This window comes from Dreissena polymorpha, chromosome 4 (assembly GCF_020536995.1).
Source record: "Dreissena polymorpha isolate Duluth1 chromosome 4, UMN_Dpol_1.0, whole genome shotgun sequence".
Lineage (NCBI taxonomy): Eukaryota > Metazoa > Mollusca > Bivalvia > Myida > Dreissenidae > Dreissena > Dreissena polymorpha.
In genome coordinates this window covers 99,724,827-99,796,915 of record NC_068358.1, presented here as the reverse complement: position 1 = coordinate 99,796,915, position 72,089 = coordinate 99,724,827, and the positions used below count along the sequence as shown (strand labels likewise).

The 72,089-nt window shown below is 35.1% G+C and overlaps 1 protein-coding gene and 1 pseudogene across 5 annotated transcripts; one reads left to right on the top strand and one right to left on the bottom strand.

Moving 5' to 3' along the window:
* The first annotated feature begins 24,885 nt into the window (after positions 1 to 24,885).
* On the top strand, positions 24,886 to 26,270 carry LOC127878655 (uncharacterized; annotated as a pseudogene).
* Positions 26,271 to 35,395: 9,125 nt separating this feature from the next.
* On the bottom strand, positions 35,396 to 71,033 carry LOC127879197 (uncharacterized). 5 transcript variants are annotated; one of them, XM_052425893.1, is made up of 6 exons: positions 70,961 to 71,033; positions 70,294 to 70,388; positions 69,632 to 69,749; positions 40,651 to 40,684; positions 38,343 to 38,473; positions 35,396 to 36,909 (listed from the first exon to the last, which is right to left on the bottom strand). In XM_052425893.1, exons 1-5 carry the CDS (start codon positions 70,971 to 70,973, stop codon positions 38,392 to 38,394), a joined length of 342 nt encoding a protein of 113 aa, XP_052281853.1. In that variant the 5' UTR covers positions 70,974 to 71,033; the 3' UTR covers positions 35,396 to 36,909; positions 38,343 to 38,391. The 5 variants fall into 5 exon arrangements, 4 of the variants coding, with proteins under 4 accessions (XP_052281853.1, XP_052281855.1, XP_052281856.1 ...); XR_008048966.1 differs by having other exon boundaries at positions 35,396 to 38,473; positions 70,230 to 70,388; XM_052425895.1 differs by having other exon boundaries at positions 35,396 to 38,473.
* Between the last annotated feature and the right edge of the window lie 1,056 nt (positions 71,034 to 72,089).

Here is a 72,089-nt window from a genome sequence, read left to right as displayed (position 1 = left end):
ATGTCCATTGTGTTCGTCTATCCGCATTCTTATTGTTGGCAACAGTTTGCTATCGTTTCGTCTCGCCCGCTCCCACCTTACTCCTAGTGTCCCCTTCTGTATAGCATTCCTGTCTCGTGAAACTGTTTTCTCTATTTTTTCTTCCCTTAACCCTTGTCCGCTCACTAGTGCCAAATAGGTGATTACTGAAATGAATGAATTTTTAAATAATAATAATAGATATACTACTACTACTATTACTACTACTACTACTACTACTACTACTAGTAGTAGTAGTAGTAGTAGTAGTAGTAGTAGTAGTAGTAGTAGTAGTAGTAGTAGTAGTAGTAGTAGTAGTAGCAGTATTAGTAGTAGTAGTAGTAGCAGAAGTAGTAGTAATAGTAGTAGTAGTAGTAGTAGTAGTAATTGTTGTATTGGAATAATTGAAATTAATTAAAAAATATATATAATTGACGTTATTATCTCAATTTATCCGTAAATTGTAGAAACACGGATACCACACAGATCCTTCTAAACACGTATACCACACAGATCATATTACTGTTAGAATATTTTTCTTGATTTTGTTTTCATAAATATATGACAGAAACCTGAAAAAAGAATGCAAAATGACATTGTGTAAGCTCCGCCCATAAAGTTTATTGCTTTATTTCACGAGAGGTGATGTTTCTGTGTCATAATAAAATAATATCCCCACACTGATCCTACCTTGTTCTAACCGTTCAAACGCGCGGTTGCACTTTACTGAAAAAATATTCATTTGTTTTACAAAATCATGATACCTATAGAAAACCCTCATGAATGAGCGGGCTTTTCACTTTATCCCATTGAAAATGATGAAATATTAAAAAAGTTATCCTTAGAAATGTTACCTTTGTCGTGCTTTTGTTGACATTTAACTCCCCACACAGATCTTAAAAAGTCACGTGGTATAGGCACCGTGAGAACAGTCCGTAACCAATATACGACGATCTAATTAAGCATTTTGCCACATTTGCTCACACTAACCTGATTATAACTTATTAAGTTTAGTTGAGAAACGTTACAATTGTATCCGCACTATACATACATTCATATATATATATATATATATATATATATATATATATATATATATATATATATATATATATATATATATATATATATATATATATATATATATATATGTGTGTGTGTCCGCACAAGCGATTTTGACCCATTTGGCGCTGACGTCATTTCAGAGAAAAATCAGGAAGATGCGCGATATTTTCTCGCAATTATTTTTTAAAATACTCTATCAAATAAGCATGAAATGGCATGTAAGATCGTAAGGGACGATGTGAATACTATTGGCAGTCGTTACTCAACATAATTTACAGTTTATTGTAACCTAGGACAAATTTACCGAGTATTTCACCGACCGTTTGACCTTGTCAACAAGGTCACATAACCCCAAACCGGAACTCCTGTTTTAGGGTTACATGCAGTCAGTTTGATACTTAGCACACATTGTTGAGTACATGCTGCCTAGGATTTGTAAAATACATTGCAAATGGTTAGTTTTGGTATCAACTTGAGGGTATATTTGTAAGCAATAAGAAAATAAGCCATTTTTGTGCTCTTCTTTTTGTGTTGATGGTTCCCGGCTTTGAAAGTAGGTCATCCTATTTGAGCCCAAAATGGTTATCTGCACAGCTGTCAAAACCGGTTTGCCAATTCTAAGGTAAATATATTGAGTTCGCACACATAGGATTTAATGACATGCATTTTTTTTTTTAAAGATTATGCATTTATCTTTCCAATTATGTATGATGATATAGTGGGTATGCGCTTGATCTTGGTAAAAATGGAGATCGAACTTCAACTATTTTATATGTAATATAGAAGGAAATTAATTGCGCATGCGTAACCTTTAAGCACATCCGACCAAGTTAGTCGTCTGCCAGAATTTTGACAATTGACCATCAAAAACTCTCTGTATTGCAAAACAAAACTGCCAGATGTCATTTGACCCAAATTAGGGCTGTTCGCAATTGGGCTGTTGCACTTGGGGTGATAAGGGGGGTAAATGCTGGAATATCACACCGAAACCTGTTCCGGAGACATATTCTAAGACTACTTAAACACTCTGTATTGTTTTTCAGTGACAGTTTGACATTTATTTGCATCAATCTCCATAATGAACTTAATGCATGTCTTTACTTCATCTGTATTTATTATTATTTTTTACTTTTTGAGCCTTTTACTGTTAAAAATGCCTGCCAAGTTTGGACCGACACTGCTATCTGCCTTCGCCTTCAAACCCGTCAGGCAGATCTACTCAGAATAACACTACTTTGCCTTATTTTTCCTGTTTGGATATCTTGCAGAGTTCAAGTAAAATCAAGTATTCAGCTGAAAACACAAAAATGCTAATACTATTATGCTTTCTTTCCTGGAAGAATGTTGTTGTGATAGACCCTGTGTGAAAAACACCAGGGAATCTGTATTTAAGTGACCTCAATATTATGCGTAAACCTAGATGTGCATTTGTAGGCGGTGTCGAAATGGGTCTTTAGCTCTGCCTGAACTGTCGTCCTATTGGTTTACAAGTCCGGCTGAATTGACAGGCCATCAAAAACTGTACAGCATGCCTGATTCGGAGACGGCCCTCAACACTCGCCCAGTCGTGTAGAGAGGATCGGTGTCTTTGCAGGTTAGTACGCCGTTATTTTCATTTAAATCTATTGTAAAATGATTTTTTTATATATCCTGGCACACTTTTGTCACCAAAGTTAGGAAAAGTGGGTGTTTTACATTTACTGCAGCTCTTAAACCACATTTTGTGGCGATAACTTTGCCAGTGTGCCAGACAATGTGATGCCGGCGTGGTGAATTATTCATTCGCTGCAAATAAAGCGACAAATACTATTGAAAGCTTACTCTAATTGTATCTAACTTACATTAGTTTGTACCGTAATGGGTAAATGTGCACAAAAAACCTTTTTGTTTTCTCAGATTACACGGAATTGAGCACCCGGGCCAGACTGACACTTTGCGGAGCCTGTCCGAGACGGAACTCGAGCCGAGGAATCATATGTCCAGGTGTGACAAAAGACTAAAAGCTCATGTCTGACGATGACATTTTTTTAGTCAGGAAGCCAAGTGTGTAGTTTTGTCATGCAAGCAAGCCCTTTTGTTGGGTCAAATGACATTAGAAATGCTGCTTCTACATGGATTTTACCTAAAATGTGCCAATTTTTTTTTTTAAGTTTGTTCGAATCTGGTTCAAAACCTGCTTTGATGCACAAGTATTGCCATTGATGATTTTTTTCACTTATTAAGTCATATGTTACATCAGCTTTGCCTATTAGAATCGAAAGTGATGCCTTGTATGGAGTCTAAGTGCTGCATGTATGATATAACCAAGTTCGGCTTTTATACCTTAATTCTTGACGCGAAACGCTGTTACGCATGGCGCTTTCAACGGTAACTTTTATGAATAAATCTGTGTGTCATTGTACCGGAACTTTGTGATCTTTCTCAAAACAGATTACACCTGTGGGAAAAGTGCCTTTAATTCAAATTTGAAGAGGTTCGGTTCTCTTAAAGGTCACATAACCCCAAACCGGAACTCCTGTTTTTAGGGTTAAATGCAGTCAGTTTGATACTTAGCACACATTGTTGAGTGCATGCTGCCTAGGATTTGTAAAATACATTGCAAATGGTTAGTTTTGGTATCAAATTGAAGGTATATTTGTAAGCAATAAGAAAATAAGCCATTTTTGTGCTCTACTTTTTGTGTCGATGGTTCCCGGCTTTGAAAGTAGGTCATACTATTTGAGCCCAAAATGGTTGTCTGCACAGCTGTCAAAACCGGTTTGCCTATTCTAAGGTAAATATTTTGAGTTAGCACACATAGAATTTAATGACATGCATTTTTTTTAAAGATTATGCATTTATCTTTCCAATGATGTATGATGATATAGTGGGTATGCGCTTGATTATGGTAAAAATGGAGATCGAACTTCAACTTTTTTATATGTAATAAAGGAAACTAATTGCGCATGCGTAACCACAAACACACACACTTCCTGTTGGATTACACGGTATGTTTATTTCGTTCTCTAGGTAAAATATCGTATTTATTGTGATTAAATGTCATCATAATGATGACAATAAACATTTACTGCTATTATAAATAACTTTAGAATAATGACAAGAAAGTGCAGAAAAAGCAGGCTATCGCCAAGTGTCACTTCAAACATGTACTTGATGTAGAACAACAACAAGATGGAAAGAACTTTGTCCACATCAATGAAACCAAACCAGCTACAGATTTATGTTTAGTCTGTCAAAATGTTTTTAGCAAATCTTAATACTAGTGGCAAAATGTCAGAAGGAGACTAGGAAGATTCAGCTAAACAATACTCTGATCATTTGTAACTTGCTAGGAAACAGAGGCTTCTGTATAAAACACAAGTTATAGATACTATCTATAAAGCCACTTGCGCATCTCAGGATATTGTTATAGGTGTGAGATAGAACAATAAATTGGACTATACATTTGTGTATTTTGTTACAATAAAAATTATTATAATTGTTATATTAGCTATAATGATTTTTTTTCATTATTTTAAGAACATGTGGCATAGTTTATGATTTGTTTAATCTTGCACATGTTTTATAAAGTTATTAACTATAACAATGATATTTTTTGTTAAATAAGACCTCTCGTCAATAGTATAAGCACTCCAGAGTTTATATGAAGTGATAATAATTTACATTTAAGAATATTAAAAATGCATGTGATTATGAAAGGCAATGACATGTGTCAAATATTGAAATACTTATGCACAAACTAGTAAAAGAATTTGAAATCAGTAACATAGACATACCAATAACTGTCTATGATATCAGAATTACAGCAATTAAATCCTTAAAACTATACACAGCTTTTTGTTACAGGAGCCGATCCATGTTCCTTTGATGGAACTCTGCATTACTCGTGGGATTTTGCACAGACTGTGGATTATCCACACCATGCAAGACAGGCTGGCCCTATCTACTTTGCGTTGCCAAGGAAACAGGTAGCATTTTATAAAAAGTGAAGTTTGTACATGATAACACTATAAAATTGTTTGAATATAAACATAAGATTCTTTTTACAGATTTATTTTAAGAAGAGAATGTACATATTTTGGATGATTTGACATAATTTGTATGACATTTACTTTAGTCTTTATAGTAATTATTCACTTGGAACAGGAAATCAAACATTCTACCTGATTGATGAGGCAGAGCTGCCTGGAAAGGGTGCTGGCTGTGTCATAAGCTTAGTGCACCAATATTTCAAGCACTATGGTTATGGAGAGAAGAACACACAGGTAAAGCAGTATTTAAACGTTCATTTCGAAATCATTTTTTGCTCCATATAAACAACTTACATGTAACGTTCCTTGTCAAAAATGTGTATCTGTGGATTTTTGAATACGGTAGTAAACAAATGTATTTGATATATGTTGAACATATACTGGTACATTGATACATTATTTACAGAAATTGTGGACTTGTTTATTTGTATGTCTGCCAATTTAAGAACCATTGTATTGCATGTGGCGAGTGATTCAAGGTTATTTAATGTCAAATAATAGTTCTTTGTTGAACAGTTATTAATACAATTGCATGAAAGAATAGTTAAGAACTAATTCATATTTAATGTTATGGTTAAATCATTATGACATTTGTAATCAATTTTTTAATGATAAGTATTGATTTGAATGTATGCAACTTCTATTGAGTTTATAGTGTTAAAGTGAACACTTTATCATAGTATGCCTGCTCAAATAAACATTGCTTAAAATTGACATTTGTTACTCAAATATTGTTAAAATTGCATGAAATAATTTTAGAAAAGTAAATGGCAGTCAATTTAGTTTTACAATTAAATAATACAGAGGGAATAATTAGACACACATTTATTGTTTTACTTTTACACTTGACATTTAACATTTTATTTTTTAGGCTTCATGAATCCACCAGCATCAGCATCAATACCATGCTAGCAGGCCACACAAAGTTTGCTCCTGACTGGCATTTTGGTGTTTGGTTTGTCAAGTGAAGTGGAGGGCGAGTGATGCAGAGAAAATGCAAGACATTGCTACAACCGCACGATCATCATAACGGTCGGGTCACAACATTCCCCATGACATGGAGAGTCCGGTCAAATTCTTTGAGTGGCGGTCACACCATGAAGCCGAGTTCAGGAACATTCCAAATCATAACTAAATACCACCATTTCTTTGTTTCCAAAGATGATCACGGTGTTTTGCATTGTAAGGAGTATGCTGACTCTACCAAGGAGTGTTTTGATCTTTTGAAGTGTGCAATAAATAAGAATGCCATGCCTCCACTTAAGACCATTCCAGTGCTCCCTTTAGCAAGAAAGTGGCACTTGTATGATCACATTTCGATATTTTTCAGGTCTGAGTCAGCAAAAGAGAAAACATGTCCCAAACCTCTTATTCCAAAGTAATTGTTTATTTAGAATGTACAGTTTTGAAAAATTTCTGACAATTAAGGCATTAATAAATGTTGGATAGAGAGTTGTTTCCAGTAAAGTATTATAACGTTTATATTTGCATGTACTGTTTATTTTCCGGCAATGAATGGTTAATTATGTTGCATTATGATTTCTTTGTTATGTTAATTTACATGCATTTCAAGTATAGCCCATGTTCTGTATTTTTTGTTTATAAAAAAATATTTAAAAACCTGGTTCATGTTTGGAAATAATCAAATAGCGATACATTGCATTGTTTCTAATTTGTTAGATTCTTTAATAACCAGTACAATGTTAGAACCTCTTCTTTATATGAATAAGTTATTCATTTGGTTCATACTTATATAACTATGTAATTTGATAAAGTAATACACATTGACTTTGCAATGATGTTTTTTTCCATTTGTTATGTATCAATGTAAGTACAGGGTACAATTTCAACGTTTCTTATGTTAAACCAGCCTTTATTTGAAGGCAAATTTTTATATTGTACAATGTTAAAAACAAATGGTGACCATGACGACCAGTTTTTTGCTTTAAATTATTAAAAGCTTTCAGTGAACTAGGTGTATGGATTTTGTGTATTGACATGTACTTTGTATGCGAAATGATTTTATATAACAGTATTTCACATTAAGTACTTACAGTTTACATTAATTAGTTTTGAAATGTCAATAATAAAAAAAACTCAGTTTATTTGTTTTCTTTTATGCATTTTCACATATATTAACAATTGTGTACACATTTCCTATAATTATTCATCAAGATTGATGTAACAAATTTTAAGTAATATATCTTTGTTTAAACAAAATTAATTTGGGGATAAAATACCAACATTCAAATAATGGTAACCATGGAAACCATTTTAAATAAAAAAAAGAAGATGCTTTTAACAAACAATGTGTTTATACTTAAACATGTGTTTATATGAAAACTTGTTTAAACTATTTTACTTGTGTATACTGTTACTTGAATAATGCTTAAAGTGATTAGTATGTGAGCAATACAAAAAACTCATTTTAGACTTTTGCACTTTATTAATTTCATACAGTGTGTTCACGAAAAAGGCTGTATAATGAAAAATACTAGGAATTTTTGCACAAAATTTCATATTTTGATTCCCCAAACTCTACTCTACCAGAAAATGATGATACCTCAAAATGTCATTGTTTGACCAAATGGGTCAAAATTGCTTGTGCAGCCACATATATATTCGAGGCAAAAAAGAAATATCCAATAAGCCATCTTACTGTTATTAAAACTTTACACAGTTTTGGCTCGTTCATCTAAACTTGGAAAAAAGATTGCCGACATTTACATAACCCCCAATGGATTTTCAAGTAAAGGGATTCGTGTTTTAGTGCTTTGGATTTGTTTGCCTCTCTCCGTTGACGGCTATTGTTTATAATTACATAAACTGTGTTTTCCTTGATACCAAATCCGTTTTATGCATATATATTCTGCAATGTAGATTTAGCACGATAGTGTTTAGAATGTTACCTAAAACATGTTTAATTTGTTAGAATCAAGACTCCGCCAGTCTGTTTCTGCATGGCTTTGATTTTTTTTGTAAAGGCTAAATATTTCATTTAAGGAGGTATTTCAACTTATATGCATGTTTCAGTATTTTTAAACATACTTGTCTTGTGCCATCTTGCAACAATATTAAATCTACATATGAATATTGTAACCACAATGTTTCCAGCCGTACGGAGCTGCAACAAAATTCTCTTAACGATGTAATGCATTTTCTTTTACGGGTGATATCATAATATTTCAATGACTTTGTAATTAAGTAATACATCTAAGCATTCAATTGCATACATAACATGGACTAAAAGTGCTTTCAGCATTTGGTTGTATTGAAATGTGTAAGTGAATCTCATTACATCCCTAAATCTTACGTTCTGTATGCAAAAATGTACTGTACTTTGTACTATATCTAATAACAACTTCGATTGTAATTGTGCAATGAACAAATCTAATCACCATAATTATTGTAATATCGGGAAGGCTATCTATTTTTGTTTAATCAAGGAATTTTGTTTTTAGAATTACCACATCAGTTTTATATCATTTGAAGCGCTTCGTAATAAGACTAACTAAATCTAAAAGTTATTTCCCGTAAAAGAAAGTACCGCATAAATTTTATGTGCTTTTTCTGCCTTGCCTTCCAGTTCCAAGTTATTTTTTTTAAGATCGACACATGACTTTCAGAAAATCCGAACATATTTTAAAATTCAAACTTTTAAGGATCTCTATTAAGTTTTACCAGTATTTCTTATTTATGCATGAGACTTGATTTGTCCCATTTAACTGTTCTATATTAATTGAAAAATTTGTACTTGAATTGAGATATTTCCGAAATGATACTTCCGACAATATTTTCATAAAACACTTAGGAGGTTTTATGACCCGTGAGACAGATGTGCAAATTGTGCAATGGACTAGAGGATGAATAATTGTGTTACAGTGGCGACGTATTGGCATATGCTCTCAATAGAGTCGCCAAATATCGCACTATTATCATTACAGTTTTGCTGAATTTTAAAGCCGATTCTTTAATGTCAATTGATACTCATATTTTAATTTCTTTCCCCCTATATAAAAATGTATTTTATAAATTTAAATATTACAATGAATATTTGTGAAAACATGGTGAGAGTTGAAAAGTCACTAACATTAATAATCCACTTATGTATTGCATAAAGAAGAATTTATTCACACAAATATAAATGATGTAAATAATATTTAATATTGCCGGATGTTTTCAGTGTTAACATGTTTAGGCATTAGAACATAATACAGCTGATGAAACAGCATGATAAATTACATGCGATTTCCAAATATATATTTTTTATAAAAACGTACTTAAGGTCCTTTTTGAGATGTCCGATGAAATCTTTTAACGTTGAACTCGATAAACTTTACTTGTGATAAACGATACAAACTTTTTATAATGTTCTGGTAATTTAAGCGACAACATGGACATTTTATGACGATCGTATTCCCGAAAGAAGAAGAGAATATATTTTTGCAACATACTGTTATATCTTCTTATACAATGTTTTGATAGAGACATACCGGAAATTACTGAACTTCATTAAGTCAGACTGAGTATATAATATACACTACACGAATTGATAACATTCTAGGGTAAGTGATGTCGATAAAGGTAGCGTTAACGAAGGAATTTTACACTTTATAACATACTATAATATTTTTTTAACGAAAAATAAATTATTTATGTGTAAAAGCTATAACAGAAATGTGAAATTGTTCCAACAACAATCATCTCAGCTGTAGTTTTATTGGGGTCAATCATTTTATTAAATAACTATCGCATAGTATCGCGAGCTTCTTTCTTGTTGATGTCCGTAGAAAAACATTATTGTATTGGATATCTATTTGTTTATTATCAGCAATTCTTGCTTAGTTATCATTTTAATTCGATTCATTCGCTGTAACATGGAACTAATCAAGAGCTTTGTACAAGTATCTCATGAACACAAAATACAACTGAAACTATTTGCGAGGTATATTCACACGAAACGTCAAATCTATTCAAACGTACATGCGATAATACAGTTATTATCTCTTATGAAATATGAAACTCTCTGTATTCTTATACGGGTGATGTCTGTCATGCTTTTATCAACCACGTCTGTATTTTGAGAGGGAGTGTGCCACCTTCAATATCGATAATTTTAGAATAAATCTACCAGATAAATATCTCGAACATTTAAAAGCAGCAAAATAAGAACCGAAATGTTTTCGTTACCGCTGGGTTATATTAAACATCTGACGAATCAAATTGTATTAAAATTGAATCGAACGATTGAGCCGGAAGTAAATTATAATAAAAAAGTCAACCATGTTATCGTTTTTGTATTCAATTTCATTGGGGTTTTATTGCTTGTGACGCCTATCTTGCGGTTACATTATCGTTAGTCTCTGCAGAGATGCGTGCTTAATCATACTTAATGACTTTCCAGGGCATGCTCACATTGCAAGACAAAAAGCGATTTTTGTATTGAAATCTGCGCAGAAATCGGATGCAACCCAAGCTTGTATTCAATACGTGATGTAACAACTGTCCTAAAATCGAATCAAAACGGTTTTCTTGAGCATGTATTTCTGTCTTTAAGAAATACTTTTTTTATAATTCAAGCATTTTATTGTACACAACTAGTGATGAGTGAAGTGACATTATTACAATTATAGTTATTTAACGCATCCAATTGTTGTAGTATTGGTGAATTGTGTATGACAATGGAGATATTAGTTCAGTAAATGATGTTTTAGATAATTTAGAATTGTTTCTAAACATAATTGTGTTTTGTTTGCATAGAAATGTAATGATACTTTACGTGCACTGACTAATCCGTGTAGAACATCCACGCAAATCTTACTTATTCATAGACAACTATGCTTTTGGCTTGGCATTAAAACTAAACACCTACATGAAACACTATTCCCCAGTGATTGTCTTTTGTTTATCCTTCCACTTAAAGTTACGCAATATTATGTTGATATTTCAGAAGTGTTTTGGAAACAGTTTTTTTTCGAGAATTTCTCAATAGATAATTTATTATGATCCGAAATATATCGTACGACTTCAACAAATCTGTGTCATTCTGTGATAACGCATTCATTCATGGTTAAAGAAGACTTTGAAACATTTAGCAAAGTCGTTACTCGGTATAAAGATTCATTCGATATGGTTTCGAAAGTTGGAATATTCTCAAAATGGAATCGTGAAATCGTAAAAATGATGCTTTTGTGTAAAATAATTATTGTGTGAAATGTTTGTGAGACATTTATACATTGTACTACGCGACATTGTCAAATACAACCTAAAAATCGCACTTTATGTTTGAAAAGAAAGCGTTTACTCGTACTGGTTCATTTTATCCAGAGCATTAATGCAATCAATTGCCTGCCAGCGTGTTTAACGACAACCGTTTCCTTCCCTGTAAATAATTACCAATATGTCCTTACAATGCCCATACAAACGGTATCGTGGGCATTAGGAGATAATCGCGTTGAGATGACAGTAATATATATTTACAAGAAACACTTAGCATAGGGATATTCTCCAGGTATGTCGTCCCATTATGTTTACTTTCTGAAAACTACAGTTTTGGTACGGTGCTGACTTTTTATATTTTTTGTATTTTTATTCTAAGTATGTATTTGATATTTTGACCGAAATGGTTATTTAGAGATTATACTGCAACTGTAGTCAAGGCACACGTATGATTATCCAACGACAAGCACAATAAGTTTGGAATTAATTTATTATTTAAGTTGACAAAATATTTATTAAGGCTGTGTTTAAACAACAAAATGTATAGTTATCTTTTGTAAGAAATAAAACATTAACAAAAATTATACAATACAATTATGATAGCTTATACCCCCTGACCCGCTATATAATGTCGGCCACTAAAACAACATGCCACAATTCTGACGGGAATAAATTGCGTGAAAATTAAACACATTAATAAAGCAAAGAACAAACAGGAGTAAGTGTCAATAATTGGTACAATTCTTATGGTTTACTCGCAAAAGATTAACTTGGGATTGTGGGTGTGGCGGGGAAGTTTAGCGTAGACGTAAATGACACGTTTATTAAAAACGTGTAAAGGCAATCGACTTTGTCTTTGGTCTGATTATTTAATGTTTTGTTTACCAACCTACAATACTGATTGTTCGTGTAAAGAAATGCATATAAATATAAATTGTATCAAAAATATAACGTTGTTGAAATTATTATCAGTTTACGTCGTATTTGCTAAATCAGAAGTTTATAATATGAGTCTTATTGTCTTTGTAATTTACATTATCCACGATGTCACCACAACCGTTTAAGCGAGTTTTAATTAAGAGCGAATTATTAAACAAATGTAATTACAAACCAATACTTTTTAAGTCATTAAATTCATTGCATGTAGTTAGAATACTTGTTAGAAATCGTAATGGATAATATGATGATACATTATTTGTATTTCATTTCATTTTTTTTTTAAATTATTTGTTTAATTTGCATGTCTATGTGTTTCATGTGACAAGAAAAGTGTTTCCTGTCGCCTATGCACTACAACAAACCCGACTTCATAGCAGTACATCGAATAGCTAGCTTTGTTGCAGTCTTTCAGTTAACCAATTAATCAAGCGGTATCAGAAATTATTTAACCGGTTAATTGTATTAAAACATGTTGCATCCCTAAAATAAGTGATTGTTTAGTAATTAAAAGAGTATTGCTGTTATGAAATTAATAAATTAATTAAATGTGTTATTTTGTTTGCTGTCACTCTTGTGCGCAATAATAAAAAGTAAACCATTCACATGCATTGAATGAGATAGTAAACGCCTTCAAAAACCTAGCCCGAGCACACACTGTCTCAAATACAAGTAAAATTGACACATTCAGTGTGTAACACGCTAAAGAAATTTTATTCTACCGTCCAAAATTAATTAGCGTCATCTTTTAATAATGAAGATCTATATCTAAAGAGCAGATTACGGAAAACTTTATAAGAGAAAGCCGAAGAATAAGAAGCATACGATAATTACACACTTACATTGTTGTTTCCAATAATGACTGACCATGTTTGTAACAGTGAAATCGTGATCGTTACTTGATACCAGTCGCGGTCCGCGCTGTTGCCCGACTTCCGACATGCGGCGTCGCCATGGCCCGTAACCACCGGGACAGGTAACACTGCCGCGTGGTCCGCGCTGTTGCCCGACTACCGACATCCGGCGTCGCCATGGCCCGTAAAGCCTCCGCAACTTCCAGTCTACTTTTCCTCGAGCGTGGTGGCATGGCCACAGGTACTTGATCGTTAGTGTCTTCCATTGGTTCCGGTGGGGCAGGTGCCACTACCGCGTGGTCCTTGCTTGTACCCGATTGTGGACCGACGTCCGGCGTGTCCATGGTCCGCAAAAGTCCTCCGCAACTTGCAATCTACGTTTTCTCGGGCGTGGTGGCATGGCAATATGAAATGAATAAGCCGATAAATTTCAAGCACTGAAACCAATATAACAGCTCAATGAACAAATATAGTGATGACGTCATGAACGTCACTGCTTTAATTACGTCCGCATATGACAAGAGCTCACAGAAAGTTTATTTATGTGTGAATTAAAAAAAAATGTATTTAACCATAAAAATAATATTGTTAATAAAAACGGAAAGCGAACAATGTAATAAACTACGAGTTTAATGGAATACACAACTTAGCTTTCTTATAAAACCATAAAATAGTCTTGTTAATAAAAACGAAAAGTGAACAATGTTATAGACGATAATTTTAAATTACAACATGTAAGACAAAATTATTCACTTAAATACATGTTCGCTAAGTTGCCACAAAATTGTCGCTGTAAACGTAGAATTTAAGCTTTGCTTAATAATACAAAGGTTAACTAAACAAACCACGAACAAGATAAACAGATCACCAGTGATACACGAACACACCCCCTGTACGTCGATAATCCAAACTCAGTTGGATAATTCAAACTGAAGAAAAAAATGTTGGCCGAAACTGAAACTGAAACTGAAAGGTAGATGACTATTTTATCATTTCTGCTAATTTAGTAACTACAATGACGTAATTTTTCTACATATATGATAGTGAATGTCTGACACACACAGGCGTTTTGAAGTTTGCAATGATTTAATAGTTTTCTAGTAAAAGACGATAAATTTGTCTTCGAAAAATGCTAATTTACATGAAATTAGACCTATGTGTTGAATTATTTACACGTTAATTGACAAACGAGCGAACATAACTGTAACAGAGATATGCCAAATTATATCAGGTATGTCCTTTAAAATTTTCCTTTTAACACCCAGTGTGCTTCTGTGTTAAAATCATGTGTTTGCAGGACGGGTATTACACTTTATGGATAAATCCAAACTGACATAAAGACATCTGGCAGTTTGGTCATTATCCATCGACTTCTTGATGTTAGTTTGGAATTATCCATACACTAGTTAGGTCATTATCCAATTTGTATATTTTTGTCCCAAACAAATACGAATATATTGCGTTTTCGAGCATTTACGCCAATACTTTTCTTTATATACATACATGAAAGGTAAATACATTTAAATCCAAGCATTAAAACATTAAAAACCTGCGATTACAATAGTTTTTGGCCTTAATCTTTCGACAATTTCATTTACTTTTTCAAGATTTTCAAACATATTCATTTTATTTTGACGTAATTGTTTTTAATTGTTATGGGTTTATTAGCGCATTGTATCCGGCAAATAACATTTTATAAAAAAGAAACGTTTATCATGTCACAACTAGACATAAATAAACGTTTTCTTAGAAATAAATGACTTAAATCTTTATTTCTGTCGCCATTTGTTTCTTCAGTTTGAATTATCCTACTCAGTTTGGATTATCGACGTACAGGGGGTGGAACAGCTTACACAATGTAAGACGCTTTCAAAATGTCATAAAACTGCATCACACCACAGATAGTTGAAGTAGACTGTACCTGTTTATTTATAAATTTAAATTTCGATAATCATACAGACACGTGATCGATCTATGTTATATCTAATCTTATATATAATCTTATATCTAAAATCCAAAATATAATTATATTTCCCTGAAACTATATGTACTAAATGTTTATATAATAAATTACAGTACGAAAAACATTTTGAAATTTTACATGAACATCGAAATGCATTTAAAAAAATACTTCGAAAACAACTAAGAGGTGCTTATTTGAAAAGAGCTGAATAAAAATTACACAACCATTTTTTATACTAAAATGTACAATAATGCGACAAAAACTTAAAAAAAAAATGTCTAAATAAACAATGAAATGGCAACTTACTCAGCAGTAAGAAAACATGGTTAAAGAACGCACGTGGAATTATAGCCTACTATATACTATGGTTCAGCGCCCGTACGCGGGGAATAATTTTCATGAAAGATAACTCTTGTATGACGGATAATACGTATATATATATATATATATATATATATATATATATATATATATATATATATATATATATATATATATATATATATATATATATTTAAATAGCTTGCGTTGGATAAAATGGTTTATTCTGAAGCGAATAAACATTAGTTGTAACAGCTGACATACATAATAATATGAGTTTACAAATCATCAATACATTCCAGAGGATTGTCTTTATTTTAACATATTTTAATTAACGCAACGATTAATATTGGTCTATCTACTGTCTGTTTGTATTGTGTTAAAAGCTGAATGGCTTATTCATTTGACGGTTATTAACACATGACATGCTAATGATTTACCGCAGCAAACATCGTACGAGAATAACTCGTTCAAGTGCTGTCACCTAAAAGACACCTGGTTTCATTGACCAAACTCGCTTATAATATGGACAAATGCAGCAATCAAGTGGACTGTGTGTGAACTAAGAAAAAAGTTTTTACTCAACTGGTCTTAAATTATATGTTTTCTCGCCCCGAATCGACAAACGCTGTATAAGTTGTATAATTTGTATCAAGTTGTGCTAATGATTGCGGATATATATATTTTTAATAATTAATCCCGTTTTTGCTAGTCTGCCTAGTAACAGCGATTCATTTTGAAATCTGAATCAATGAGTCCCTGGGACTCGCATATTTTAAAACAATGGGTCCAAACTGAAAACAATTGGTCCCAGAGTATGTCTTTGTAAATTCCTTACAAATAATCTACTTAACATGATACGCCTTAGCCAGGGACTCTTTAATGCAATTTTACAGATAAAAACAAAAATAGGTTTGTTATCAGCAAGTACAATCTTTATTTGTTTTACTTTTGATAACAAACAGTGAAACATTTAACATCTTAAACAGAGAACTTTTAACATCTGTAACAATTTGGACTGACTAGAGTTTTAATAAATTGGATGACTAGTGTTTATAATTTTTTGGTCAAAATTAGCCCTTTAAGACAATGTGACAAAAGACAATTTCTTCTTTGGTCAAAAGGTTAACACCTTCAATACAGATTTAGTGTAACAACACTCATACTGTCGTGTATTCTTCACATTTAAACCACATAGTTTACATCGAGGCTGCGTTATTGATAAATATCTACACAGCGAGTTTAAATTGTTGAGGATCAATTTTGAAAACCTTTTTGGGTGGCATTTTCTTTTTTTTTTCTATCCGGGACAGCCAATTTAATGTCCAACGAACTAGTAATAAAATGCCGTAACTGATTAGATAATTGATATATTTCAACTTATCAAAATACGCGTACTGCATTCCGAATGTAGTAATGTGACTTCCGTTCTACTTTTCAAAACTGTATTGACATGTGTTTCGCTTATCTCCACAAATCGAACTCGGTATCGTTTACAACTTTGACAATGTTGAAAATCGGAGTTTTTAAACAATGTGTCCCGAGGACGCACATGTTTTAGAATGATGCGTCCCCAGACAAAAAAATGCGTCCTGGCACGCAGGACGCACAGCAAACTGAACCACTGCTAGTAATAATTAATTTCAGTGAATCGGAAATAGCAAGGCAAATGCAGTCAAAACAACTGCACATTGTAAACGAGAAAGTTTAACAATTTTCTTGAACAGACTATCAGATAACATACGTAAATGCGAAACTCTTGCTGCCGCTAAGCGTTTACTTGATTAATATTACACGTACAAGTATGTTATTTCATTTAGAAATTGGCTAAAATTGAGAATGTAAAATGATTGATATGGCTCTATTTTGTCAATAACCTTTATATAACAACTGTTTAAGAAGAACTTGTAATTTCCAAAAATAATCGATGTTATCAGTACATAATACATACCTTACTATATATATTATACCTCACATAGATTTGTTTCTTCTGTGCGTATATAAACTTCACAGGTCCGTTATTTTGAATAGTGCCCTGTAAAGATGCGCGCGCATGTAATAGTGCCCGCTAGAATGTTAGTTATTTGTAACAATTGTGTAAGTTTCAGAACTTAGAGGTTTTCGCTTTATAAATTTAGGGTAAACGCACGAATAATTTGGCAGGTTACAAGATGTGTTTTTGATTATTCATCACATCGTAAAAAATGCTTTATTTGGGATCAATGTTTCGCAGCATGTTGTCTGTAATGAAGGCAGATATTTTTATATAAAATGTATCTCAATATGTGAAATTATTTACAATAAAAATTTGTTTTGTATAAAGAAGCGAATTTTGCATAGTCCAAGTTCGAGGTGCGTGAAGTTGGCTCGCCGTTCGACGTTCGACATTAGTTCAACATTCAAATTACCGAATGTCGAGCTGGCTCGGCATTCCAGCTCGACATTCAGTTCGGCATTCGCATATTGTGTTGTATGCTTATTTTCGAATGTCGAGCTGGCTCGGCATTCCAGCTCGACATTCAGTTCGGCATTCACATACAGTGTTGTATGCTTATTTTCGAATGTCGAGCTGGCTCGGCATTCCAGCTCGACATTCAGTTCGACATTCGGATATAGTGTTGTACAATTTTTTTGAATGTCGAGCTGGCTCGGCATTCCAGCTCGACATTCAGTTCGGCATTCGCAAATAGTGGTGTATGCTTATTTTCGAATGTCGAGCTGGCTCGGCATCCCAGCTCGACATTCAGTTCGACATTCGGAGATAATGTTGTTCAATAATTTTTGAATGACGAGCTTGCTTGGCATTTCAGCTCGACATTCAGTTCGACATTCGGAGAAAGTGTTGTACAATAATTTTTGAATGACGAGTTGGCTCGGCATTCCAGCTCGACATTCAGTTCGACATTCGGATATAGTGTTGTACAATAATTTTTGAATGACGAGCTGGCTCGGCATTCCAGCTCGAGATTACAGTTCGACATTCGGTGAAAGTGTTGTACAATTTTTTTGAATGTCGAGCTGGCTCGGCATTCCAGCTCGACATTCAGTTCGGTATTCGCATATAGTGTTGTATGCTTATTTTTGAATGTCGAGCTGGCTCGGCATTCCAGCTCGACATTCAGTTCGACATTCGGATATAGTGTTGTACAATAATTTTTGAATATCGAGCTGGCTCGGCATTCCAGCTCGACATTCAGTTCTGCATTCGCAAATAGTGTTGTATGCTCATTTTCGAATGTCGAGCTTGCTCGGCATTCCAGCTCGACATTCAGTTCGGCATTCGCATATAGTGTTGTATGCTTATTATCGAATGTCGAGCTGGCTCGGCATTCCAGCTCGACATTCAGTTCGACTTTCGGATATAGTGTTGTACAATAATTTTTGAATGACGAGCTGGCACGGCATTCCAGCTCGACATTCAGTTCGACATTCGGAGAAAGTGTTGTACAATTTTTTTTGAATGTCGAGCTGGCTCGGCATTCCAGCTCGACATTCAGTTCGGCATTCGCAAATAGTGTTGTATGCTTACTTTTGAATGTCGAGCTGGCTCGGCAATCCAGCTCGACATTCAGTTTGACATTCGGATATAGTGTTGTACAATAATTTTTGAATGTGGAGCTGGCTCGGCATTCCAGCTCGACATTCAGTTCGGCATTCGCAAATGGTGTTGTATACTTACTTTCGAATGTCGAGCTGGCTCGGCATTCCAGCTCGACATTCAGTTCGGCATTCGCATATAGTGTTGAATGCTTCTTTTTGAATGTCGAGCTGGCTCGGCATTCCAGCTCGACATTCAGTTCGACATTCGGAGAAAGTGTTGAACAATACTTTTTGAAAGTCGAGCTGGCTCGGCATTCCAGCTCGACATTCAGTTCGACATTCGGATATAGTGTTGTACAATAATTTTTGAATTACGAGCTGGCTCGGCATTCCAGCTCGACATTCAGTTCGACATTCGGAGAAAGTGTTGTACAATTTTTTTTGAATGTCGAGCTGGCTCGGCATTCCAGCTCGACATTCAGTTCGGCATTCGCAAATAGTGTTGTATGCTTATTTTCGAATGTCGAGCTGGCTCGGCATTCCAGCTCGACATTCAGTTCGGCATTCGCAAATAGTGTTGTATTCTTATTTTCCAATGTCGAGCTGGCTCGGCATTCCAGCTCGACATTCAGTTCGGCATTTGCATATAGTGTTGTATGCCTATTTTCGAATGTCGAGACGGCTCGGCATTCCAGCTCGACATTCAGTTCGGCATTCGCAAATAGTGTTGTATGCTTATTTTTGAATGTCGAGCTGGCTCGGCATTCCAGCTCGACATTCAGTTCGACATTCGGATATAGTGTTGTACAAAAAATTTTGAATGACGAGCTGGCTCGGCATTCCAGCTCGACATTCAGTTCGACAACGGATAAAGTGTTGTACAATTTTTTTTAATGTCGAGCTGGTTCGGCATTCCAGCTCGACATTCAGTTCGGCATTCGCAAATAGTTTTGTATGCTTATTTTCGAATGTCGAGCTGGCTCGGCATTCCAGCTCGACATTCAGTTCGGTATTCGCAAATAGTGTTGTATTCTTATTTTCGAATGTCGAGCTGGCTCGGCATTCCAGCTCGACATTCAGTTCGGCATTCGCATATAGTGTTGTATGCTTATTTTCGAATGTCGAGCTGGCTCGGCATTCCAGCTCGACATTCAGTTCGGCATTCGCATATAGTGTTGTATGCTTATTTTCGAATGTCGAGCTGGCTCGGCATTCCAGCTCGACATTCAGTTCGGCATTCGCATACAGTGTTGTATGCTTATTTTCGAATGTCGAGCTGGCTCGGCATTTCAGCTCGACATTCAGTTCGACATTCGGATATAATGTTGTACATTTTTTTTTAATGTCGAGCTGGCTCGGCATTCCAGCTCGACATTCAGAGAAAGTGTTGTACAATAATTTTTAGATGGCGAGCTGACCGATGGACGACCAACCGAAGACCGATGGACGACCGACGGACGGAAGAGTGATAACGGATGGACGACCGACAGAAAGATAATGGACGACCGATGGAAAACCTATTGACGACCGATGGACGACCGATGGACAGGAGAGAGATAACCGATGGACGACCGAGAAAAAGATAAGGGTCCACCGATGGACGACCAACGGACGGACCAAGGCAGGTAATGAACGACCGATGGATGGCCAACAGTTGGACGAGGGACGACCGATGGACGGCCGATGGACACCGATGATAAACCGATGGACGACCGTTGGACGACCGATTGTCGTCCACCGGTCGTCCATCGGTCGTCAATCAGTCGTCCATCGGTCGTCCATCGGTCTTCAATCGATCGACCATCGGTCGTCCATCGGTCGACCATCAGTCGACCATCGGTCGTCCATCGGTCGTCCATCGTCCAACTGTTGGTCGTCCATTGGTCGTCCAACGGTCGTCCATCGGTCGTCCCTCGTCCAACTGTTGGTCGTCCATCCGTCGTCCATTGTCTGCCCTTGTCCGTTTCTTGGTCGTCCATCGGTCATATCTTATCTTTCTGTCGGTCGTCCATCGGTTATCCCTCTTCCGTCCATCGGTCGTTCATCGGTTTTCCCTTATCGTTCTGTCGGTCGTCCATCGGCAGCCCATCGGCCGTCCATCGGTCGTCCATCGGTCGTCGTTCGTCCAACTGTCGGCCGTCCATCGGTCGTCTATCGGCCGTCCATCGGTCGTCCATCGGTCGTCCCTCGTCCAACTGTTGGCCGTCCATAGGTCGTCCATTGTCTGCCCTTGTCCGTCCGTTTATCATCCATCGGTCGTCCCTTATCTTTCTGTCGGTCGTCCATCGGTTTTCCCTCTCCCGTCCATCGGTCGCCAATCGGTCGTCCATCGGTCGTCCCTTATCTTTCTGTCGGTCGTCCATCGGTTATTCCTCCCCCGTCCATCGATCTTCGGCTGGTCGACCGGTCAGCTCGACATTTATAAATTTTTGTACAACACTATATCCGAATGTCGAACTGAATGTCGAGCTGGAATGCCGAGCCAGCTCGTCAATCAAAAATTATTGTACAACACTATATCCGAATGTCGAACTGAATGTCGAGCTGAAATGCCGAGCCAGCTCGACATTCAAAAAAATGTACAACACTATATCCGAATGTCGAACTGAATGTCGAGCTGGAATGCCGAGCCAGCTTGTCATTCAAAAATTATTGTACAACACTATCCGAATGTCGAACTGAATGTCGAGCTGGAATGCCGAGCCAGCTCGACATTCAAAAAAAATTGTACAACACTATATCCGAATGTCGAACTGTATGTCGAGCTGGAATGCCGAGCCAGCTCGTCATTCAAAAATAAGCATACAACACTATTTGCGAATGCCGAACTGAATGTCGAGCTGGAATGCCGACCCAGCTGGACATTCAAAAATTATTGTGCAACACTATCTCCGAATGTCGAACTGAATGTCGAGCTGGAATGCCGAGCCAGCTCGTCATTCAAAAATTATTGTACAACACTATATCCGAATGTCGAACTGAATGTCGAGCTGGAATGCCGAGCCACCTCGTCATTCAAAAATTATTGTACAACACTATATGCGAATGTTGAACTCAATGTCGAGCTGGAATGCCGAACCAGCTCGTCATTCAAAAAGTATTGATCAACACAATCTCCGAATGTCGAACTGAATGTCGAGCTGGAATGCCGAGCCAGCTCGACATTCGAAAATAAGCATACGACACTATCTCCGAATGCCGAACTGAATGTAGAGCTGGAATGCCGAGCCAGTTCGTCATTCAAAAATTATTGTACAACACTATATCCGAATGTCGAACTGTATGTCGAGCTGGAATGCCGAGCCAGCTCGTCATTCAAAAATAAGCATACAACACTATTTGCGAATGCCGAACTGAATGTCGAGCTGGAATGCCGACCCAGCTCGACATTCAAAAATTATTGTACAACACTATCTTCGAATGTCAAACTGAATGTCGAGCTGGAATGCCGAGCCAGCTCGTCATTAAAAATTATTGTACAACACTATATCCGAATGTCGAACTGAATGTCGAGCTGGTATGCCGAGCCACCTCGTCATTCAAAAATTATTGTACAACACTATATGCGAATGTTGAACTGAATGTCGAGCTGGAATGCCGAGCCAGCTCGTCATTCAAAAAGTATTGATCAACACTATCTCCGAATGTCGAACTGAATGTCGAGCTGGAATGCCGAGCCAGCTCGACATTCGAAAATAAGCATACAACACTATCTCCGAATGCCGAACTGAATGTAGAGCTGGAATGCCGAGCCTGCTCGTCATTCAAAAATTATTGTACAACACTATATCCGAATGCCGAACTGAATGTCGAGCTGGAATGCCGAGCCAGCTCGACATTCGAAAATAAGCATACAACACTATTTGCGAATGCCGAACTGAATGTCGAGCTGGAATGCCGAGCCAGCTCGACATTCGAAAAAAAAGCATACAACACTGTATGCGAATGCCGAACTGAATGTCGAGCTGGAATGCCGAGCCAGCTCGACATTCGAAAATAAGCATACAACACTATATGCGAATGCCGAACTGAATGTCGAGCTGGAATGCCGAGCCAGCTCGTCATTCAAAAATTATTGTACAACACTATATCCGAATTTCGAACTGAATGTCGAGCCGGAATGCCGAGCCAGCTCGACATTCAAAAAAATGTACAACACTATATCCGAATGCCGAACTGAATGTCGAGCTGGAATGCCGAGCCAGCTCGACATTCGAAAATAAGCATACAACACTATTTGCGAATGCCGAACTGAATGTCGAGCCGGAATGCCGAGCCAGCTCGACATTCAAAAAAAATTGTACAACACTTTCTCCGAATGCCGAACTGAATGTCGAGCTGGAATGCCGAGCCAGCTCGTCATTCAAAAATTATTGTTCAACACTATATCTGAATGTCGAACTGAATGTCGAGCTGGAATGCCGAGCCAGCTCGACTTTCAAACAAAAATTGTACAACACTATATACGAATGTCGAACTGAATGTCGAGCTGGAATGCCGAGCCAGCTCGACATTCGAAAATAAGCATACAACACTGTATGCGAATGCCGAACTGAATGTCGAGCTGGAATGCCGATACAGCTCGACATTCGAAAATAAGCATACAACACTATATGCGAATGCCGAACTGAATGTTGAGCTGGAATGCCGAGCCAGCTCGACATTCGAAAGTAAGCATTCAATACTAAATTCGATTGCCGAGCTGAATGTCGAGCTGGAATGCCGAGCCAGCTCGACATTCGAAAATATGCATGCAACACTATTTGCGAATGCCGAACTGAATGTCGAGCTGGAATGCAGAGCCAGCTCGACATTCGAAAATAAGCATACAACACTATATGCGAATGCCGAACTGAATGTCGAGCTGGAATGCCGAGCCAGCTCGACATTCAAAAAATATTGTACAACACTTTCTCATAATGCCGAACTGAATGTCGAGCTGGAATGCCGAGCCAGCTCGTTATTCAAAAATTATTGCACAACACTATATCCGAATGTCGAACTGAATGTCTAGCTGGAATGCCGAGCCAGCTCGACTTTCAAACAAAAATTGTACAACACTATATACGAATGTCGAACTTAATGTCGAGCTGGAATGCCGAGCCAGCTCGACATTCGAAAATAAGCATACAACACTGTATGCGAATGCCGAACTGAATGTCGAGCTGGAATGCCGAGCCAGCTCGACATTCGAAAATAAGCATGCAACACTATATGCGAATGCCGAACTGAATGTCGAGCTGGAATGCCGAGCCAGCTCGACATTCGAAAGTAAGCATTCAACACTATATGCGATTACCGAGCTGAATGTCGATCTGAAATGCCGAGCCAGCTCGACATTCGAAAATATGCATACAACACTATTTGCGAATGCCGAACTGAATGTCGAGCTGGAATGCCGAGCCAGCTCGACATTCGAAAATAAGCATACAACACTATATGCGAATGCCGAACTGAATGTCGAGCTGGAATGCCGAGCCAGCTCGACATTCGGTAATTTGAATGTTGAACTAATGTCGAACGTCGAACGGCGAGCCAACTTCACGCACCTCCAAGTTCGTGGATATCGTAAGTTCCTTGATTTTCAGTTTTGAATAACTACATGCGCTAGATTTTGACATCCTGGAGACGAAAACCGGAAGTGTAAATTGCAAACATTCTTTTTACAACTGAGAACAAAATATTGAAATAAAATGCGTTCTAAACAGGTAAACAAATTGAATAATGTCCATTCGTGTATTTTGCCTCCATTTTCCTAATGCACAAATTTCCTTTGCCAAAAAAAATCCGTAACAAAATACATAAACACTAGTTTGCTCACTTTGTTTACATACAGCGTTCTATTGACACTGTATGTACACAGCCTCGCTCTCGATTTTGAAATGCTATTTAGGCAATAAAATAAGATGTGTTTTTCGGTACCTGGTTCCTTATGCATTTTATTTAATTTACAGGCCAATCCAACTCCATTGAAACACAAATATAGACGGTACTCACCAACCAGTCTCCACAATGCATATAAATTTGTTAAAGAACACAAAGTCTCTGTTCACAATGCTGCTAAGATGTATGGTGTCCCTGAGCAAACCCTTAGAGATAGAATAAAGGGCAAAGTAAATCCGGAATGTGTGACAACTGGGAGGGAGCCTGTACTTTCAATGTTTGAGGAAGCACAAATTGTTGAGCATCTAAAGATTATGGCCCAATATGGATATGGGTATACTAAGCAAGAAACTGTAGACATTGCTACTGACTTTGCTATCCAGCTGTGTAAAAGAATAAAAGAACAGCCCCTGACACTTACTTGGTTTGAAGGTTTTCGTAACCGTTGGCCAGAAATAAAAGTGCAAAAACCAAGAAGTTTGGAAACATGTGCGTGCCGAAATGGCCAATGAGGCCGTTGTCAAACAGCATTTTGCATCTCTAAGCCAAACCCTGTCCAAACATGATCTCATGGATAAACCTCACCATATATTCAATGTGGATGAAAAGGGCATATCAATGGATCACAGTCCTCCTCACATTGTGCATGCATCTACACAGCCTCCAGCAGTAACCAATGGTAAAAGCAAAACTATTACCATTTTAGGGTGCGGAAGTGCAAGTGGTGTCGCCATTCCCCCATATCATGTATTTCCAGGAAAGCGCATGTTGCCAGAACTGTTGCAGGGGTCTACCAACGGCACCAGTGGAACTGTCAGTGAATCTGGATGGTCAAATAGGGACGTCTTTCGCCAATGGCTTGAGCATCATTTCTTGAAATTTGCTCCTGGTCGCTGTGAAGATCCTGTGTTGCTACTGTTAGATTGCCACAAGTCACATGTTTAAGTTGGGTTGACCGAATGGGCACTTGAACATAAAATAATACTTTATGTTCTGCCAGCCCACTGTTCTCACATCTTACAGCCACTAGATGTAGCCTGCTATGGACAATTTCAGAAGATTTACAACAATCTTTGTCACAAGTACATTCGCCAAACTAGCACCACCATCACCAGGTATAATGTGTGCGAGCTGTCCAGCCAGGCATACATCAAAGCTCTGTCTCCAGAAAACCTGCAATCAGCTTTCCGTAAATGTGGCATTTACCCATTGTGTTTGGATGCAGTATCAAACGATAACATTCTTCCTGCTCAAGTGTTTGAGAGTGATGTTGTGTCTGATGCATGTGAACATAGTGATGCAAATGAAAATAACCCAGCAAAGTTTTTGAAAAAAAGAGAAAATGATTTGAAACTTAACAAGAAAAAAACACAAATCAAGAAGCCACGAAAAACAATGAGCACAGTTGTATCTGGAAAAGAACTATCTGGGGATGTTTAAATTAAAATGCGAGAACATGAACAATCAGCAACAAAAATGAATCCTTGTACAGCAGACGAAACAAGAGCATCAACTCCACAGTCAAACGTGGTGTCACCAGCGCCCGGACCATCTAACACTGCATGCCTGGACCCCACTGAAAATGACACAGACATCATTGATGATGAGCCATGCTGCGTATGTGGCTTCCACCAACCCATTGAAATGAAACGAAACAAAAACATCATATTTGCCAAGTGGGCCCAATGTGATGGGATGCGAGGAGGTTGGCCTTGCCTGCACTGGGTCCACCTTTCCTACTGCTGTCCAACAGTCAATGTTAAAAATGGGGACAAATTTTACTGTCCCCACTGTGTTGATTTTGAAGAATAGACCTAATTACCTGGTTAATGTCATTGTTACCGTTTACAGAATAGTTTTTTAATTCGTTAAATATTTCATTAAATAATGTTCTTTATAAATGTTCATTGTTCAGTTACATATAGAATGTTATGTGGGTTTTGGATAAAGATAAAGTTTATCATGCGAGGCTTAGAACCGATGTACCGCGAGGCTTGCCGAGCGCTAACATGGTTCGAGCCGAGCATGATAAACTTGATCTTAATCATAAACTCACATTTTAGTCTATTTATCCTATAATTTGCTCCATATTTTCCATTATTAATTATCAAATATCGCTTTTTTTACGATTGTGATTTTCCGTAGTTGACAAAAACGGATTCTCCTATTTTCGGAAAACCCAAAATCTGATCTGAAAATAGCGATAGTATAAAGCTCAAGTTTATTATCTTTTTATTGTTTTCATTAATGTATTAAAAACTGTTTAGAATCACACATTTTTTCATTTCACCTAATCAGCTATTCTGGAGTAATGACGTCACATGTGTCATCCACGAACTTACATGAATTTAAAATGGCGGTGCATACTGATAGTGGTGTTTGCTAACTTGAATTTGGAAGTCAAGATTACAATTGAATTTGTTTCTTTTTGATTGTTCAAACTGGTAATGATGTAATTTATGCTTAATTATATTATTGATTAAAATAAAAATATAATTGCTTTTAAAGCTGTTCTATTTGTTATATCCACGAACTTGCGATAGACCAGGATATATGAACCTCAGCCTTCGGCTTCGGTCCATATAATATTTGCGGCTGCCTGGCTGGTCACTACTCTGCCATAGGGCCCTCAGTGAGGTTTTCTATTTCTTAGATAGTAACACATTTGTACAGTTGTTCATGCCATTATCACCATTGCGGGGTCATTATAAATATTCGGCCCTAGGGCCGATTATTTATATTCGGCCCTCAGAATGTGTGCGCGTGACGTTCAACTGGAAAAAATGGCGTCCACATCCAGTCTTACCCATAAAAAATTTAAACATCTAGGTTATTGTTCTACTCACCGAAGTTGTGTAATAACCATGTTTATTTTCACATTTTTTCATTTCACCTAATCAGCTATTCTGGAGTAATGACGTCACATGTGTCATCCACGAACTTACATGAATTTAAAATGGCGGTGCATACTGATAGTGGTGTTTGCTAACTTGAATTTGGAAGTCAAGATTACAATTGAATTTGTTTCTTTTTGATTGTTCAAACAGGTAATGATGTAATTTATGCTTAATTATATTATTGATTAAAATAAAAATATAATTGCTTTTAAAGCTGTTCTATTTGTTATATCCACGAACTTACGATAGACCAGGATATATGAACCTCAGCCTTCGGCTTCGGTCCATATAATATTTGCGGCTGCCTGGCTGGTCACTACTCTGCCATAGAGCCCTCAGTGAGGTTTTCTATTTCTTAGATAGTAACACATTTGTACAGTTGTTCATGCCATTATCACCATTGCGGGGTCATTATAAATATTCGGCCCTAGGGCCGATTATTTATATTCGGCCCTCAGAATGTGTGCGCGTGACGTTCAACTGGAAAAAATGGCGTCCACATCCAGTCTTACCCATAAAAAATTTAAACATCTAGGTTATTGTTCTACTCACCGAAGTTGTGTAATAACCATGTTTATTTTCACATTTTTTCATTTCACCTAATCAGCTATTCTGGAGTAATGACGTCACATGTGTCATCCACGAACTTACATGAATTTAAAATGGCGGTGCATACTGATAGTGGTGTTTGCTAACTTGAATTTGGAAGTCAAGATTACAATTGAATTTGTTTCTTTTTGATTGTTCAAACAGGTAATGATGTAATTTATGCTTAATTATATTATTGATTAAAATAAAAATATAATTGCTTTTAAAGCTGTTCTATTTGTTATATCCACGAACTTACGATAGACCAGGATATATGAACCTCAGCCTTCGGCTTCGGTCCATATAATATTTGCGGCTGCCTGGCTGGTCACTACTCTGCCATAGAGCCCTCAGTGAGGTTTTCTATTTCTTAGATAGTAACACATTTGTACAGTTGTTCATGCCATTATCACCATTGCGGGGTCATTATAAATATTCGGCCCTAGGGCCGATTATTTATATTCGGCCCTCAGAATGTGTGCGCGTGACGTTCAACTGGAAAAAATGGCGTCCACATCCAGTCTTACCAATAAAAAATTTAAACATCTAGGTTATTGTTCTACTCACCGAAGTTGTGTAATAACCATGTTTATTTTCGTAAAGTTTAATTTGCTTCCACGACGAGTTAAAATTTTGGACACATCTCTTCATCGCCATCCACGGTCCACCTTTTCCATTTTAAAGCACTGGATGTAGGCAGACAATTCTTTGTGGATAAACATTCTTTGATCGACTGACAAAGGAACGACTTATTCATCAAAGAAATTACCCTTTTAATTCAACCTCGATTTCCTTCGAACAGTTAAAGAACTATTCACTTACACTTTTCTTAAATTTAACCCATCAATTATTCAACATAACATCGCTTTATTCGACATTTTAACAAAATCGAAAATGCAGTCTCACCTGTTTCATTCCAGTTCTATATCCCAACACTGTTATTCACATTCATAATATTATAATAATCCATCGTTAACACACACACTAATCGTTCAATGCTTAAAAAATATTACACTGTTAAATAAAAACACCCCAAGTCCGATTTGTTGTTGTTCTTAAATCCAAAGCGTCTAGCTAGTGTCGTCATTTAAATTACGTCACATGAGATTCGTCATAAATTGCGTTATCGATTCAATGAATACGGAAAGCTGATTCTTCATAAATTTTAGTGAAGGATCAAAATAGTATGTTTTTATGACTCAAAACCTGTGCCTATAATTTAGTAAAAAAGTAAGATATATATTATAGACATTAATAAGGGCTAAAGCCCTCGGGCCGTTATGCTCCCTGCGGGCCGATTATCACTGCCCGGCCCGGATCAGCCGTGTATTATCCTCTAAATAATCATACATCAAGCATGTATATTACCATTCAACTTGTTCGTCAAGAATATCTCAGATTATATTTGAAGAGTTTTATGAATGTTTTTGCATAAATGAATGGCATTTTGTAGAAAATGTTTGTAAATGATGTTGCATTAATTTATAGACGTTACGGCGCAATAATATTATTCAATGTTAGTTGAATATCGGGAATCGTGATGAAAAATTTGAATGCATGATTTTAATGCTACTTTATTTACAACAAGACATCTCTCGGCTGTTCTGATAATTACCAATGATGTTAAATGAAGTTTAACTGAGTCATAACAACCGCCGAACATAACAGCCCATTTATTAATTATTTTCACAATCCATATTTTTAGTGAATCAATAGCATATGTAATCATGAGAGTATTAGCGCGATGGAAGAGATGCCGTCCTACAAAATATGATATTAAAAAAATCAGTTGCAATTTTTTTATCACAACGCAGATGAACTTCAAAGACCGTCACTTACACAACTGTCGTCAACGACGCGATTCGATTTCTTTCAGAACAAATGTAATATCAAGTAATATTAATGGCATTCTTAAACATACATGTACATATATAGCTACGTAAAATGACACTTATACAATCGCATTGTTACATGATTGTAATATATAATTTCAACCGCCGTGATAACAGTCGCAAACAAGGCATCAGTCATTCTGAAATTAAAACTTATCAAGACAATGCAATAATTTCCGGTAACGAAACAAATTTATACACTTGAGAAAAAGTTTCCGGAGTTATTTATCGTTGTGCTATTACAGAAACCTTTGAAGTTACATATAAATTATAGTATTGAGTATAAAAACGTATTTTGTTATATTTGGATAATACATTTATGATGAAATATATAATGCTAACGACTATCCGTACGTTAAAACAACGTTTCAAAACACTATCAACAGACCGTTATTTCATATATTGAATTCATTTTAAAGTCCACACTTTTGTTTCAAAATTTGACTACAATACTATTGATGGTAAGGCATCACACATCAGTGAATGTATATGTATTACATAACATCACGATGGCTTAATAGTCGAATACTAGTTATAGATTGTACGCTTAGATGTTACGAATATAATAAATGAATATTTTCAAAGCAGCATTATCGTATTCGCAAAAGTGCAATGTTAACGAAATTGTCAAATGTTGTTTCCCGAAACATCGCATAAGATACAACGTTCGACCAAAAAGATCGGATATTCAAAAAGATATAAGTTTATCTTTTGTTAGTGATATGCAGTTTAAAAACTGCATATTTTTAACCGCATTAATGCGCGCAGTTACGCCGCTTATATGAAAGATAATAAAACAGCATATAGTCGCCCATCAAAGGTATTCATGCAATAACGTTAGCCTAACTTCATGCAGTGATGAACTTGAATATGCCAAATGGAACACCATTCTTTTAGTTTAAACCTATTTATTTTTTTTTATTTTTGCTCGATTGCGTCGAAAGCCTTAGGCTTATATAAACGCTCTCGAGTCCGTTTCCTGGGCGTAGAACCAGTACTTGGTGTCTTTGGGGGAGATCTAAAGAACGCTCCCACGGTTGGGATCGAACCCGTGACCTCCCGGTCGCAAGGCGGACACCATATCCATTACACCACGGGGACCTCACTTAGATACGTATGTTTACGCATTTATAGTCCCTAAGAAAATTAAATTTAATTAAAGACCTTTCTTACGAAATTCAAATTTAAAGGCTTCAATTCCAACCCTTAGATACGGATGAGCTGCAAGAATTATAAAACCTGAACCGACTGCGAGTTATTTTTTTACTCGTAGAATGTTCTGTTTTTTTGCTGATGGTGATTTTTTTCTTTCTTTACATACTTAATCATAAAACTTTCAAAAATGTTATCCAGCAGCAGCAAGAACAAACAATAATGATATATGTTTATCAATTGAATATTATGCACAAAACAATATTGTTAGAACTTTATTTACTGTCAGAGTACATTTCAATAATGTGATTTGAGCTATTGCAACTAAATAAATTCAACACTGGTTGGTACGTTTATGTCACGCCAACACATCGCGGAAAGTATCAGCCTTATGCACTTATGAACTTCTTAACGTCAACAGGAATACAACATTAAGACATAAAACCACAGTAAACATATATCGCACAATTAAAGGGTTACTAGACTGGTCTTGGAAACCACTTGTCAGTGCTTTTCCTGGAAAACTGTAAAATGAAAGGTACTAGAAATTCCTTCCACCCAGTTAATGTTACCTCGCTGTGCTGGAAATAAGCTTTGATAGCTCTTGTTGTACAAAATATTAACTAACAGCTTTTTTATACAAATATAAATTTTTGTATAAATAATTTGTAAAAACATAATTAAAATATTTACCAACAGGTTTTCATATTTCAACACAGACAAACTGTCCAAAAAACTCGCATATAACTCGATATACGTTTTATTTTAGCTTAAGCAATATGACATTTATATATTCATTAGTGGATTTATTCTAGCCATTGATTAACTTTAATCTATGAATAATGTCAAATGTCACACGAATGTCTACGTACAAAGTTGAAAACTGTATACATAATTTGTTTTAATGGCAAAAAAAATTTATCTAAGGACTTCACCCGTATGTAAGGGTTGGAAATGAAGCCTTAAACAATTTAATCTAGTAAAAAAGGACTTTAATTAAAACTTCTAAAGGAATACAACTGCGTCAAAATACGTATCTTAGTGGTAAAAGGTTCACGTTTATTCAGCTAGTGCTATTGCCCTTACACAATTCAATCCGTGTATGCCTCAGTCACAAATAACCCGGTCTCCGGCCGATGTGTCCGATCTCCAGGCATCGGGAAGACTGGGCACGTCAGAGCCGTCCGCCGTCCGATGAGTGAAACAGTTTAAAACCTCAGTCACAAATAGACACCGATCACCGTCCGATCAGCGGCCGACGTTTTTTTTTACGCTCATCGGACAGGCGCCGGCCGATGATCGCACGTACATCGGGTCATTTTGTAGCATCGGGCGGCGTCCGGATTAATTTTTTATATCACAGTTTGTTTTACCCGACATCGGACCCGGGAAGGAATAGAGTTGAGATCGAAAAAAGATCGGACGATCAACGAACGGTTATCGCCCGGCGTTCGCCCGACATCGGATTAATTGTAAGTGTATTATAACGAGCACCGTCCGGCGTCCGTCGGGCATCGTGCGGAGGCCCTCCGGTAATCAAACGGTCGCCGGCCGATGTATATGCCTATGGAAAATACCTTTACTTTTGCCGATACACGTTCAATGAATCCGATGTCGGGCGAATGACGAGCGATACCCGTGCGTTGATCGTCCGATCTTGTTTCGATCTCAACTCGATTCATTCCCGGGCCCGACGTCGGGTAAAATATTAGGTGAGACTTAAAATTAATCCGGACGCCGCCCGATGCTACAAATTGGCCCGGTTTCCGTGCGATCATCGGCCGGTCGCCAGCCCGATGAGCGGAAAAATACGTCGGCCGCTGATCGGACGGTGATCGGTGTCTATTTGTGACCGAGGTATAATCAGGTCATGATTATGACCTATGTGAAGCATTGGCACTTTTTTAAATTAATATACACTGAATGGTAAGCACAAGCATAATCATGAATCCGATCTATCGAATGTAATTAATACGATAATATTCCATATCTTGCTGTTTATTGAAAGCATGCATGTCAATCAACGTACAGCGTTGAGTGTAATAATATTATGTCTTCATGTGACACAAATGATAAATGCCGAGGTACTCATAGGTCAAATATCGTCTCTAATATAACAATTGAAAATGCATGATTTGAGAAAAGTAAATTTACAAGTAATTATATGTTTGAAAACAATTGTTGAAGAGAACGGCGATTGTTAATGCGTATTAAAGAAAGTTTAACAATCAAACTTCCGTGGTGGGATGCCTGACGAAGCACATGATTTATGGCTCTGCCAACTTTGTATGCTGGCAAATCACTAATTATGCGTCGTTGTTTACGTAATTTATATCTTAAAGTGGAAATTGCTATACGAGGTAGTGGGCATATTTTCTTTTCAATAATTTGGTAATGTTTTGTAGGGCATATCTTAAAGATAAGCTTCTCGTCGTCCAAGTAACAAATCCACCTTTTAAAAAATAATGTTTTATGATGATTGAATGAAGACTATTTGAATATAAATAACGTTCTAATAATAATATAACGCATGTGGCTTTTCCCGTCAGTTCTACTTATTTGGTAATCTTCAACTGCGTTACTTCAAATTGAAAACTTGCGTGAATGTCATGTCTAATGTATGTTATCTATATTCGTTTCTGAACAACAACTACATATGTCGAAATAAGAGTCTACATATTACTAAAAGTCAATTTTTAAATTTATACAAGAATATTATTTATTTGCCGATCAATAGAAGTTTTAATCAATATTAACATGCATACATAAATGTAATGTAGCCAATCATCGCAATTTGGTAACGACACAACTTATACATTAAAGTGATATTATGGGCATTTTTCACTGTTGAATTGAGCTGAAAAGAATTAACCGGTCAAAAGAGATAGTTAAAATGTGGTTACTGACCAATTATCTTCTACTCATCTTGTTATCAGTTATTTATACAAATATATTTTATATTCGATTTCTTTCGTGACCCACCCAGTCCCGTAAGGCAAAATGATCCTTAAAACAAAACTGTGTCTTTTTGTCGTATGAAGGAATCTGCACTAAAACTAAATTAAGGTGTACATCGTATATGCATGACCAGTTGTCAAAAGAATGTACGGTTGATATTCAAATGCTTTATTTTTCTCTTTCCGGGTTATTGTTTTAGTATGTTGATGCTGCATTTACAAATATAAGTGTATATGAAGTGAAAACACTAAAAATAAACAACGGTTGCGATAGACACCTATAAACTGTTAGATGCCCATTATATCACTTTAACACGAGCACGTGTAAACTATGCGTTATGCACCGCAAAATACAATTGAATGCTAGTGATTTAAATTACTGGAAATGTATCATTCAAAATTAGCCGTTCTGAGTTTTAACTGTATGTGTGGCAAAATACGAACCGATCAATTGGTTGATTTGTGGCTTAGAAGAGTTCGTGAGACACCCATAGGTACATTTTGTGTTGATTGTTAGTTGATTGTCATGTCCTGTCATACATTGTCAATATATCTGGCCATTTTAGTACAAAAATAAGGGTTAAGATAACAATTATACATGTTAGGACATCTATGTATATTATTGTTTGTCCTGTGATACTGTTACCGTAATTATTTTCCCGTACTATGTATGTTCCGTAACTTATTTATTGATAATACTGGATACATGATATCTAGCGATAACCGTCGTTTTCTATGGCTGTTTTATGTAAGCTTTTCATAATGTGATGTATGTTTACATATTAGACTTTTATGTTTTATAGTATAATTACAAATTATGGTAATGGCATCGGTTCAGCTGGCGAAATTGTTTATGTGCCTATCTTCTTGTTTCTTGATTAATCAGGATATACATAAACATTTTATTACGTTACATGGAACCAATAATACCAATGTATAAAATCACTTCTTTTAATTTTCACTTCAGCGAACATTTAAACTCCACACACTTTATTGTGGGATGTAGATTGTTCTTATCCACTACTTTTTTAACATAACTCCAACTTCAAGCAAAAGATTATTAGACAGACAGACAGACGTACAGACAGACAATTTATTTGACTTGCACAATGTACATCGTCAACATCACATGTGGTTGGTATTGATATATGTCAACATGTATATGCGCAAAAAACATGTGTTAACAAACATGTATATTTACAAAACAAATATATACAGAAGTACAGAGGATAAACAATTTGAAAATTACGTTATACGATTTAACAAAGTCAATCTAAAACTCAACGATTCCTTAACAAATAAACAAACTTTTATTAGTTTAGACCTATTGTTTGATTGAAGCAATTGTACATACTTCATAACAGATGGATTATTATAGTAAAACTTTTTAATGTATTTCTTTCTTATATCAACAAATGTTGAACAAATACATACAAAATGAAATTCGTCCTCGATGTCCGTGGCATGACAACAAAGACAATATCTTTCTTGTCTAGCAATATTGTTTCCATTATATCTACCAGTCTGTATACGAAGGGGGTGAACAGATAATCTTAATTTGCATATATAAAACCTTAAATGTTTCGGAACTAAGTCTAGGTTAATCTCATATTCAAAGTTTGACTTAAATATCTATAAATATCTAACATTGAACCATCTTGTAGTGTACGATGCCACTTTTGTTTATATGAATCAATAATTCTGGATTTTAGAATGGGTTTAAACAATTTAACATCAATAGCATGAACGCTGTTAAAGACATAACTGAATCCGTAATCATCCAATAATTTTTTGATGTTATAAATCCAATTTCGGCAACCTCTGGTGTTATCAGAAACTCCAATGTTGTATACAGTTTTGATAATTATGTTATCAGAGGCTGCTATTTTAAACCAATACTGTACGATTCGCATGTATCTTTGTATATAGAGAGGATATCTTCCTAACTCACCATAAACACATGCATTACAGGTATTAGTTTTAACTCTTAAAAGCCTTTTACAGAATTTCAGATGTATCCTTTCCGATTCCTTAGATTTCGTAAAACGCCAAACTTCTGCTGAATAACCTAAAATAGACTGAACAAATGCATCAAATAACTGACATAGAATTTTGGCTTTAAATCAAAATCTTGACATTTACAAAACAATGTATTCAATGCTTTAAGAGCTTTGCCAATTAAATGTTCTTGATTTAAATTAAAACTACCTGTATAATTAAAAACAACACGTAAATAATTACAATCATTTACAGTTTCTATAGCATGGCCATTGTATGTCCACTTTTCATTTTGCAATAATCCGCCTCTTTTTCGAAAAACCATTATCTTTGTCTTATCAATATTTACTTTCAGTCCCCATGTATTACAATAAGTATATAAATTATCTAAATGGTTCTGGATTTCTTCTGGTGATTTACCCACAATAGCCATGTCGTCTGCAAAAAGTAATAATATTAAAAAAAATGTCATCTAGTTGCAAACCTGAATCAACATTATTTTGCAAAAACAACTCAAGATCATCTACAAAGATAGAAAACAACAAAGGTGACATAACTGATCCTTGACGCAAGCCAACAGCATAGCTAAAGAAATCTGAAAATGAAGATAATGATTTTACACATGACTTAACTATTTGGTACATATCTCTCACAATTCTTAATATTTTGCCTTGAATTCCACATTTAAACATTTTTAACCATAAGGCATTTCTATAAATAGTATCAAAGCATTTCATCATATCGACACAAATAAGATACAAACGTTTGTTTTCAAATAAATAATGATTTATCAAAGAATATAAAATAAATATTGCGTCAGTAGTGGATCGTCCTTTCCGAAATCCGAATTGGGCGTCCGAAATGATGTTATGTTTTGTACAGATATTTTCAACACGTTTATTTATAACAGTCGTGAATAATTTTGACAAACAGCTCACTAACGATATACCTCTGTAATTATTAACATCGGATTTGGAACCTTTCTTATGAAGGGGGATGATAATACCTTACGTCCACTGGTCCGGAAAAAAACCGGAATTTAGTATATTGTTAAATAAATCACAAAATGAGATGACAACATGTCAAAAGATTCTATAAAATATTCATTTAAAATGTTGTCACTTCCATAAGCTTTAAATCGTTTAAGTGATTTTACAGCAGTTGTTATTTCATGTACCGTTATCGGTTCATCTAGTTCAGGATATACATTATTAGGAAGATTAAAATCATTACAACAATTAAAACTTTCCGCTTCTTAATTCGATGCACCCAAATTATCCGAGCTAATCTTCGAAAAATAATCTGTAAATTCCGCTAACGGTATATTATTAGATCTATAGGTTTTTGACTTGAAATGTTTCCAAAATTCCCTTGGTTTACTTTTCATTAATTCTGTAATTTAATCCATTTTTCGTTTGTAATCACAATTTTTTTTCTTTCTGACAATATTTTTATACACTTTTTTTCTCTAACATAAAACTATTCTGTTACTATTCGTTTTATCAGTGTTGAAGCATCGAAGTGCATCTAAATATAAATTACGGGCATCTATACATTCACTGTCAAACCACTCCTTATTTTTACTAGAATAATTTTCAAAAGCAACATTATCTTTAAAAATACTCTCATTCGAAAACAAAGGGTCAGCTATATCACGAATACTGTTTGTAAATAAATGTAACATATTGTTCACCGAATCCCTGCTTAAATTATCTGTAGTATTAACAATGCTATTAAACAAAGGCAATTGAGAAATAATTCGGAACTGCTCTCTAAACGTAGAATCCCATTTATACCTAGTCTCTAAATAGTATGAACCACCACGGGGAATGTTATTACAGTTCAGCGAAAAATGCAGTGGAGCGTGATCACTCCATTCATTGGATTGACATATTGTAAATGACTTAATCTGGGAGAAATTACATTCTTTTGTTAACAAATAATCAATAACTGAACAACCATTATTGGACATAAATGTATATTGATCAGTATTACCTATACGACCGTTAATAATTCGGAAACATGTACCTTGACAAAGATCTATTAGAACAGGGATCACCGCCTGGGGTCGTTCATTTCAAACTCGACCCCTTTGGTAGTTCGACGTGTAGGCATATACATATCTTGACTTAGTAAATGCTTTTTTTGTACTCGCCCACCTGAAAAAACAACAACCGATTTTACATTATGGTGTAAATTGGGAATGAAGTACCATAATTGTTTAGTGGTTTAACTATTTCCGGACGGCAACTATGACGTGTATAGTGTTATTGGTCATTTTACCGGTCAAATAAAAAAGAAATAACAGTGACAAAACGACAAGTTGGGAATTGCTTACGCCTATAGGCAGCTTATTTGCACTCATCGTTCTGACAAAACGATTTTTGGATATTTCCACTTTACGGTGTGAATTGAGAATATATAAACATTACTGTTTCGTTATTTAAGTATTCCCCTATGAACGTGATGTCGTTAATGGTCATTATACAGGCACTCTAGAAAGCAATAACAATGTGCAAATTGGGCATTGCGTACGCTGATAGGCCGATATTTATAAAGATAGAGGGATAGATAGATAGATTTATTTTGGCAAGGAATGCATACATGGGCATTTACAACATGTACACAATATTCAAATATCACATACATGAAGATAAATATACAATGACTTACACACCAACACCAAGGATATCACAAACATGAGTAAACCCATATTCCCATTTTAGGTCCTTTGTGCTGGTGGCAGGACATAGAGTGGCACTTGTAGAAATGGAGAATGCATAACATTTATGGAAGATAGGATCAATGTTGATAACAATTGATGACTAGAAATGATTCCTTAATCCAATAATAGAAACAATACACATACAAAGTTTCAGATTTCTAATAAATGCGTTTTTAAAGACGACTTAAAAACAAACAATTTATCAATCTGTGTTATCAGAGGGGGCAATTACGTGATGATCTAAAGGATATCAAGATGGCGGCGTCCGTTCCAAAACAGGTATTTTTCGCCGTTTTATACCCTTTATTTCTTTAATTTAATTATTTAATGAAGCTTACTTTCCAGTCAATACAGCAAAAAAGTGATTAGCGTTTATTTCGTAGTAATATTCGTTTTATATCTCGACTTTACCCTGTGCGCAATTCCTTAGCGGGAGCCGTTCGGCATGTAATGTGTGATCTTTACTGGGTTTCACTTATTGAATTACTGTCCTGCATATACATAGATGCATATTTATATTTTCAATCCGTATACGAGTAAGCTGTTTATGTTAATAAAGCGGTCTGGTATGAGGTAGATGACTTAAACCTGTCTTATACAGTTTTATTAACCAGAATCGTGCATGATCTGAATGGGTTCCAGATTTGATATGATCACAAAGGGGTCCCGTTTTTAGGAAACAGCAAATCCCCATTTGATACTTATGTTTTAAGGTCATTTACGTCCCGGTATTCACACAGGTTGCAGCTATATATGATTGTGTGTGTGCGCGCGCGCGTGCGTGCGTGTGTAAAGTGACGGGTATTTAAGTTTAGACAAAATTGTAATGTCACCCTAAGTTGTTGATTTATTTTGCTAGGTTTTGCTAGAAATATTTCATGTAATGTTAAGATGTTAACACGTTAAATAATAATGATCAAACCGAAATTTTGAGGCGAATATGGCATCGACCTCAAGCACTTCAAGCACGGACCGTCTCTGCACTGAGTGTGGCCGACTGTTCAAATCAAGGAGTGGCTACAGCCGTCATATAAGACAGCACAATGGACAAGCCCCACACCGGTGTTGTGGGAAAATGTTCTTTGACAAGGACAAGCTGAAAATTCACAGGTATTGCAGACCATCTCGTGAAATAGATCTCGATTTTACTTGTATTAGATCTCGATGTGTCTGTACCTTTTTACACATAACACAAGTTGTTATACATAAGACATGTTGCTATCAACTCTGTTACTATTAATACGTGTACCTCTTGTGAATATATTGTATGATGAATATCGATGATGGTTTTTCGTTGTTAAATGTCTATAATTTTATGAGCTTTGTATTCATAATTTAGAATCGATAATTATTTAAGTACAGTGAGTGGTATTCAAAGCATACGTTTTCACAAATGTATTTAGCTAGCGCACAAGCTATATAAGTCCGAGTTATTGAAATCAAACAATTTCTAACACGTCACATCTATCATTCTATTTTTTTTAACAGAAATCATATTCACGGAGAGGCGGCCCGCGAGGCATGTTCACAGTGCGAGAAACTGTATGCGACCCGCCAACAGGTAAAAAAGCAAGTGACTGTTGTACACAACGATAGTACAGGAAACTTTACCTGCGACACGTGTGGTTCACAGTCAAAACAGGGCCTACAAAACCACAAAGCTAGTCAGCACGAGGATCGTGCGGCGCATGCCTGCAAATACGGTAAAGAATACCGACACGCAACAAATCTGTACAGGCATAAAAAATAAAAAAAGCACTAAACATATGTATCGAAACAGTTATAACTATGTATATGCCTTTTATGTTTATTTATGTGTATTTCCTCTTAATTAATTGATCTCACATATTTTGTGTAATGTTATTGAAAATTGTTATATATACATCTCTTACACATTGATTTATGTGATTTAAAGTTGTGATTTTATTAACCTCTTTTATATATTGATTTATGTGATTTGAACCTTTGATTTACTGTTATATTGTGCAATTGACAACCAATAATACTCAAATATTGTTTGGAGTCGCTTTACTCTTCTTGTCTGAATTTAATGGATAATTTTATTCTGATCAGTGATCTGAAATTCTACTCATGGTGTATCATTTGTTTTTGTTTTATAGTTCATAATATGTTTTGAATGAAGAAACGAATTAAAATAATAAAACATGACTTTTTTTCTTGATATATAACTTACACAGGATGATTGCAAAATGATTTATTTTGTATACATGAAAATATGTATTAAAAATAGCACATACTACAATTAATAAAATTAACAAAGACAATGCGAATGCTAGTTTACACTGCAATAACACTTAAGAGGTCAACATATTTGAAGTTAAAAGTAAGATGTTATTCCTGTTGTCTCCAAGATAGAGTTGAAATATCTTTGAAATAAAAAACATCACGAATGAATCAGTATTGTCAATATCTGGTGAAGTATACCCACGAAGGTATAAGTTATAAAATGGGCATCATTTGGCATAAGAGACATTATATTGGACGTTTCATTCTTTGGTGGGTGGAAACAATGAAGATGTGTGTTGACAGATCTAAATAAACCTATCAAATTCATAATTATCTAACACTTTAAGCAGACAGACCTAAAGTTAACACAGATTATAAACACCGAATAAAAACTGGTGTTTTGCATACAACAAATGTAATACATATAAACACCAAAATTAGGATGTACGTCCCGTTTCACTATATATCAATGGTCAGTTAATTGTTAATAAAAATGGAAAAAATGGTACACTTACGTATTCATAAAGTCTTACTTAAAGATATAGAAATGTAAGTTGGTATACACATTTTACAATGTTGGGCTACTACTATATTTTCATCTGCTAACCTAAAATATACAAACACGGCAGTGACAATTGAACATGGTACATGTTTGTCGATGCAAAAATAATGCACACTTTTATTTTTTAATTCTTTCCACCAGCGTCACTTAAGTATCATTTAAATACTGTCCCAACCATTTTACTCTATGTCCATTCTTTTGGTTGGTAGCATTCTGCTGTAGTTAGTTCGGGCCTTCTCCCAGCGCACCCCAATAGCCCCTTTCTGAACAGGCATTTCTTTCCTCGGAGACATGGTCAATTCTTTTCCGTCCAGGCAATCGCTTCCTTCCAGGCTAATAGCTTCCTTCCAGGCTAATCGAATGCGTGGTCACTGTCATTATATATTAAAATAGGTATTACATCGTTTACGTTATAATGAGGATAAATGAAGTCCTAAATAAAATTAATGGCATATGCAACATAAACATTATTGGCTACTAACGTAAGTATATTTCAGAAATATTTGATAAACTGTTGTAATGTATTGGTAGGCTGAAGAAACATTACTTAAACACTACATTTAAAGGTGGGTTAACACAATGCTTATTGTTCAGGCCGGTTAGCTCAGTTCATGGACCGCTCGATAGCAAGTCAAGGGTTCGAGGTAGATCGAGCTCGGCACTACATCCCGATATTAATGGTGATTATTAAATTAAGACAAAAACCCTCTGTAACTAATTCATACTTACATCCCTTGCAGTTATTATTCTTGCGGTAGCCTGTTGGTAGGCCACACGTTTTCCTGTAAAAAGTATTTTAAAAACTTTAAAGGCATAAGTAATTTTTAAATAAAAGGGAGCGGCATTCAAAAGTTGTGTTTGGTTTTGATTAATTAGATCTGCTAAGTTTCGTTCTAGTTAACATGTATCTTGTCTAAATACTTCTATAGCGTTTACTTTTACACCAGAAGGGCATTCAACGACCTCACATTTTTCGGCTGAAATCGGGATGCGTTGTGATCATCTCAAAAGCGGGACCCGTTTAGATAGTAAAACATTTTAAGTTCTTATTGCTTGAAAAACGATTTGTACACATCTGTATTTTACCAAACACATTAAGAAACATTCAAAGAATAGTCGTATATGGATTATAAATACAAATATGTCTCTATTTATATGCAGAAGAGTTATTTCACAAGTGAAACCCAGCGAAGATCACAAATTACATGGCGAATAGCTCCCGCTAAGAAATTGTGCACAGGGTAAAGTCGAGATATAAAACGAGTATTACTACGAAATAAACGCTAATCACTTTCGTGCTGTATTGGCTGGAAAGTGAGCTGCATTTAATAATTAAATTAAAGTAATAAAGGGTATAAAACGGCGAAAAATACCTGTTTTGGAACGGACGCCGCCATCTTGATATCCTTTAGATCATCACGTGATTACCCCCTCTGGTTATACTGGAGGGTTAATTGTTCCATAATGAGCATCCCGTGTAAAAAAGGGACTTTGACCCGAAACCTTTGACTTAGGGGACAGCAAATGCACCTTTTTGAGTTGACCTGGTTCTGTATGAATGAATAGAGGCCTGCGGAATAAAATGTTTTCCCATATAGTCAGGGGCCTAACCATTTTTAATCTTTAGCACATGGTTAAGAACAATCTGGTTTACACGTTTATTGACTGGTAGCCAGTTGAGAAATCGAAAGTGTTCTGGCTCAATATATGCCCTTGCATCGAGACCAAGGACAAACCGCAATAACTTATTCTGGTGGTTTGGAGCTTATTTTGTAACACTTTGGTGAGACTATGGTACCAAATAGAGCAAGCATAATCAAAATAACATTGGATCAAAGACATGACAAGAAGTTTCTTGGTTTGCTGGGTGAAATATTTTTTCTTTCTATATAGATATTTTAACCTGGAGTTGGCCTTCTGAATGACTGAACGAGCCATGGTTTCAAAGGACAAAGTTTGATCCAATGTAGCCCCTAGGTATTTGACTGAAGGTGTAGATTTAATAATGGTACCATTACAAGATATATCGAGAGAATCGTTTGACCTGATTATATGTCTTGAACCATAATATGCTTTATATATTACAAACACAATCACCCTCTTTGCGCACGTTTTCATCTACGCGCGTAGCTATAATGAATTTTTTTTCCAGGTTATAGTTTTCCTTCATGTGTAAAGCCAGTCGGTTGATTTTTGCAAATATATGATACCATCATAGACTTATTTTGATGTGTTTAAACTGTTTTACAAACCGGTGAAATGTGATGTGTACACTCAAATAAAAAGCACGATATTCAGTTAATTGGTATTGACCAGACTCCTAATATATCTACAAAAATAGGTATCATGTTATTAAACTTTTCAAACAATAAATAGAACCAAAAATTATTTTAACGTGTTTTTACATGTCGTTTAAATTAAAACGAAACTGAAAGTGGCTAAAGTATTACCTTATTTCCGGCTTCGAATGTAATTGTTACCGTTAATTGAAATAGTTTACATGGGTCATGCAGCACAGTTATTTCAGGACGATGTTTGTAATGAGTTAAGATTTTGATTTAAAATTTTAAATGTGATCATTTGACTACATTCTTACCAAGCTCACTATTAAAAATCATTCATCCGTCGTGACGATTGGGCGTTTTAGCGAGTTGGGTATGTATAGTTTCGTCTTTTGCATGTGGAAATGATAAGACGCACTATTATTATAAATTTATTTCGATTTCATCATTTAAGGTGGGTTCTTACACGAGACAAACCTATAATTCATTTAAAAAATGTATGGCTCATATGAATATTCAGAAGCGAATCCGCGCATTTTGGAAAAGTGCATGCTACCCATCTCACGTGATTGTCGCGGATGAATGATTTTATCGTTAGCTTGCACCAAATGTAGTCAAATGATCACATCTACAATTTTGAATGAAAATCTTAACATATTACATAGCTATTAAGAGAGATATTAAAGTTTGAAAAGTTTTGCGTAAGAAAAGTCTCTAATTCACTTGCAGGTAACCTGTATTATGCCAAAATGCGCGGTTTTCTCTAAAATATTCATATGGGCCATACATTTTTAAAAACTAGTTTTTTGTTATCCTGATGTGGAAAACCACCTTAAATGATATAATTAAACCAATTTTAGATTAATATTGCATTTCACCACTTCCACGTGCAAACAGATGAAACCATACATCCCCCACGTGCTTAAGCGTCCAATCGTCAAGGATAAATAATTTCTCCGTGAGCTTGCTAAGAAGGTAGTCAAATGATAACATGTTAAATCTTTAATCAAAATCGTAACTAATAACTGAGATATTTAAGTTTGAAAAGTGTTGTGTTAGAAAAGTCTCTAAGTATATGTCGCTGTAATAAAATATTATAATATAATAATACTTGTTAATAAAATATGCACAATTTACATTGTGTTCCGCCGCATGGAGGTACGCGTGTTCTATTTTATTTTGGAAGTTGTCGTTACACAATTAGATACATTTTACAATATCGGCGTGTTTGTAACATAAATTTCTTGCGGCAATATTGTATATTATGATGGCTGCTTGCATTTATAAGTATATTGAGGTTAACATAACCATAGAACACTATGTTTATCCTGTGCGAAAAACATATTCATTCAGCCTGACTTCCAACGCACGTGGCTCGAATTTTTCCCTGTATGATAAAATCGGACATGTTCACATATCGACACATACATAAGGTATCGACTAACAAAATGATGTTTTAAAGAAAAATACAGCCAGTTTATCGATAGGCACACATTGAGTGTTCGACAAAAAAGTAGAACAATACGAAAATACATTATATAAATAGTTTATGTATACATGGGATTCAACTTCAACTGATGTTTTTGTGGATGTATCTTGTGTTTGCCTGTTTTCCACATTTTTTCCATAAATAATTCAATTGACATATCAATTAAGGAAGCCATAACAAATCAAAATTAAAGAAGCTTTAGTTTGCTTTATTATGATGATGTATTGAAATATGTCACATTTTTAAACATTATATTGCCTGCCTTGTTGACACTAAAGGGATTTTGCAGAAGAGTTGTGTCGCCGCTCTGCCCGAGTATTGGTGCAATAGTCTTAACATATAAGATGCATGTCCGTATATGGAGCGGCAAACCCGCATACTCACTATTGAGCACAACAACGTAATCATGACTCTACAGCACCGTCATTAAAAAGATATGTAAACTTTTCTATTGTTCATTATCTAAGTTGTTCTTGATCACGAAGTTTGAATTGAAATAACCTTGTTCAACGTTTGATGCTTTATTTGATGATGTATTTTTAACTAACAATGCTAAATGCAATACACACATTCAGTGAGCTTTTGATCAGTCCCGTTAATAATGTGATTTTTCCCTGACAGCATATGCCATGTACTGTATGGAATACAATAGTAAGAAAGATTGAACGCCCAATTTAAAACCAAATTTACACATTCACTCGTTTTAATAATGTTCACACATTATTCAATTTCGTTGGATTGCGGCTGAGGCATCTCAGTCATTGAACGAACGGCTCCTACAACACAATAAAGCGCTCAATACAGGACTCTCAAGACCCGTGTCATTGGAAAATGCGTCTTATGTCATATGAAGCCAGGGTAGCTTAAGGCCAACCTACGATAGTAAAATGCCGTTTAAAAAAAAGTAAAACCCCTTTAGTTGTCGAATTGAGTACATATAAAAACGTTTTCGCACCTCACTTTAATTCAATCACGGTTGTATTAGCGAGGACGATTGCAAGAAAGTCGCGAAGTCCGATTTACTCGCCATTTTCATTCAAACCGGAAATGACAAGTGACGCAAATTTCACAAATGTTAATGCTCTCAATAACGAACCGGTATTGTAGGGATTTGAATGTGGTATTTGCCACAACTTAAGCATGAGGAATTGGTGAAAATGGAAGATAATAGTGATTAAGAAGAGTTTTATGTTGAACCGTACATGCATGAGCCGGAATTTAGTGACTGTCAGTAAGATTTGTCAAAATTTGATTCGGACAGCGAGGAGTCTTTTGTCGAAGCTCAAGATGGTCGTAATACGATTTGGTAAATAAATAATCGTCTAAGTGTGTTTAATGTCTGAACAAAACACGATTTAAGGTTGATTGCTTTGATTGTCATTCTTAAAGGGGCCTTTTCACAGATTTTGGCATGTTTTGAAGTTTGTCATTAAATGCTTTATATTGATAAATGTAAACATTAAATCTTTAAATCCCCAGAAACAAATCAAGAATAAAATTTAAAAAAAGAAAAAGTTAACCCTCCGCAAGGCTCGAACCACTGACTCTTGGAGTCCTGGATTAAAAAGTCTACGACTTAGAACACTCGGCCATCCTTCCGGATACAATGACAGATGTATTTTATACTTTATATAAGCAATCCTCTTATTTTCACAAAATATAACGACAACAACAGAACTCTCCACATTATTAATTCGTTTCGCGTTGCAACGTTTTATAATTTTCAGGGTTTTAAATCGTCAAAAGATGCATATAATGGCTATTTTAGAGCATGGTATATGTCCAGTATTACTGTTTCTTTACAGATATCATAAATAAAACGAACATTTGCGAATCTGAAACAACTTTTTTCAATTTTGTCAATTTACCCAAACGTGAAAAGGCACCTTTAAGTACGATCGCGTTGAATATGACTTCGTTGTACGCTTCATAATTATCAACATATAATAATATGTATTAGTTTGTATGAAGACGATGTACTTGTGTATAAGTCTGAATAAATTGTCTGTCTGTCTGTCTGTCATATAACGGATACTTGCAACAGTTCTGATTGGTTTATTGAAACTTTAAATACAACTTCCACTATAATTAACTGATTAAATCAAATGGGAATGTATGTATAGATATAAGGGGACAGGGTGGGGGACCTTGCTGATAGTGATTCATGTTTATGCTGTGAAGTTGATTTAACTGGAGAGGGCTAATTTCCTGCCAAGCATACATAAGATGAGTATTTTATACGTTATATAAGCAATCTTCGTAGTTTCACAAATTTAAACGACAACAACAGAACTCTCCAAATTATTCAATCGTTTTGCGTTGCAACGCTTTATATTTTTAGAATTTTGAATCGTCAAAAGATGCATATAATGGCTATATTAGACCAAGGCAAATGTTCAGTAATACTGTTTCCTCACAAATATCATAACAAAACCGAAAATTTGCGAATCTGAAACAACTTTTTCAATTTTGCCAATTTACCAAACCGTGAAAAGATCCCTCTAAGCATTTTTGTAAGTTTACACACTTATCTTTTACCAACACATTGATTCTCTCATGATTTCATAGAAGATGAAAAAATTAATTGATACTGACAAGCATACATAATATTTTTGAAACTTTCATTTTTACGACCAGACCATAGCCCGCGTTATTTATAACTTGACATTAAATTGTCCATTTTAGGGCTGTTATACTAATTCGCCAATTAGTCCTTTATAATACGCAAAGGGTTCAAATAACCATTTTAACAATAAAACCATTGATACAAACATGCGTATACAAATAATGACATTTTGAAAATAATCATAATCTGATAACTACTTAAGGCAGTACAAGGATCAATGTGTATTGTTATATTATTACATATATAATTTGTCGAGAAATGTCAGAAAATCGTTTTTATTACTTGAATCCGGTATGTGTATTTGCAGTTGTGTCTGCACGTTCCTTGCTCCCGAGAGCAACACATTGAACCACACCGAATGACTATTTGTGTGCAGAAACACTTGCAACACACGCTTTGAATAAATGAACAATTATAATAAAATAACACAATATGGATTGTCAAAGTTGACAATAAGCGAGATATGTTCAAGATCCAATGCGTAATAACAATGGGCGAGTGTCCGTGTCATGCGCATCGTGTTTAATTGATGTCACCACCAAAACAGGTGGCGGAAATTCCCAAGCGGTGTTCGGAACACATAATTATTGTAAGTATAAATATGAATTTTGCCATTTTTCTTGATTCCAATCGTTTTATAACATATTTATTTATAAAATAGCAATTTTCGTCTTAAAAACGGCGTTTCGCCTTATAAGCCTATACCATTTCGGTTTACATCTATTATTTGTATTTATTTTTGCACGTTTATAAGACAAAACGATATTAATAAAGTCTATTTATGACATGCCATACCCTGTTTCCCATGTAATATAATAATTACATATATATTTTATCTTACACATGTGTAATATACTTTATAAGCGTTTTCATTGGCTTATTTTCGTTCGATTGACCAATCGCATTTCGTTATTTTGCTGAAATGGCGTTTCAACGTCAAATGACGTCACAAAATGTAAACAACATTCGGGATTTATTATTATTTTTGCGTAAATATTTCTTTAATTTGCTCATTTAAAAGCATGTGATATAAAGATCTGACACTCGTTGTCATTTCATACCATATGTTATTAAACTCGTCCAGGAAATACGTTAGTAAGCTCGACAATGGCTTGCTTACTAACACAATTCCTGAACGCTTTTAATAAAATATGGTTTGATATGACAACTCGTGCCAGATCCTATATATCGAATGTTTTCAATATTAAAACATCTCAGAATACATCGATGAAGCGACTCACTATGACTAATACTTGAGAACAAATACACGCATCCCACGAGTAAGATTTAACGTTAGTGTTTAATTTAAAGTGATATTAGACGCATCTAACAGTATATGCTATGTTTATAGGTGTCTATCGCAACCGTTGTTTATTTTGGCTGTTTTTACTTTATATACACTTATATTTGTTAATGCAGCATCATCATATGAAACAATATACCGGATAGAGAACATTTGCATTTGAATATCAACCGTACTTTCGTTTTGACAACTGACGACAGAAATGATTTGATGTACATGAATCTAAATTTAGTTTTAGTGAAGATTCGTTCAAACGACACAAAGACACAATTTAGTTTTACGGATCGTTTTACCTTCCTGCAACGATATCTATTCATACGACACACGAATACTAACTCCGATCCTAATAAAAAGACAGTGCCGCTCGGCTTAGACTGGGACAGTCATGTAAAATATCGAATTAAATAGCTACTGTATCGGATATGTGAGTTCAGTGGTGTGTTCCGCGAAGATTACACTTTTTATGGAATGTAAAGAGCACTGCTGGATTGAATCAGTTATATAAGGATATGCACGTATCCTTTCCAAACTGACTCTCTGAAAATTGACAAAGATCAAAGTTGGACATGAATATTGACTGAGGTGTGTTCGTGATGCTTTGCCCTGGAAAAGTATAGAGCTTGTTCGAATAATTCTTGTCCAATACAGTTTACATTAACATTTGGAAATTATAAATAAAAACCTATTAAACAGATTCTGTTTTGTTTTCTAGATTGGATGAATACACTGGCTTTACTTCTTATTCTTAGTGTGTCTTGAAAGTACCTGTTAGTACTTTCAGTGATGACTCATTATTTAAAAGTTGTTGCTTTTATATCTGCGTATATTTGCTACAAATGCTAGGGCAGAAGTTCGCACGCTTTTCCACTATGCGAGACGCATGCAACGAGTATGTTATATACATAAGCTCATTCCGTTTCAATGATGGCCAGTCCACATCGACCGTATAAACAAGACTGCAAAATACTGCAGTTGTCCCCTTTAACAAGAAAGTTTACCTTATACAGTTACACAATTTTTTATTAAAACTTGAACAAAATTGGTCGCTGCAGAAAAGAATATAATTCAAGTGGTCAAAACCATACAATGTATCCAGGTTATATGAACATCAATATGAAACTAATTACAGTAGCGTATGGTATCAAACATTTGTGTAAAAGGGGCCTTTTCACGTTTTGGTAAATTGACAATTTTAAATTAAAAATTAAAAAAAAATGTATCAGATTCGCAAATTTTCGTTGTAGTTCATATTTGTGAGAAAAAAAGTAATACTGAACATTTACCATGCTCTTATTCTAGAGTCTAAAACATCGATTATATGCATCTTTTGGCGATTTCAAAACCTGAAAATTCTAAATCGTTGCAACGCGAAACGATCGAATAATTTGGAGAGTTCTGTTGTTGTCGTTATATTGTGTAATATTACGAGGGTTGCTAATAAAACACATCACTCTTTGCATGAGTACGGATGGCCTAGTGGTCTAAACGATAGACTTTTACTCCAGGGGTCAGTGGTTCGAGCCCAGTTGAGGGTTACCCTTTTTTAATTGTATTCTTGTTTTTGTTAATGGAGTGTTTTATTTTCAATGTTTTATATTTTTCAATATATAGCATTTAATAACAAACTGAAATACATGTCAAACTCTGTGAAAAGGCCCCTTTAACGTGTAAGATAATTATACATGAAGTGTTTATACATGACGTGTTGGCACCACAAATAAGTATGTAATACTTCCGTGTGTTATACTACTCTAATGGCATGCTTTTTCTACCTCTGTTGCTACGAAGGCTGTTTAAGACGGACTATTACTTCTATACGTATTCGCTACTGCATACACACGTGTTTCTCCTGCTCCGACGGCTTCTACCTTAAACCAGATTCAGATGTTTATGAACGACCGTGTTGTGTTACTATTGTTAATATATGTCGGTCAAATATTGGTCCATAACAGGCGAGGAAAACCCATTATTAAAAAAATATTGACTTGTAATCGGAAATTAAATTGACACAAATTATGTTATATGAAACCAATCAATGATTCTTTATTATTACATTTGATTATATCTGCACGTGTATGCCAATTAAACAATACACTTGCCTGGTTGGAGGCCATCGAAACCCATGATTAATGGTTCTGACATCGTAGAAAATTGTTGTTGGCATATTATCAATGATGCTTTTTGTTGTTTATTTCGCAATTGGCATGTTACACTTATTGCTCTTCACTGCAAAACATAATTGCGATATTCAAACAGCGTCGCTATGCGCTCGATACTATCAGCTATAAAATATATAATCTGCTTCATGCCAATATGCCTTATGTGTCCAGCTATTACACAACCTGTACACTCGCTGTGCGCAACAAAGTATCACACGGTTTCCTGGTATGATTAGCGGACAGGGTAGTTCTTGACAAGATTCGAAGGCTGGCATAAAGCTATGCTGACCGTATAATGTATAAGAATCATTTTCGCATGACGCACCTTATATACATATCCGAATTGTGTATTTTTTTCATTATAACGATTGTATTTGGACATATTGTTTGCAGTTTGCGCAATTATATTGTAACAGAAGCTTAAATGTAACATCACTTATAACGCAAGTAAATTCACGCTATACAAATAACGAGCAGACATCGTATATAGTTTACATCTTGCCGACCAAAGTATAAACTCATTTCGAATTGACATTATACGGATTTGGTAATTATTAATCGAAGTGTATCAATATACGCGAAAGCTCATGACGGCCATTGTCTTATTGGATAAATTCCCTAAAATGTACGTTTGCATCAAGCGTATTTTTTTTAACGAAAAGCTTTCGAAAATAAACGTATTACGTGATAGTAGGTGTTTGGTCTACTAAACATCATTTTTTCTTCATATAAAGTAAGGCAATTTTAGTATGGATGGATTTTTTCGGTGAACTTGAGATTTAATTGATGTGTGGATGAACACGTCGGTCAAAATATTTACGCACTCATTTTTAACCATTCTATGGAATGGTTAATATGATACAATTATCGTATTGAACAAACACACGAAACGGTTAACCTTTTACAACTTGGTTGTTATACAAATGTTACAGCATGAATTAAAGTCAGTAATTTCTACGTGCAGGACATCATGTTTTTTTTTCTCGTCAAACTGAGATGTTTTGTTTGGGCAATTACTTTATATAGAAAACTTGCCCTATCTTTACCCAATGTACGGTATCAAATAATGTCATCGTTAAAATCAAGTGCCTTAATTATCTGCAGTCCCGTAAGTGTTAACTTCTTGATATTGTCAGAAATGATGTATGATGTATAGTTACAGTGTCATTATTTGTACTTTAAACTGAATAAAGCTCGAAGTATTGGTAGATTTGAACATAAACCACAGTCAATTCCGACACATCGTAGTTATGTTCATTTATTTTGTTGACATGAAGGCTTCCGATCGATTTTGTTTATGTATCATTATTGCTAGATTGTATATATAAATTGAATATACATTATACAGTGTGAATGGTTAGCAACTACAGTTTAAAAAAAGAAAAAAAAGTAATTGCTCCAAGAATGTGTCATGAGAAATATTTTAACTATGCATTTTTTAATTATGTATCGAATTCATATGCAAATTGAGTTCGAATGTGGTTTTGCAAAACTGACAAACACAAACCATGCGTGTTGCGACGGTTCGCGGTGCTATGCTATTGTCGTTATCAGTTTGAACAGACAAATAAGTATTACAGTGTTATTGAGAAGCGGTGCTTAGGACACCATATAATAATTATATGGTCCGTACTCTGTGAAAAAGAGGTTAAATGCTTGTGCGTAAAGGGTTTTCCCCAGATTAGCACGTGAATCCGCACTGGCTAATCAGACGACACTTCCCGCTTTTATGATATTTTTCTTTCAAGAAAGTATTTTCTAAGCTAAAATCAAGTCATGGCGAAAAATGTTGTCCATGATTAGCCTGTGCGCATGAAACCCCTTTTTTCACAGAGCACGGCCCATATTGTCAAATATGTATTTGACTGAGCATGATCAAATGATTCTTCCCAACAAGACAGCTTTTAAAGTGACTTCGATCTTAAGGGATTGCATGGGCTTGTTGTGCTTTGTCAGATGTGGACTACTGTTTTAATAGTCTGAAAATAACAGAAAATCGTTAGATAGTACATAATCAATATCAATTTGGCTCCAGACAAGTATTAATTTAATGAAAACTATTTAAACAAGACAGCAAACTTTTATCGAAAGGTCTTGATTATATTTTCACAATCTCCATCACCAACTTTAATGTTAAAATCGTATATAATAATTACATTGACAAATTACACTATGTTGTGAATAAATCAAATTTAACATGTAATTATTTGTAACTACTCTAATAGTTACTTATAAATGCGATCATATTAGGTTGAAACTTATTCTTGACGATGTAATGGTGCAATTTCTATGTACTATGAATCTTTAGTCAAGGATAATTTAGAATGTGTAAGCAAGGACAATCATGGTATATTATGGGTATATTTAAAGGTCTTATGTAATTAATCAATACAAAAATTGTACTGCATATAGAATTTAAAAGTAAAAGTCGATGCTGATTTTTCAAAGAAACTTAGATTATTTGAAATTAATACGAAATGAAAATCTTTTTTAGTCGGAAGAGATATCGTATATCATTTATCAAAAAGAAGGTTAAAACTAAAGAGCTTTCTCTTCAAATGAACTTAAACATCTCAAAAGTAAATAACGATACATTTATATTAGGACAGCTTCACTCATCAGTATCAGTTTAAAAACAAAAACATTAATACATGATAGAAATGATAATGTCAGTGCATATTTATAAATAATGGTTTGTATTTTTACAATTTCAGCTGCACATTAAACTAATGACAACTATTTTCCGGACGTTAAAAACATTTCACATATAACATTTTAAACATCCTTGCCTTTTAGCAAATGTGGCCAGTGGCAAACTATATGAAAGAACATGTATTTGTTTTTGTTTTGGAAAAGTTAATCTCCAAGAATATTTATTTTCTCTACTGCAAATATTAGAACAATAACTTACACTTAAGTTAAGTTGGGCACAGTAACTTCAGTGGATAAAATGATATACTGAGTACAACGTCCCATTTGTCAATTGCAACCACTAGTAATTGTAAACAGAAAAGCTATAAATTAAGACGACTGTCGCAAATAGAATGCAATAAACAATGGTATTTTGTTAATGAATCTTTAGGATTTAGCCATTCAAAACAAATCGAAAAGTAATTGAGAATCACACAGATGCCACTCACACCAACCTTTGACGAAATTTTATTTAATCTTAAAAATGTTTTGAAACACACTGTAGGATTAATTAAAATAAATACTAGTATATTATACATACCCCATCACATAGTCTTGTGCTAACTTGCAACGATATGAATGCACATACATGAACGAATATTGAAATTTATAAAAAAAAAGACCAGTTTAAAATTGTATTTTAGCATTCACTGTCAATAAAATTTTACATTTTGTAACGACTTGCGAAAGGAGTTGTTTAGCGAGGCGTCGAAAACATACACCACAAGCTTAGCAAGAAGAGCAGGTTATCGTTTCGACAAAAACATTTTTGTTGTAAAAACTTACCTGATACTTGAGTGTTTTCTTTTGAATTAAGTTAAATATTAGATGCATGGTTCAGTATTTATATATTTTACATACATTTTAACACAACTCCAATTTCATAAATTGCCAACATAGCGATTACTATTCTTAATATATGGTAAAACAGACTCAATATAGTTCACGGTTAACCCCATTTAAATTTCAGAAATATGTATACGTTACATTCAACATACCAAAATATTCTTGAAAACTTAAAAGGGGAATATACTTAAACGATTTCACAGGTAATCATGTCAACACTTTTTACACACGATTGACATACAATGAATTGAAATATTTGCTTCAAATATATTACTTGATATTTGGATTATTGAAAATACATTTGCTTATTTATTGTGTTTCTCTATATTATTTATATGAAGATTAATATGAATATTATTGGTGCGTCCAGTAACATTGTATACCATTGCTGAAATGATATTCAACTTACTGCTAATGGAGTAAATTGCAAAATGATACCTAGAGAGTTTAAACACACATCTGGTTTGTAGTTAATTGCACAATAATTCTAACCACTACGTTTCGTTACATTGAGTTCAATTTTTATTCACCATTTCATTTCACAAGATCGGATAAGTAACAAGGCGCATCCATCAAAACTGACAGCCGATATACAATCTATTTAGCCTGAAAGAGTTTATCTGGGTCGTTGATGTTAAAACGTGCAGAATGAAATGGTCACCTTTTTATGTCAATCGATGATAACGAGTATCAAGACAGCTCCGATACACGTTGTATTTACCGGCCTGTCACTCAGCTCCATATCGTTTAACAGATTCGTGATTTTAAATCAAATTAATAAAATTGTTCATTCGAAATGCATCGCAAATAATTAATTGGAATGGAGTTTGCTATGGAACGCACCATCTTTCTTTTGCCAACCGTATCCGCTTATTTTAACGAAGAGACACATCTTAATAAAGACAATACGTGTAATACTAATGAATGTTTAAGTTACAATAATGCAAGCGAGAAAGGATACACATACACACAATAATGATACACAACTTGCCATAACAATAAATAACTTAGCTATTTAAAGAGCGAATATTGTATAGAAAAAGATTACGCTGTTCATAATCAAGAATGCACACAATAAAGGACAAAAAACAAATACCAAATACCTCGAATAAAGAAGAATCAACTAACCATAATAAAAAGCACACAATATTACAAATTGATTAAAAACAAACACAATATAACGAATGGAATTAAATATATATAAAACATCGCATCGCAGCATGAAGCTTTAAATAAAAAAAGCAACCTTATTTAAAATGGAATGTCGAGTCAAAGTGTTCACCTGTTGATATATAAATTCCTCATTCAAAAAATGTTTGATACTGAGCTGCTGTACAGATGCGAACGTAAGTGCATTATGTCAATATACAAAGAAAAAGGTGGTAAAAAATAAACATGTATACAATAACCGTATTAGTAATATAATCTTGAAGTACTTTCAGTTTGTCTTTCGGAAAAAAAAGGCGAGTGTACCCCTTACCAACTAAACTTTTTTCATGATACGTTTTTCAAAGTCTTTGACAACGGATAAGAGGTAAATATTGTGACCCAAGTAAACCATTTGATGAGGTCTGGAGACTGGGTTGATTACATTAAATGAATTATATATAGGCCCCCGCGGACAGTTACACTCTTTGTTGAAAATTATCTTAATCTAAATGGAAGACTTCGTCAAGTAGTACGTCCAGACACATTTTCTAAATCGGCGTCATGAAGAGGCCGGTGTGCTAAGGGCGGTATATTACGGCTCCTATTATTTCTAATCTTCATAATTTATAGTGTTAACAACGCTCAAAGTAGCATTCGTCTGTTTGCTGTTTGCTTACGACACATCTCTTTACGTTATCAAATATGCCCCAAAACATCAAATGCAATATTTCATAACGATATTAACCGATTATCTCAATTGGCCTGAACATAAAATGTCTTTTTAAATCCATACACCCCGGAAACACTTGTTCCAGAATTATGATTTTACTTACGACCAAAACTTTCTTGATTTTGGTCTCTTTTCGAGTTACCCATTTGCTTATCTACTTTACGTACTCTATTGGCATCTCCATACTTATAAAATTTCTTCTTTGCTGCATATTCATCAGTTAATTTTATAAAGACCGATCTAAAATGTTGGCATTATATAATTCAAATGTACTGTGTACTACAATTGTTATTTAATCTCCTAATATAAATACTCACACCTATGTTATTCTGATATTATTGTAGACATATTCTAATATAAATGAATCATCAAATGATGAAATTATATTAATACTATTTACGTCCTCACCATCTACTGTTTTCCAGAGGCATGTACCAAATGACACGTCCGGTCTTCCATCAGACTGTCAGTACGACGTTAAGCGTACACGAAAGTTGATGTTTGTTTTAAATAGATAGTAACATTTAATAAACATGTGTGCATATTAACAATTAAACTATTGTCTTAAATAAATTGTCATCAAATAAACAAATAAATGGTCGACTTCCGGTGGTGGGAACGATGTGACGTGATTTTGCTTAGCGGACAAATAACAGTGAAAATAAGTGTATTAAAAATTTTTTAGTGCTTCATTTTTGTGTCGAGCTAGGGATAAAAGAGTGTATTTAGTGTATACACTGAGGATATGCTTGTGAAGAAATGCCGTCTTTTGTCAATAGAACGGAAATTTAAATAGTAAGTGATTATCCTGTATGAACTACACATATTGATATCACATTGTGTACACATTGATCAAAGCCACGAGGATCACTAGGTTCACAGAGTGAACTAAGATAACGGGATTTATTGCACGTGAACTTTTATATTAGCGTATTTATAGAATACTGTTCGCGAATAGTAGTGTCCCGACCGAATTCATTCTTTTGCTATGAATACGTCTACGCCTATTACGACGTCGTCAACGAGGAGTTGCTATGTTCTTTCAACACCCGACACCGTAAGCGACCAGAAAAGGAATCGCATACTTAGTGATTCAATCGCAGAAGAGTTCCAATACACCATAGACACAATGCCACTGGACGCACCTATTGATAAGGAGCTGGTTGAAACCATACCCAGTGCAGTGAAACAATCGGTTACTGCAAACATAAAAACCATCCTTAAGGGAATGATAGACTCCATAGTAGATGGTGTTGTATCCAGTCTTAGAACCAGAATAACCCTGGTAGAAGAAACAAATGAAATCCTCCGTAAGGGAAACAAACTATTAAAAGATCGTGTCTCTAAGCTCGTAAAGGATCGAATAGAAGCTGAACAGTACAGCCGTAGAAACTGCCTCAGGGTCTCTGGTATACCGGAAACCGCTTCAGAAGCTGGAGAGTCAACCGATGAGATTGTGCTTAACCTGTGTAAGGAACTTGGTGCAAACGTTTCCATTAATGAAATCGACAGATTGCATTAGTCCGGAAAGCCAGGAGGTGCTAAGCCCCGCCAAATACTTGTGAAATTCATAAGTTACCGGGCACGTCAAAAGTTGTATCAAGTGAGAAGGGAACTGAAACAGTGCAAAGGGCGTGAAAGGGTGTTCATAAATGAATACCTCATAAAGAAGCGATCGCACCTTCTTGTTAACGCGCGGTCACTTGTGCGATCTTCTAAACTTGAAAGTGCCTGGTCGCAAGACGGAACTGTTCTGGTAAAGATCGCAAATCAAGTCGGTCCCAAGATCTACCGAGTCAACAACCAATCTGATCTCGATAATCTCACCAAGATATGACCGACTCTGATCACTAGACTATTTTGGTGAGTGTATACCGTAGACCGTTGCTGTCTTTCTAATGGTAACGCTGCAACTTCAATACATCTACCTATAAACCTATTCACATACATGCCTATAAATTTATTACGGTTTATGATTGCTAAAGTTAGTTAAGGTTCATGGAGGGGATAAAATTCATTAAAACCTCGCTTTGGTTTTTCTTCATTGAATGTGGTACAATATGGTCAAACTATATATCATTTTAAAGCTAAAGACGGATAGAATAACATAAACACATTTTTGACATTCAATATTTGTGTGCTTTATTCATTTTTTGGTTTCAAACCAATACATTTTTGCACTTATTTACAAAATCTCAATCTAAAGTTAGGAAGGATATGCACTACCTTAAGTTGAATAAATACAAAGCTATATACATATACAAGGTCAAGTTAGCAACATTTCACAGAAAATTATTGTCATTAAACAACAAATTAGTTTTTATTCAACTGCCTTTTTGGATAAATATCCTAAACAAAGTTCTAAAAATAACTAAAACGTAACTACTTTTTAAAAATCCAGGTATGGTGGATAATAAGGGTCACAATTCTATTTCAAAGGCTTAACAATTTTGTTATTTACCTCTCAACGAAATTGCAAATTTTAAACCATCTCAAATCGAAATAGATTGCAGACGACATATAAAATTATAAAGGAATATAAAGAAATTGGCAAAACGATTGATTTTATATTTCGATTCCTTCTACCCATTTTGAAAGCGTGGCCATCGCTGTGATCCGTAGAAAAACGTGCAAAATAAATCGGTCGAAAACACGTGCAGTGGTGAGAAAACCGGGTATGTGTATACACATACCTGAGAAAACACATACTTTTTTGACAGTTGGGTGGCAACTAGTAAAACAACTATTAACATTAATCAGCAAGAGATCGCACTTAATAACAGAAATGACCACGTAGAGATATCATCACCTACCCTATTTCAAATATTTTCCAGCAGAAAATTGTCCCCCATACGTCTTTTTTAGTTTATTTGTATTGTTTTTCTGGAGCCGAAGTGCATCTCACAGAATATCCATCCAACTTCCGTTGTTTTCACTTTCGTTATTAAAAACTCCGTTTAAAAGAATTATTTCTACTTTTAGATTGTTAATGCGATGTATTATTATATATTATCAATATAATAGCATACCGTGATGAATTTAACGGAGTTACGTATCGATCTTTCTGTCAGTCTGTAAGCGTACAATTTTATGCGCAATAATATAAGTAATGTGATTCAACAACGATTGTAAACATTGGTGAAATGCTTCTTACATAGTTATTCTTTTGAGTGTTTATGAGGTCTGATCGTGCAGTTTGCAAACATCAACGGAAAGATTACAATCCAATGCATTTGTCATCGTCAACCGTTTGGAATGTCAATTAGGCGATGAGTGAGTTTTTAGCATGTTTCTTTCTATTTTATTACTTTAAAAATGGCTGCCCCCATGGTGATGAAATGACATGTGTTCGAGTTTTGATATTTCTAGATATGTAAACTTTTTTTATTATTTAAGCGTAACTTGCCCTCGTCAATGTCGATATTATTCACTAGTTATATAATTTTCCGCCGAAATACGTGGAATAAACATGATTCAGATTTTTGAAAATAATGTATATTTTAGTGTTAATATCGCTTTGTATTTTGATTGATTTTGTGGATGTTATGATACGTTGATGTACAAAACTGGTAGCAGTTTGAAGGAAAAACATCCTTTAAAGCATTTATGTATACATTTTCAATGGGGCACTCTTCCTTTAGTCAAATTTGAGTTCAATGCTAGGGGTCCCACATTTTTCAAAATGAAGCCTCTACATGAACCTTAAGTTATAATATATTTGAAGAAAACTCATTCAAAAAAGAAGAATGTTAAACAGTCGTTTTACCATACATATATTACATGCGTATCATATATCTAAGTTGATCCCGTAAAAATGTAATCATAGGTGATATAGGCAAATATATTAAATATCGAGTTTTCTAAATGAGTGGACAATATGCTTGTATTACTTGATAACATTTCTTGCTGTGGTATCTTACCTTAATTTTCTCTTTAAAGTATACTTATTATAACCTCTTTCTAAGGCACTTAAACTCTCTTTACATCTTTATGTATACTGGATAAAACTCTCTGCTGTTGTTCTTCAACTCGGATCACATTTGTCATTATCCCCACGCTTTTTGAAAAGCGTAGGGATATTGTGGTTATCTCCGCCGTCTGTCTGTCCGTCCGTCCGTCCTGGCCACTATCTCCTCCTACACTTTAAGCACTAGAACCTTGAAACTTACACACATGGTAGCTATGAGCATATGTGCGACCTTGCACTATTTGGAATTTTTATCTGACCCCTGGGTCAAAAGTTACGGGGGTTGGGGTGGGGCCGGGTCAGAGATTTTAACTCATTGTTTTAGGTTATTTTACATTAGCTACTTCATTTCTACACCGATTTACTTCAAATTGATACTGAACCTCTCTCATGACAATACGGTAAATCTCAACTATGCATGGCCCCATTACCAACCCTGGGGCGCCCCGCCCACATAGACCACACCCACCCAAAATTGCCTTTTACTATAATTTCTTCATTTCTACACCGATTCACTTCAAATTGATACTGAACCTCTCTTATGACAATACGGTCAATCTCAACTATGTATGGCCCCATTACCAACCCTGGGGCGCCCCGCCCACATAGTCCACACCCAACCAAAATTGCCTTTTACTATAATTTCTTCATTTCTACACCGATTCACTTCTAATTGATACTGAACTTCTCTTATGACAATACAGTCAATCTCAACTATGCATGGCCCCATTAACACCCTGGGGCGCCCCGCCCACATAGGCCACACCCACCCAAAATTGCCTTTTACTATAACTTCTTAATTTCTACACTGATTTACTTCTAATTGATACTGATCTTCACTTCTAATTGATACTGAACTTCTATTATGACCATAGGTAAGTCTCAACTATGCATGGCCCCATTACCAACCCTGGGGCGCCCCAGGGTCAAACATGCGCCGTGGAGATACGCGTCGGCCTCTGCAACGCCATTTCTAGTTTATTATTTGATATAACTCTGTGCTCTGACATTTTAACACTCATTACTTTTGATATGTAAACTTTATATAACTTACTTTTTATGCCCCCGGTAGGGTGGCATATAGCAGTTGAACTGTCCGTCAGTCAGTCAGTCAGTGTGTCAGTCTGTCCGTCCGTCCGAAAACTTTAATGGCCATAACTTTTTCAATATTGAACATAACAACTTGATATTTGGCATACATGTGCATCTCATGAAGCTGCACATTTTCAGTGGTGAAAGGTGAAGTTCAAAGTTATCCTTCAAGGTCAAATGTCAAATATATGGCGTCTGTCCGTCCGTCCGAAAACTTTAACATTGGCCATAACTTTTTCAATATTCAAGATAGCAACTTGATATTTGGCATGCATGTGTTTCTCATGCAGCTGAACATTTTGAGTGGTGAAAGGTGAACGTCAAGGTCATCCTTCAAGGTCAAATGTCAAATATATGGCATCTGTCTGTCCGTCCGTCCGAAAACTTTAACATTGGCCATAACTTTTTTAATATTGAAGATAACAACTTTATATTTTGCATGCATGTGTATCTCATGGAGCTGCACATTTTGAGTAGTGAAAGGTGAAGGCCATCCTTCAAGGTCAAATGTCAAATATATGACGTCTGTCCGTCAGTCCGAAAACTTTAACATTGGCCATCACTTTTTCAATATTGAAGATAGCAACTTGATATTTGGCATTCACGTGTATCTCATGGAGCTGCACATTTTGAAAGGTGAAATGTCAAGGTCAAGGTCATCCTTCAAGGCCAAAGGTCAAATATATGGTATCTGTCCGTCCGTCCGAAAACTTTAACTTTCGCCATAACTTTTTTATGCCCCTGAAGGGTGGCATATAGTTTTTGAACTGTCCGTCTCTCTGTTCGTCAGTCAGTCTGTCCGTTCGTCCGTCCGAAAACATTAACATGGTCCATAACTTTTGCAATATTTAAGAAAGCAACTTGATATTTGGCATGCATGTGTATCTCATGGAGCTGCACATTTTGAGTGGTGAAAGGTTAAGGTCAAGGTCATCCTTCAAGTTGACAGGTCAAGGTCAAAGATCAATTTTTGCAATATCGAAGATAGTAACTTGATATTCGGCATTCATGTGTATCTCATGGAGCTGCACATTTTGAGTGGTGAAAGGTTAAGGTCATCCTTCAAGGTCAAGGTCAAAGGTCAAAGTTTGCAATATTAAAGATAGCAACTCAATATTTGACGTGCATGCGTATTTCATGGAGCTGCACATTTTAGTGGTGAAAGGTCAAGGTCATCCTTCAAGGTCAAAGGTCAAATTATGCAATATTGAAGATAGGAACTCAATATTTGGCATGCATGCGTATCTCATGGAGCTGCACATTTTAAGTGATGAAAGGTCAAGGTCATCCATCAAGGTCAAAGGTATAATATATGGCTTCAAAGGGGCGCAGTAGGGGGCATTGTGTTTCACGAACACAGCTCTTGTTCATTTTTCGTTGCATGTGTTATTATTTACTGTATATTTCTTCGTGGTATTGTAATTTCAAATATCATTTTACACTTTTGATGTAAACATAAAACAACTCCATGATGTTATATTTTCCCTTTCATTACAGTTTTGTACTTTAAGTCTTATCTCAATTCTGATAAAAAAATATAATAACTCCTAACATTGTTTCTGAAACATTTGTTGATATATATTTGTTAGAACTATTTGTTGGGATACCCTAACAGCAATTACATTCTTAATGCTTACTTGAAATAACCACGTATAATCTAATATGCACAGTAGTGGAAATTAAACATTGTAGCTACACATCAATTTGGAATTTGATATAGCTTTATATGTGTATATATATGATCATGTGTTAGTGTGTTAATAAATGCTATCTTTGTATGTGTGAACATGTGAATGTAAGCATGTGCATGTATGTTCATGTGGGTACTATCGTTGTGGACTTAAAAATGTATCTATGCGTATAAATTAATCACAATCTTGACTGTAAAAGTAAATGGTGGGATTAATGTATCCACCAAACACTAAATACCCAATGCCATCTTATGTAAGAATTATGTAAGAATTAAATGTTACCAAGAACGTTATACAACGTACTGTTTATAGTACATATATTTATTCCTTGAATCTAATTTCGTGCATAAACGCATTGTCAACATGCATACACTATAAAACACCATCTACCCATTAGTTTGAATTGTGTTTCATTATCGTTAAGTGTTTTTAAACACCTATAATTAACCATTTTTAAGAACCTTCTTTACTTGTATACGTACTAACATTAAATACCAAATATGACAATCAGTTAGAAGGTCTAAATTTCAGTGGTCAAAATAAATGTTACATTTGTCATCACTTACCTCATTTTTACGGTAAAACTTTCATTTGAAATGCTGATTTTATTTTGCTTTCGATTGAAGCTTAAGGATGTCAATTGGTAAACATAAACAAAAACAAAACAAAAACTAAATAATAAATAAAAACAAAATTACAACACATCTAAAAACTTTAACGAAATTAAATAAAACTAATCAAATCAAAATGAAACTTTATGACACTTTACCTAAATGACACTTTATCTTTGTACAATGCTTATTTCTACTGAGTTGATACTCAAAACAATAGACGAACTACAATTAACGTTTTTCTTCCAAGTAGTCGCCCCGAGCTCACATGTCTTATCATATCTCCATAAAACGTGTTGAATACAAGGCACCATGTTTGGCATTCACAATACATAGACTCTTGAAAACACGTATGCTTGATACATTTGCATATATATAGCGAATAACAAAACGTAGATTGTTGTGTAAAATTTAACAGACACTTACAATTCTTAATTCATGTATTTGCTGCATTACAGAACATGTTTGTTATATAAATGTAGCGTAAAGCAAAGCCTCTATTTTGTGTTATATTCTCTCCACAGAGGAGCAAGTATACGTGTGCTTATATTTACCGTATTCTGTTTGAAACTGATAGATGTACTGCATTTTGCTTACACAAAGTGCACGTGTATTTTTAACTACAAGTCCTACTAAGCTGTGGATGAGCGAATAATGTTTTCAGATTAAAGTTGTCCAGAATTTCATTACCATAAATTGACCCCTTAATTTGGCGTAGGTGTTAAACTATGTCAATTCCCTTATTTGAAAATATTTGCTGCTCATCATTAAAAAAAGATGTATGCTTACTTATATTTTACATTGTATACTAAATTTCTTTTAAGATCTGTGTACTAACAGTCTTAACCATGTCCATTCCCTTTGTTTTGAACATATGTTCTTCTCATCATTGGAAAAGGATACATGCTTACCTTTATTCTGTAAGTAATTGTATACTGCATTTCTGTTAAGATCTGTGTCTTAACATATATACGTGTACATCGGTTAGGTGCATATTCTTGCACGAATTCTTTCCAAAACCATATCCCTAGCTCGGCGATGCCTAGCTTCCATGTACACACTATAATGTGTTTCTTCTTAACTCTCTCTTTTTTCTTTTGTTTTATCCTAAACCCTACTCAAACTTTCATATGTGACAGATACCTAGGTGACCACAGCTATCATGTAAAAATATACTCATGCACTAATAACGTAAATTTGACAACGTTTCTATCCTTTCTTATCCTCATTGGCTCAATTATATAATGAAAAAACATAACATACCCAATAAACGTTGTCATGTCATGTTATAAAATACGAACTGCATTCCCTTTGCCCTTACACATGTGTTTCGTCCTTTGTATTTTTGTGGATATTTTATCGTTAATATCGATGAAGTACAATATTACATCGACTAATAACAAAGCTACAGTAATCGAACATCATTCAATACGTATGTGATCAGCACTAACTCGGAAACCAATAAGAGGCTGTCAATCTCAATTGATACGTATATTTTCGGCGATAACATGTGGTCTCTATTTACAAATATTATCACGAGCCGGCGACGTACATCCAAACCCCGGCCCTACATTGTCAGAAACACGCAATACTTCTTACTCAAGTTCGAGCTCTTCTGAGAGTAGTCTTGTTAATTCCGCGCGAAACATGTTTTCATTTGTCCACTATAACGTACAAAATATTGCCAACAAAACTGATCTTCTTTACTCAAGTTTGAATTAATATCTTTTTCCGAAACATGGCTAAGTAGGGCGACGCCTTCGAGTGATATCAGTTTCCATGGTTATCACTCACCGATCCGAAAGGATAGACCGCTTGATCCGCACGGTGGGGTAGCAATATATTTACATGAAACACTAACATACACACGTAGACATGATCTTGAACCAAACGGACTAGAATGTGTATGGATTGAAATAAAATTATGCAATAAAAAATAATATTATTTGGAGTAGTCTACCGTCCACCAAACTCCAATGCCTCATACATGAACTTAATAGAAACCTCTTTTGGATTAGCGGCCGACACTGGCATACACGATATTATTATTACTAGTGCTTTAAATTTAAATACAAACGCGTTACTTTCCAGACGAAAAATTGACGGGCTATGTGTCCAAAACAATCTAAAACAGATCATTAATGACACAACGCATTTCACGAACATTCGACAAGTGTTATTGACCTTATATTCGTTAGTAATCCCGATTCAATAATTTAATCTGGTACTGGCGAACCGTTTCTTAACCAAATGATACGTTTTCACTGTCCAGTTTTTTTATATAGGTTAAACACAATAAACTAGTTCGCAAAACATTTAGTAGACATATATGGCGTTAAGACCAAGGTAACTGTGATACATTGCGAACATTAATCGCAGGCATACAATGGGAACAGCTAGTAGATGAAGATATTAATATATACACACAAAATGTCACGCACGCTATATATGATACTGCTTTAAAGTCTATTCAGAATAAAAATGTTTGTATTAGAACAGGTGATGCCCCGTGGATGAATCATGTGATTAAGTCAACAATACGTAAACGAAAACGGTTGTATCACAAAGCCAACCTTTCTAACTCCTGTACTCATTGGGAACACTTTCGAACTGTTCATAATCAAGTTTTTTCTCTCGTCCGAGATGCCAAAACACAATATTTTGAAAACCTTAGCAACAAATTAAAATCATCTAATGTCAATTCAAAAGATTGGTGGAAACTCTTGCGAAATTTTATTTCTCCTTAAGATCATAAAGCTATATTATCACTACGTGACGATAGAACAAACGATCTTATCACTGATGAAACAGATAAGGCCAATATGCACAATTAATACTTTGCATCTCAATCTCATATTAACGATAATAATCATGAACTTCCAACAAGCAATAACCCATGTGTACATACATTAAACCATATTACTATAAGGCCAAATGAAGCATTAGATGTCTTTAAGAATTTGAAATTGGAAAAAGCTTCTGGTCCTGATGGAATTGACAATCGAATTTTACGCGAATGTATGGACAAATTTTAGACCCCGATTTGTGATATTCTCAATGCTAGTCTGTCCAAATGTGAAATACCAGAAATTTGGAAAAAAGCAAATGTATTTGCAGTATTTAAAAAGGCGATCCATCTTTGCTATCTGACTATCGACCTATATCTTTGTTAAATACTCATGAAAAGGTTTTTGAGAGGATACTCTACAAGCACATTTTTAACTTTTTACATGGAAACTATTGTTTCACCCAATCCCAGTCTGGTTTCATCCCAGGGGAAAATTGTTAATCAATTGACTTACATCTATGACAAATTTTGTAAAGACCTTGGCAATGGCCTCGAAGTTAGAGTTGTCTTATTTGATATAAGTAAGGCTTTTGAAAAGGTTTGGCACAAGGGACTTCTATACAAACTTCACCGCGCTGGTATACGAGGGGATTTGTTAAAATGGATATCAAATCTATCTGTCTGACATAAATTAAAAGGTAGTTCTTCCAGGGGTTAAATTAAAATTTGCAAACATATCTACCGGCGTCCCACAAGGATCTATTATTGGACCGCTTATGTTTCTTATATACATAAATGACATTGTATCGAATATCCACCCATGTGTTAATCTCTTTGCAGCCGACACAAGCCTGTATATGATTGTCAATTCTCCTGATCAGACAGCGACCTTAATGCAAGCTGATATTGACCGAATAAATACGTTGGCGCAACAATGACTGGTAACATTTAATCCGTCTAAATCAGAATCGCTCATCATATCTCGAAAACTAAACAAGCAAATTCAACCACCTCTGACAATGCAAAACGTAACTATCCCTGAAGTTTGTGTCCATAAACACGTAGGACTCCACTTGACTAATGACTGCTCATGGCACGAATATATTGCACATATAAAGGACAAAGCATGGAAACGTCTTAATATTATGCGTCGACTTAAACATACTCTCCACAGGAAAGCGTTAAAAGTCATATACTGCTCATTTATAAGACCCATACTTGAATATTCTGATGTTGTATTTGACAATTTTTGCCAATTTGAAAAAGACGGTTTAGAAAAAAATCAAACTGAAGCTGCGCGCATTGTAATAATTTGAAGGGTAAAATTTGACCCCTGGCATAATTTGAACAAACTAAGAAGAGAACTATAACATATGGCCTAGGGCTACCAAATTTGGTATGTAGTGACATCGAATAGTTCTCTTCTTAGTTTGTTCAAATTATTCCTCTGGGGTCAAATTTGACCCTGACCCGGGGGTCACAAAAATGAACATACGCTTAAATAAGGCCTATTTTGTGCAAACTTTAAAAATCTTCTTGTCCATAACTGTATGGCATAGGGCTACCAAATTTGGTATGTAGTGACATCTAATAGTCCTCTACCAAATTGTTCAAATTATGCCCCTGGGGTCAAATTTGACCATGCTACTGGGGTCACAAAAATGAACATATTATTATATAAAGCCTTTTTTGTGAAAACTTTGAAAATCATCTTGTCCATAACCGTAGGGCCTAGGGCTACCAAATTCGGTATGTAGTGACATCTAATAGTCCTCTACTTAGTTTGGTCAAATTTGATCCCAGGGGCATAATTTGAACAAATTTGAAAGAGGTTCACCCCAGGAACATTTGTGAGAAGTTCTATAAGAATTGGACCTGTAGTTAAGGAGGAGAAGATGTTTAAAGAAAAAGTTAACGCACGCACGGACGCACGCACGGACGCACGCACGCACGCACGACGGACACAGGACCATGACATAAGCCCCGCCGGCCTCTGGCCAGTGGAGCTATAAATAATAAAGTTATTATAGTTTGTCATACGTAAATGAATAATTCAATAGTATGAATTAAATGGTAAAATAAGTAATTGTACTACATTAAAATATTTTATCTTTCATGCATGTTGTGATCTGGTCATGATCGTGAATGAACGGATATCACACATTGTATGTTTCTCATATAACGATTGTGTTTCACAAACAATCATGTGATTTTTACGTGACGATATAACATGCTTTTAGTTGTAAAACGTAGAAAGTGTTTTGTTGTATGTAAAAATGTAGTTTTGTTGTCATAGATGTTTTTTTTTTAAGTAACACACATATATTATATATGAAAATTGTTTTTTTCTTTTACATACAGTGCCTCGCCTTCAAAGTAATCACGGTTCCCGTCCTTGCATGAACAATTGTATGTGCAGCAATCTTGCCACTGCTCGCCCTCTCTGTAATAGTTTCCTGCGTAGAGACATGTGTTTGCTGAAATAAATAACGAACCAATGTCACTAGCATGAATGATATTCAATGAGTTCATTAAAAATATATTTTGTTAATGTGGTGTGAATGCCCAACTCATCATGTGTTGGCTAATTCCCTGATATGAATAAGCGCAGCTTATAGATACAAGCAAAAAAACTTGCTTACAAAGTATCTCACTAAAGATAAATACTTGTAAACTGGTTTTCCTTATACTGACAAAAACTAATCATTATAATATTACTATTGCGAGAATTAGTACTAGAAAACCCGTTTACCCTAGCTTGTTATATATTAACAAATTACCTTCAGAATAGATATAAAACGAAATTTATGAAGTTCTACATACTTTAGTCATGTGAAGATCAATACACCGTTGTTCCGAAGTAACAAGTAGCACCAAGATGACGGAATAAACAAGGCCGCAATGTAATTCATGAGATCAAATCTCGTAAATTGATCAATTTTAACGATCGATCTTACTTCAGAGATTGCAAGTCTTCTGACAGTTTTCTAAGCCCCATGTGCGGTATAGGCGAGCACATACCGTAGCTAGATCATATTGACTGCAGGTGGAGAGTTTATCGAAGCAATGATTGGTTGGTTGAGGCGGTGCCGTCACAAATGGTGCAACAGTGGTAACTGCAACAAGAGGACACTTTTCATTGAAATTGTTGTTATCAGTAAAAACAAAAGATAAAATACCCATATTCTGGGTCTACTAATTATATTACATCTATATAAATATTTAAATTAGATCATCTGTCTGCTTAACCAGAAAGAAATATTATTAAACATGCAGTAATATTGCATCTCGTCAATCAAAGAGTGAGTTCATAAAAAGACGGCAATATATAATTGTTAAGAGAGATTATCGCATGATTCAATGATTGAAAGTTATATCTATTAACGAACGACCATTTTCAATCTGAATATCGGAGCAAATTATGGTGTCACTACTTGTGAATTACCTGATTTGATGTGAAGAAACAACCAACCAACGAGAACAGCAAGATTCATTACTTTAAAAGACGTGCGTGCCTTGCATACATCAATTTATGCTAGTTTATGGAAACATACATATGAACATGCTATGACTCTCAGTTTAAATTTAAATATGAATATTGTGATAAGAAAAAATACACACATTAATATCGCATTAGTATATTAAGGTAAACATAGGACGTTATTTAAAAAGTTAAAATTTTACATACCACTCAACTTCATTCACTGAATGTGTCTATACTCGACTCGAGTTTAGTTAACGTTTCAGTGCTTATCTTATCTTATGCTTGCTTATTGAGAAGTTTATGAGGTTCATCCGGGTCAAATGCCGCATTATTGGAAGACCCGAAAGTGTCCTAGCACTCCTATCTATTCCGATGACTAGACTCACGAAATGTGACGAATTGTTTAATTATAGCTGCAATTTCCAGCTTTTTAGTTTTTACTTAGTTATTAAATTTGGCCTGGCCCTTATGCTGTGGGGGGGAAACCGGAGTTCTCGGAGCAAAGCCACCTGTCCGGTAGATTGCATTTGCGATTAGAGATACTTTGCATAAGGTCATATAAGTAAATGTATTGAGCTTTGTTCCAAACTAACATGCCCGCAATCAAATAGCGCGTTCTCCAAACGATATATGAAACGCGATATAAAGAAAATAAGAGGTTACTGCCCTCTTGTTTGGTGGAATACACACTGATGGTTAAAACTAAAGAACATCGAGGTTTGCCTAGCCGTTGTGTCTTACGAGCCTTATACCTTCCTCGTTAGGACAGAACCAGTTTTTGTCTGGTTATCATACGTTATTGCCCCCGATTCAAAAAAAATTATAACAAATACTTATTATTTACATACGCTATGTATTTATATACTTTAGCTGAAATGAATATATTGCAGCGCTAATCAGTGCGCCATGAGCATTTAAATTTAATACTTGCAAAATACGTTATTTGCTGTTTGTGTTGCATTGAATTAATTAACTATATTACATGTTGGTATCAACTTATTTTGTTGTTGCAAGTAAGTCTTTTTCACAGCTATTAATAATTTATATTTTATTTCTCAGTAATATGACAAATCTCTTAACATTGATTAATATACATACCCGTTGACATGATAAAAAAACATTCTAACATACACTTGTGTGTAAACTTGATATCAATGTTAAGTTATAATATTCAACGCATGTGTATATTAACTGTCTATACCTAGTATATAGTATTGTTAAGTTGCATGTTGTATCGATTCTGTCCTAAGCAAATATTCACTTTTAACTATTGAGGACCGACATACTTTTTCAAACATAATTGGTCTAGGGACATTATTGTTGTCAGGAATTC

Bases quoted from the DNA above. Each gene is read 5' to 3' on its own strand.
- LOC127879197 (XM_052425895.1), bottom strand. The intron at 40,685-69,631 runs GTATGTAAAAGA...GTGGTTTTGTAG, and splicing joins TACTTTGAAGGCGAGGCACT to GCCCTGTTTTGACTGTGAAC. The intron at 38,474-40,650 runs GTAAAGTTTCCT...TTGTTTTTTCAG, and splicing joins GTGAACCACACGTGTCGCAG to GTGGGCGAGTACAAAAAAAG.